Genomic DNA, 72,089 nt, shown 5'->3' with positions numbered 1-72,089 from the left:
GTAACAGAATCTCTGAGAAGATTAAATGAGCTCATATAAAAGTCTTCACACAGCACCTGATGCATAGCAAATAATCCATTCTGATTCATTATTAACATGGATCACACTGTATTATAATTCCTGTCTGCTCAGCTATTCCTCTCATTTAACCATAAGCTCCTCTAAGGCAGAGTCTCTGTCTAATTTATTGTTGAATCCCAAGTATTTAGCAAGTGTTTGATACATACACACACACACATTTTAGGTGAGTTAATGAATGAATGATCCAATGAATTAATGAGTTCAAATGAGAAAAATGCTGCAATGCTTGGCATATGCCTGCACTTGATAAATATTAGTTACCATCATCTTTCCTTCCTCTATAGTCTGATAGTGTCTGCTTGGTTTTAAATTATTTGAGCTTGAAATTAAGCTTCACATTATACAAATGACTATTTTAGATGATCAGAAAAATTAACTTCTATAAAAAATGGAAAACTTTCTAACATCCAATAGTAGAGAAAAAAAAGAATGAAATCACTTGGGGGCAACTCTTTGACTAGAAATTTAACACCACAACATTCAGCTCTGCACCGTCAAACCAATACTGGTCCCAACAGATCACACCAGCTGGGCTGCTGATTCTGGGGCAGGTCCTGCCATTTAAGGCAGCAGCTAGACCAGGCCTCTGAAGGCTGAAGCTCCCATTGGCTCCTGAGGAAATGAGTTTAGCTGAACTAAACTATCTTCAGAAATGGGAAAGGACTGCACCAGCACAGCCCTTGGGGTTGGTAAATAAATCCCTGGCATTTATGCACTGAACACTGTGCGTGCGTTGTCTCCTTGAAGCCTTAAATTCCCTCTGTAAACAATGTCTTTCCCAATGGAAACCCCTCTCTCCCCTGAGAATTTCTTCTGCAGGCTTCTCAAGGAGATGTGCTTAAGTATCTACTTTGCTCTTGTTTGCCGCTTCCAGATCATTCTATCTCCTCCCTAAAACACCCACTCTTGAATCTCATGTCACCAGACTATTCAGCATTTTCTCTTCATTGTTGATGTTCATCACCAACCCCATGCCACGTTCCCTCATTTCTCTTTGGTTTTTAGTTCCTGGATCACTGTTACTCTCTTCAACTCTATTTCTGTTCTAATGATGGGCCATTTTAATATCCACATAGATGACGTTTCCACATCCTGCTCTGAGGTCCTTGACTGCTCCTCCTCTAGTGATCTTGCTCCTCCACTTTTCCTCAGTCACACAGTCTCATGGTTATTCCCTAGGCCTTATCATTATCAATAATCATAATCCCTCCGTTGTCTCTATTCCATGCATCCCACTCTCTGATCACCACCTCCTGTCCTACCATCCTAAACTTTTTAGTACCTTGACTCCTATCCTTGGACCACACTGGGACTCCAACCCCTTGATGGCACCTTTTCATGCTCCTTACCCTCCTCAGTCATCACTTCCCTCTTTACCAGCTCAGTTTCCACTGGTGATCATTGCAATCTCTCCCTTATATATTCCTACAACTTCTTCCCTTAATGTTTTGTTCTCAGTTGGCCAAACCCACAACCCCAGCTAAATTTACTCTCCATCTAGTCCATGCCTGTACCCATGCAGATGACCATAGCTGTAGAAGTCACACAGCTATGTGACGGATCCTTCTTTAAATTCATGAACATGAATTTCAAATGAACCCTTAATTTTTCCCAGCAATCACATTTTATTTCTCTAGTTTTATTCTTATGCTCTTAAAGCTCCTCAAACTTCCAACACTTCCTCCCCTATCCACACAGTCAGCTGACGACTCTCCTTCCGACTTCACTGAGCAAATGAAGTAATTAGAAGATAATTTTCATAGACTCCCACCAACACATCTATCCGCCTACCATACTTGTGTTCTGCCTTCCTGTGCATTACTACAGATGAGCCATCCAAAGTCAGTCCTCCCACTTGTGCACTAGATCCTATCTCCTCTCACCAACTCAGATATATTCCTCCAGGAATTCTCTCCTCTTCCTCCTATTTCATCATTTTCTCTTCTACAATGTCAGCATAAAAACATGCTATTATTTCTTCCATCTTAAAGTTTTTTTCTATTCCATTTTTCCCACTAGCTACTGAAATGTTTCTCTGGTCCACTTCTCAGCAAAATTCCTAAGGCATTGTCTCCACCCACTGTCATTTCTCTCCTCCTCGTTTAGCCCCATTCTACTGTACCTACGCTATTCTTCTCAGATTACCAATGATCTCTGTGGTGCTAGATCCAATGGTAAATTCTCAGCCCTCGTCTTATTTGACATAACTGATGACTCTTGTCTCCATGATATCTTTCTTCACTTGCCTTTCACCACCCCAAATTTCCTTGGCTTTCTTCTCATCTCAGTGTTGCTGCTTCTCCCTCTCCTTTGCTGGAACTTTTTCTACCCAACCTCTGAATGTCAGAATACCAGGGATTAGTCCCTGAACTTCTTCTTTTCTCTCTCTACTCTTACTCTTACTCCCTTGGTGGTCTATACCAGTCTCAAAGTTTAAACATCATCTATGTGCTGACAGTTCTCAAACTTTTATCTCTAGATTTGTAACCCGAACTCCAGTCTCATATAGCCAACTGACTACTCAACATCTCCATTTGTATATATTGTATATATCTCCATTTGTATAATAGGCATCTAGACTAAACAGGTCTAAAACAAAACTGCCAATACTTCCTCCCAATCCTGCTCCCCCATTCTCTTGCATTTTCATCCTTCTAACTGCTCAGCCAAAAACCTTGTGATCATCTTTGATTCCCTTCTTTCTCTCATACTCCACAAACATAGGAAAATTCTGTTGGCTGTAGTATTAAAATCTATCTATCTACAGATAGCTAGATGTACACCTTTCTTTCATCAACTTGGTCTAATCTACCATCATCCCTTGTCTGGGTTATTGAGAGCCTCCTAGCTATACAGAAGCTGCATGGTGGGCTGGACAATAATACGGACTTCGAAGCCAAAGTGCCTGGGTTCAAATCCAGCTTTGTTACTTATCAGTCAGGTGACAGTAAACAAATAACACTTTTGCCTCTGTTTCATCAGATATAATTTGGAGGATGATAATAGTACCGACCTCATCAAGTTATAGTGAAAATTAAATAAATTAGCCACTTTAAGCACTAAAAATAATGCTTGACACCCTAGGAAGTAGTACATTCTACTTATAAAGTGTTAGGATTTTTTTCCTGTTTTTATCTAGAAGGTACTGAAGTGTGTGCTTTTCTATCACTTTATATTAAACTCTTATCCCAAACAGCTACTTGAAAGATTTTTTACGGTTATACCTGACCACTTAGATTCTCATACAAGTTTTACTACAGATTTAGTTTTCAAAGACCTCTTTGCCTGCAATGAGGGCCTATATTTACATATACATATATAGAGGGTGATTTTTGGAACACAGCAGGATACAAATAACTATATTTTCACTCACAGTTATTGTAGCCACAAAGACCAAACATGTTAGTAACAGAAACTTACTCTGATGAGGGAACACATCACTGAACACAACAGTAAGAATCGGTTATAAATTCAAGCAATTGTCCACAACTTTCTATATGTAATTCATTTGTTTACTCATTAACAAGCACTCAGCCACAATATTTTCCTTATGCATCTTTTTCATTATCTGCTTCGAGATGGACAGTTAATTACCAAATTATGTACTATAGAGAAATAATGAGGAGCAACAGAGTAACTCAAAGATTCCCCCAGAGTTTCACCTTTTGAGTAATACCTATCTGGGAAATTTTAATCTTCACATATTCAGTATGAAATTGAGGGCTACAGAAGAAAGAAATGTCATTTCCAGTCCAAAGCTATAAACCAAGCATAGTTATGTATCATCACAAAAGAAGTGGGAAAATCTATTAAACATGAGCAATGTCTACTATTACAGAATCACATGCAACCTTCTTAATTAAACCAGCTTGTATTCTCTTGGCTAGATTTTCATCTTTGTAAGATGAATCTAACACCAAACGCAGGGAAAGAGCAAGAAAAAGAGTGCAAGACACAGGACAGTGGTTGCAAAAAAGTATCTTGCTTACCTCCAATCTGTTTGACATATTCTAGCCAAGGTGGAGATTCTTAAAATTGATATCTGATTGGGTCACTTATCTACTTAAAATATTCTAGTGGTTTCTCATTGCCCCTAAGTTATTCTAAATTCTCTAGCATAATTTACAAACTTGTGATCTCACTACTTTCAACTCTTACAGCCCCATAGTCTATGGAGTAACCTTAGTTCTCTTAGTTTCTGGAAAGCGCTATGATTCTCTCTTCCCAACATTTAACAGAGTGCCTGGTTTATAGTGGAAACCTAAAAAATATTTGTGAAGTGAATGAATGAATGAAAATAAATTGAGGAAACAAAGGGAACATTTCAATTTTCTTAATGATTTCATTCATCTCCTCTTCTCGTGGTTCAGCCCACAAGCATAGCCAAGGACAACATTTTAAAAGTCTGGAGAGTGGAAAACAAAACAAAAACTCAGAATCAAAACTAACCTCAAAGGATTAACAAATTGATTTCTCAGTCATTGGGCAACTTTGCACATAATATATCAGAAAATAATTTTACAAAATTATAATTAAAATAATTTTATAAAAATTTAATTTTAATTAATATTTATAATTTTATAAAATTATAAAAGCAAATGGTGATTTATTCTTATCTGAGCAAGATCATAAATGGTTTAAGGGGCAAAATTTTTTTTAAAAATATAATTGAGAGGGGCTGGCCCCGTGGCCGAGTGGTTAAGTTCGCGCTCTCTGCTGCAGGCGGCCCAGTGTTTCGTTAGTTCGAATCCTGGGCGCGGACATGGCACTGCTCATCAGACCACGCTGAGGCAGCGTCCCACATGCCACAACTAGAAGAACCCACAACAAAGAATACACAACTATGTACCGGGGGGCTTTGGGGAGAAAAAGGAAAAAATAAAATCTTTAAAAATATATATATATATAATTGAGAAGTCACCAGTTGGACCAAGATGGAGGGTGGATACACTCATTTATCATTGTTTCTGCCCAAAATCTGTGAAACGGTATAAAAGATAGTTAAGATAGAATAATTTCATTGCAATAATAGAAGATAAAAGTGCTATAAATGGACCAGAAATTTTGAGCAACCTTTGACAGACAGAGAACAGTTGGGACCAAATCTCTGGAGAAATCCAGCTGGAGGAAGCCATATATTGCAAAAGTAGATGCAAGTGAGGAGAGCTCTAAGCCCAAAGTCAAAAGATTGCAGATGCTGGGGCAATCAGGCATCAGAGTATTTTAACTGAGAGGATATATCTTAAGCATTTAGGCCAGTTGACTCCTTTCCCCTTTCCAGGTTTTCGTAAGTGTTAGGCAGCAAGCAGTCTTCGTATTCAGACTAAAGCAATGAGTGTGAGCTGTAAAGGCATAGAGGCAAAAAACATCTTGAAACAAATGAAAATGGAAACACAACATACCAAAACTTATGGAATGCAGCAAAAACACATCCAAGAGGGAAGTTTACAGCAATAAACACCTATATTAAGGGGGAAAAGCCTCAAATAAACAACCTAACTTTATACTTCAAGGAACTAGGAAAAGAAGAACAAACTAAGGCCCAAGGTAGCAGAAGGAAGGAAATAATAATGATCAGAGCAGAAATAAATGAAACAGAGATCAGAAAAACAACAGAAAAGACCAATAGAAATCAAGATCTGGTTTTTAAAAAGATAAACAAAATTGACAAAACTTTACCTAGACTTACCTAGAAAAAAAAGGAGGGAGCTCAAACAAGTAAAATTATAAGTGAAAGAGAAAACACTGCAACTAACACCATAAAAATGCAACAGATCATAAGAAAGCACTGTGAACAGTTATTCACAGGTTGGCCAAAAAATTGGACAAACTAGAAGAAATGGATGCATTTCTAGAAACATACAACCTACCAAGTCTGAATCATGAAGAAATAAAAATTCTGAGCAGATCAATAACAAGAAGTGTTCTAATGAGTCTAGTCCCTTCTAGACCTACACTTGTTTTCCCAACGTGGTTCTGAAGACCAAGAGTCTCTGAAGCCTTCCTCCCCCAGAGACTCCCTGGAAAAGAGACACCCTGGAGCTCTGCTCACCCACTTCTCTCCCATCACCTTGCCTCCGTTGTTGGCCACTCATGCCAGGGCAAGAGCTGCCCCCAGTCTCTGAGCAGAGAAACTTGCCCAACTGGTCTCAAGAGGAACATTCTACTCCTTGATCAGACCTGTGCTCCCTCAATGAGTATAGAGAGTTCTTTTCACGGCAGCACATCCAGAACAAAGCTTCTAAGCTTTTGAGTAAGGGTCAATTTCTGTGAATGATACTCAGATTTCAGGGGGGTTTCCTCCCTCATTTAATATTTGAAAGCTTATGAAGTGTACTTTAAATCTGAGCAAATCAATGGTCTAGGTCTTTAAATGGGACATACCATTAACGCACTACAGAATAAGTCGTACAACAACGTATTGAGAACAAAAGTAGAACTTGATTAATTCAACTTGGCACAGTGCCCAGCACATGATACACACTGAATGAAACTTGGCAGAATCTGTAAAATTCCACTGTAACAACTTCAGCTCACTATTTCTCTGGTAACTAGCCCTAAGGTTCATCGATTCATTCAGCAAACACTCATTGAGGATCTATCACGGGGTTTGCACAATCTGAGAAAACTGTCACATTCATTCTCCATCTTTTGCCCTTTCTTAAGTACACAAACGTGCCCATTCTCTTCACTTATCTTCTACTTGAATTAACCATCCTCATGATTGCCCTTATTTTACTCCTATTCTTACTGGTCCAACATTTATGGAGGGCTTCCTGCACACCCGGCCCTGCGTATAAATGATTAGAACCTGATCCTTATTCTTGAGGCCATCAAGACAGTGATCTCCCGAAAAAACAAACATAGTTGTCTCAAGCTCTTACAAGGGCTGCCAGTTGCCCACTGGATAGTCTTAAGCATGGTGCCCTCCAACATTACTGAACTGATGATCACAGCTCACATACTCCATGCTGTTTCTCAGGCCCACACTTTTGCATGCTTGCCTACCTCCTTCTGCAGCTCAGGCGTCTAATGGCTCCTTCAGGAACCTGTCGTGAACACATCTCCATCCTTTCCCACTTCCCCAAGCTGGTTGGCTCTCCTCTCTGCTTCTGTGACTCCCTACATTTGTTTCTGTCAACAATTAGCACACTGCAACTGAAATGTCTTCTTCAGGGTTTACCCATTCACTCCACAAACATTATCGAGGGGCTATTAAGTGCCACATACTTGGCAAGGTGTTAAACACATAATAGTGAGCAAAATAGATATGATTCTTGCTTTCATGGCTCTTACATGATTGTGAGGGGAAATCAACAACAAATAAGTGTAAGCATACATACACGTACATTCATACGACCTGGGAAAATGGCCATGAAAATGATGAGAGTCATGCTCTGTTAGAATAAGGGGATGAATAAGATAAAGTTGAACAAAAATTCTTGTCTGAGGTGGTGGCAAATGCCTGGCACATTGTAGGTATTCAATAAATGTTTCCTTAACTGTCAAATTGAACAAGTAATCCTATACTGGGATTATAAAAGCATACGTGGCAGTTATGGTGGTGCAAATGACATGGTGGAGTAGGAAGGACAATAGCAAAAGAAGTTGTACGTGTGTGTGCATGCGAGGGGAGGGCGTAGGGGGAGGCCCTGAGACAGCCTCAGGCTAGGATGTGTTGCATTTGGATTGTTCCCTTTCTGGAGGAAGTGCGAGATCATTTTGGACCACCAGAGGGCAATGTCCGATCACATGTGACAACAACTCATTTGAGCCAGGCGACCAGTTTTGTACCGGGAGGCACTCCTGTCTGCTACCTCTCTTAAGAAATAGAGAACCTGGACATAAAGTGCTATTCATTCCTTTTACATTATTAATAAAATACACAATCCTCGAAGATGACAAATACTGTAACTGGATTAAAATGGAAGAAAAAAGAGGTGTTTCATATTCGTAATTCTATAATTATCCTTACCTAATGGAACAAATCTCCACTTCCTAATCATTTATAATTTTCCTCACTCAGCTATAGGTCACAGCAGGTAGTAATATCAGGTTAGCAGGAGTTTTCCGGTTTCTACTCAGCGTTTATGCTGCTGCAGCATTTCCAACCGGTGCCGCCTTCATATTGAACAGGCTCGTTTAGCCTCACCATAACTCATTGAGGTAGATGAGAGGCAATTATCATTTTTGCTTGGCAGATAAGGAAAAGCAGAGGAACACTGTTAGTTGGGGCAGAATTGAAAATCACCACCCAAGTTTGACAAGCTGCCCAGAACGCACTCAACTCCCCGCCAGCCAGAATGAACAGGCCTGGAGCACTGCCATTTCCTGGCGAAAGCCAATGACCAGGTGCTTTCAAGAGTGTGTTATCTGAGACACCTAGATGTTGTTCCTGTCAGAGCACATCAGGACATGGAGAAAGAGCTTAGAGCCCTGCGTGGCCCAAAGACCGTTGTTCCCAGAGGCCTCGGCAACATCTTCATTGGGAACCATTAATGGGACAGACCAGACACTGTTCCAGGAAACAAAAAGCCATCAAAGTTGGAAAGAAATAATCCAGGCTTTGCTACCTGTTTATTCAATCAATGGACATTCATTAAACAGCACTGCATGAATCACTGTGGGGTAGCAATTATAAAATGCTGTTCTTCCCCAAAAGAACTTAAATCTAATTACGAAAGCACAGCAGATATGCATGAAAACCTTTGTGCATAATAATATGAAACAAACTCTACTTCTGAGAGGCAGAGTTCAACAGAGATTGTCAGTAAATATTTGTTGATCGCCTACCAAGTTCCAAACACGAGTGAGATGCAAGAGTGTATGTAAAAGGCACTGTGCTTGCCTTGCAGACTTTACACTCTAGTTAAGAGTATGATCGATTCTGACGATTAATTTGTTCAATGAAGTTTAATGGATTACCCATAACATACGAAGCATCATGCTAAACAAGCGGGATATGAATAACCCACCATCCTACCCTCAAGGAACTCGGTCTGGTAGGAGAGGTAGACCTGTAAACAAATCATTTACTTTCAATGTAGTGTGTGCATAGTAATATATAGATTTTTTTAGTTACTTTGAAGATGAACTATTTGTAGATAGATAAATAGATAGACAGATAGATAATGCTTAAGGTGACCATGAGAACTAGAAGAAACATCACAAAGAGGTAGCATTTGAAGAGAGTCTTGAAGGTGTTTTCCAAGTAGACTCATGAGTGAAGGATCTTCCAGGTAGAGGAACTGAGTGTGCAAAGGCACAGAGGCAGGAAATGGCTCATTGATGGGTTGAAGCTCAGAATAAAAGCTGAGAGATGATGGGAGATGAGAATGGTAGAGAGGCAGAGACCAGATGGCAAAGGGGAAGGAGATTTCAGCTTTACACAATTGAGAGCCTTTAAAATATCAAAAGTGGAGACTAGGACAATTGCATTTGCATATTAGAAAGATTGTTTTAGTTGCTGCATGGAGGATGGTTTGGAGGAAAACAAGATTAGAAGCAAGGAAATAATTAGGAGACTATTTCAGCAGTTGAGACACAAGCTAATGGGAGGGATGGAATAAAGAATTATTTAGCATGAAGAACCAAGACAACATGGTAGCCAATTGATATTGGGGGTTAAGGATGAGAAGCATCAATGATGATGTATTTCTATTGGGTGTTCTTAATATCTACCGGGTCATAATTGGGTGTCCTCAACTCACACCCTGGCCGGCAGCAATAGAGGAGGAATTATGAGAGAATGAATGGGAGGAGTGGAGGATAAAGAGCTCAAATCTAAATATGTTGAGTTCAAGGTACATGTGAAACATCTACCGGAAAGCTAAGGTAGCCATAGACTGCTTCCTGGAAAAAATGTGAATTAATTTAGATCTAGGAGAATAGGCAGAGTTTGTGGAGGGGAGGCAGAGAGGGAGGACCCTCCAGGCAAGGGGATATTCTTAATGAAGTCAAGGATGGTATACAAGACCAACCTGAAAAAAGTAAAAGGTGAGAAAAAAGGCAATGTTCCCCAGACACAAGAAATCCAAGGTCATGGTGAAAGTGGGCTCTGAGGAAGCATATTCTGGTGATAAGATGCAATATATGGTTTAAAGACTAGAAAATCTGGATCAGACTGGCAAATGGGAGGTTAGTAAGTTTTTCAGGGCATGAGGAATATGAGATAACGTCATCTGCCTTAAGAAAGTAAAATGCAGAACCTTCAAAGTTTAGTACCCAAAGTAGTGTTTCCTGGTGAAAAGGATAGCTTGATATAATATTTATTATATGCTAGGCACTGTTTTAAGCACATCACATATGTTAATATATTTGATCTTCCCAGCATCTGCATTGAGTGGATACCATTACTGTGGTCATTTTATGGATGAGGAAACTGAGACACAGAGGTGTCCAGTAACTTGAGAAAGGTCACATGGCTAGTCAGTGGTGGAACAGGAGCTGGCTATGCAGCCACATCTTCAATCGCTTCCCTACATCACCTCCCAAGTACTGTAGCTGCTCTGACTCAGCACCTTCCCTTTGAGCCTGTCCACCAACACCATCACGCTGATTCCAGGAGAGGTCTGCACTGTCCCCTTGAGGGGCTGACACAAGCCAAAACTTTAAGTCTTTACTGAATCATAAAGGAGAAAAAAGTGGAAACACAGGAAGAGGACTCAGAAAACCAATCTGACTTATGAGACACAAGTCTGTCATCCTTTTATAGCCAGCTTACCCTATTCTTCATGATCTCCTCTGAACTCTATACTCCCCGCAAGGGCTGATACCCCTGCATCCCTCTTGCCTGAGATCCTCACCTTCTAGGCTGTTCCATGTGGCAAAATCACCCTTAAAATATGTGATATAGAGCAACTCCCTGGATATCTAACTTAGAGAAGACCTTTATTAGTGGAACTCCTTCCTCATTTCCACAGATTTACCTGAGGCCCCACCTGTTCCCCAGGTAAATCACATCACACATGACTTCATGCTACCAGCGAGATTTCCTCGCCAGGACCCCCATGCCCACAACCTTCACCCTGAAGTGTGTCTTCACTCTTCTAAGCACAAGAGCATTTCCTAACACACAACACCAAACCTTGTGTCCACGTGGGAGGAATTACACACCTGTAAAAATGGGAGACTTTCCTCTCAAGGCCACAGGTGTTAGACCAGGGAGGGGGAGTTGAGCACAGAGAGCAAAGGACTGGATTTGACAAAACTCGGATGAGTGCCTTGCCATAACAGTTGAAGGTGAACCCGAAGTTTCAAGTCCAGACCACAGAGAACTAACTGGATCAAGAAAGCCAGTGAAGTTGGTGGGAAAATCTGGTTTGGGGGGTTAAAACAAAGAATTTGTTTTTACCCGACTTGTCTGTGAGGTGAGGGAGAAAGATCCAAGTGGAGATGCCTGATGGGCGGCTGGCCACCATGGCCAGAGGTTGGTGCTGGAGATATAGATAAACGTGTCATGAGCATAAAGGTGAGACGTGACAAAGAATTGATAAATGCTCCAAATTTTGAGAGGGGGGAGAAAAATGACCAAGTGGGCAGAATTCATAGCCATTGGGCAAAATGAAGACAAAGAGGAGGAAACAAGAAGATAAATAGAAAAAGAAAATTGCTCAAGGAAAAAGGGAAAAACCAGGGAGATTACAGCACCGCAGAAGACAAGAGTAAGGTTTCTGAAAACAGAATGAATTGCTTAAAAATTCCCATGTGGCAAGGGATGCCATAAATAAGAGCAGAAGGCAAACGACAGACCAGGAGAAAACATCTGACCTACACATGGCAGAGGAATTCATACTCATATGAAAAGACTGCCATAGAAAAAGGGCAAAGAATGTGAGTCGTAATTTCACAGAAATGGAACTGAAAACGGCCACTTTCCGTATGAAAAAATACTCATACTCGTCAATTATCAAGGAAATGCAAATTAAAATCTATCAGAAATGTTGATAACATCTTGGCGGCCAGGAGTCCACCACAGAGTCAAATTTTTCATATACTGCAGGTAGAAGTGTGAATTGCTACAATCTTTTTGACAATCATCTGGCAGCATTAATAAACTTTAAAATGCACATACCCTTCCACCCAATGACATCTCTTTCGAAAATCTATCACATAGAAATGAAAGCACCAATATATTTAAAGATCCTCATATTTGATTGTTTATTGCATCATTTTTTGGTAGTAGGGGCGGGACTTGAAAAATTGAATCCAGATAAATGAGAAAATAATTGAATAAAGAATAGCATATTAATACCATCAAATATTGTGTATCCATTAAAAATAATGTATTTTAACCTGAAAGTATATGCTATATTTTAAAGTAAAATGCAAGTTGCAACAGAATATTTATTATATGATCCTCTTTTTGTAAAAAGTAGAGGAGATAAACCCATACTTATGCACATACAGTTAAATATGTTTGCATAAGCACAGAGAAAAGAGTGGAAGCAAACACATCAAATTGTTGACTGGTTACTGGAGTGCAGTGGGATCAAAGAGAAGGGAAATTGATTAACATTTGCCTTATATACTTCTGGGTACAGTTTGATCTGTTCCCACATACATATATTTTGTAATTGTTTTGGTAAAATTCAAATATATAATTATAATCAAGAAGACCTGAAAGGCATCAGAAGCCACATTCTTCTAGAAGAATGAACATGAAGACAAAGCCAGTGGACGTGACAATAGCTGAACAAAGCTCTTTGGGAAAACAGGGGGTCAGTGGGTGAGGCAGACAGCTGGAAGAATTCTGATTTTAAGAAATGCAAAGGAAGTGAGTAGTAAAAAAAATAGATTCTTACAGAATATTAATACTCCAAGGGTTGAATATTTAAAATGTGTATGTTTCTGTTTGCATAAAGTTTTCCATTTAAAAAATAAACACACGCTAATTAAAAAAAAATTAAAACACTTTCTGGCACATTATCTCCTTCAACCCTCACGGAGACCCTGTCATGTCACCAGTGTTGCAATCCCATTTTGCACATAAGGAAACCGAATCTTAGATAGCAACCTCCCCAAGACCACACAGCTACTAGGAGGCCCCACCGGCCTAGCCATCAGCTCTCCTGAAGCAAAACCCTGTATTTTGTTCTGCAAAAGCTCCAGAGTGCAAAGGCCCATCCTGGACTCAAAGGCAAGCAGGCTGGAGTAAGGAGAGCTCTCTGGCATCACTGGATAACGAGTCCATCAGGGAAGCCCGCTCTGAATCAAAACCAGCCTTACCGTAGGCAAGAGGCTGAAGGCCAGAGGCTGTAACCAAGAAGGCAGCCTCCTGGGGGCTTCTATTCCTGTCTGTCACAAGCTCCCCATGACCTCGAGAAAGTCACATCACCCCTGTGTCTCAGTTTCCCTCCCTTTAAATAGGATACCCTACCTTCCTCCAAAGAAAACGCATGCTGAGATCAATTGGGCTTTGTCTACGATAGCTTTGAACTTGGTGGAAAATACTGCACAGGTTCCCAGGATCCCACTCCCTTAGAAGTTGCTCCTTGAGAACTAGTTCAGGAAGATGATTTATAGCGTGGCCATTCCGCCCTCGTTCACCTCATGGCGAGAATCAGCCTGCTAAGAGCGTCTAAGAGACTAAATATAAATTGAAACCACACCTGCTGAAAGCTGCTAGGCTGCCAGGAGCTGTTAGGAAAGCCTGATATCTTTAGTAGTCACTATTTGTGTAAAAGAATGTGACAAACCTCAAGCAAGGCCAAAGGGGACCCACCCTAACCAAAGAAAACCATGAGTGTGTGTGCGTGTATAAAATACAGCCGTGCAGACAGGAGCCGTAGATACCAGCTCCATCTGGGAAAACGTAGTTAAGCTTTTATTGCTTCAGGAAAACAAATTCTAAGAGCCTCAACACAGCTTTTTGGGGGGTTATTGGAGAGCTAAGAGTGGGTAAACGGCCATACGCATGGTCAGAAGGGGAGAGATGAACGGGTTTGCATGCGTTTCCTATTTACTCAGCAAGACGGTAGGTTCCTGAAGCCAGAACATCTGTCTTGCGATTGTCTATCTGGTGTCTGCTCGTCTTCCTGTCCTGCTCACTCCTCGCACACGGTGCCTGATGCAGGGGTCTGCACACAGAGGCGCATGCGATGCTGGTGTTCACATGCTGGTTATTCACAGCTGAAAGCAACAGCTGCTGAATTCTAAAACATGGGATTATGATTAAAATACTACCCAAGCTAGTAGCACACATTCAGATCACTATCGCCCAAGTTATAATAATCTTGGTGTCTTCTATCGCTTTTTTAGAATTATAGCAGAATAAAGGAATTATCTAATCCTCTATGCTCCTCTTTTTATATCTATTTATACTCTCAAAAGCGATCCAGGAGTTGCTGGTACACCTAAAAATCAACTCTCTCATCATTTAACGAGCACAAACCATGTACGACGTTCTAATTGTTGCACTACGTAATTTCTAGTGTGTGGGACCTAGCATTTTGGGTTTTCTTTTTTAAAGATACGGTTCCTTCCTTGCAGAGGGTCACGATAGACTAAGGGAGGCAGGTGGTTCAGACTACTCTCTTCCGTTTCCACAGTCAACGGTGCGTGAGCATCCCCTCCACGTGAGACACTAGGTGGGATACTGCAGGGCGGGAAAGTATGGGAGGAGGCCTCTGCGGTCAAGGACAGGATTGACAGTCCCCTCAGGGGGTTAAACTGAGTTGTTAGTGCTGGTACACCACATCTTTCCAAGGTCCATTTTTCGCCTATTAAATGTGGAAACCAAGGCAGTAGATGGCCTATGAAATGAATAAACGTAAAAGGCATTTTTCCTAATGCCCACCCACAGAATCTTTGACAGGCATCATAAAATAACAGGGTGGTATAAACAGAGCATCCAGGGCTTTGTGAAGTGGAATGGATAATTTGTGGAGATCCTCTGCTTTTCAATGAAGAAACAACTTCCCTTGGATTCTTTACATCAGAAAATACTGACAAGGGAGAAAAGAAAGAAAGAAGGAAGGAAGAGAGAGAGGGAAGAGAAAGAGGAGGAAGGAAGGAAGGAAGGGAAAAAAATTAAAAGAAACAAACAAACAAAAAGAAATCCTTCTGTTGTTTTGAAAATTGGATCAATTCTTTAAAAAGATTCTCTTGACTCCCAACAGAAATGTAGTCACCGGATCATCCTTCTGCTTGTTTTGGGGCAAGAAGGATTTAGTTCTGGAATCACAAGCTCCCTCCTCACCTTAGAGGAGCTGGTGTCAAACTCATTATTATTCCTCTCAGCCCCTGAATTTTTACCAAAAATCTGCCTCCCACCCCCAGCTGTTGCCTCTCAGATACCTGTGTCACAGAATCAGTGTCAGGTTTCAACCTGGAAACCTGGTTAAATTGAGAGGCTTTATGAGACATTAATCCAGTTTAAAACTCACCCACTTCACAACTAAAAATAGGATAAGAAATTAGATTCTTCTCTGGGGGAAATAGGAGAGGTTGGTAAAAGGGTACAAATTTCCCACTATATGATGAATAAGGCCTAAGGATCTAGTGTAAAACATGCTGACTGTATTTGATGAAAGAAAGAGAGAGAGAGAGAAAGAAGAAGGGAGAGAGGGAGGGAGGGAGGGAGGGAAAGAGAAGAAGGAAGGAAAGGAGGGAGGGAGGGAGGAAGGTGGGAGTGAGTAAGGGAGGAAAGAAGGATGGAAGGAAGGAAGGAAAGAAGGTAGAAGGGAGGAAGGAAGGGAGGGAGGGAGGGAGAAAGGAAAGAAGAAGAGAGGAAGGAAGGAAAGGAGGGAGGGAGGAAGGAAGGAAGGAAGAAAGAAAGGGAAAGAAACTAGATTCCTGGGTGAACAGGAGCCACAGGGACTTCTCTAGCGCCAGAGACCAAACCAGAGGCTGGGGAAACTGGGAGCTTCCCTGGCACATTGCTGCCAGGTTGGAGAGGCAGAAGATGCCCTGGCTTTTAGATTTTGAAGAACCATAGCTGGACCTGAAGAACAATCTGGAAATGAGCACAGCAGGCCCTTGAAACAGCTTCTGCTAAAACGTGGCTGTCGCAGGGCCAGGTCCTGGCTCAGGCAGCAGACAGCCAATCAATCGGCACTTAGCTCTCCCCAGAAGCCCTGACACTTTACGCTTCCCCTGGTTTAGACAAGCACAGTTTTCCCGAAATTAAAACGTCCATGCCACGTTGAGCCCACAGGTAAAGGAGAGGCAGGAGGAAAAATGAAAAAGCAGAACTCAGGTATAGGACTGAGATGACTGGAGAAAACACTGCAGACTCCATGAGATCTGATTTGATTCCCAATGTTCAAAGCATGAAAGAGTGCTCCTGAAATATACAAGAGCTCCAGGGGAAAACTCCAGCAGACGGAAGCACTTTTATTGCCAAAATTGAATCCCTTAGCTATTCCGAACTCATAGAATTCTCACCCTCAGCGTTAAGGGTTGCAGACTGGCGCCTGGAGCCTAGGAAGACAGAAAAGCCTTGACAGATAGCCAAGGCCACCCCTTAGTCTCTGGTGACAACTCCACTAGTGGTCAGAGAGTCATAGAATCCTAAAAGTCAATCAAAGTTTTTTTTTAATTTCTTTGGAGATAATCAATCTCGAATGATTAAAGGTCCTAATGGCAGAAGGGAAGAGATCCCAATGCAGACCTGGCGGCTGGTAAGTTGTTTCCAAAATAATTTAAGGAGCCAGTTGTCTTCTCGCTGGATGCCTTATTTCACAGACCTTGGCAGGAGGCACAGTCGCAGCTCTCTGCTTCCACTTTCATCCCCTCTGTGTTGCTACTTAATTCCTGTTAGTATTGAATCTATCCCTTTAGTCATTTAGGAATCTCATAAGTTTGTTCAATCACTCTCTCATTTTACAGAAATTTCAGTTCAAATACCTAACGAAAGTATGGAACAAATACCACCTTACATTAATTTTTCAATATGTCCACAAGAAAATACCACGAGTTCTAATCATGATGGGGAGCCACAGCCCTTATTTGGTCAGTTAATTTAGCAGATGCTAGGACCCTGGAGAGAAAATATCCAAGGATGGAAGCAGGATTTAAATTCTAGCCCATGTTCTTCCTTCTAGGCATTATGTGATTTCCTCTGCTCCGTATCACATGTGCCTTCTTTTCTTCCATCGTTGAAATCGCTCTTCAGAGTCTCCTCTACAATCTAATATTTCATGGACAGCAGTGAATTCGACATTCTCAAAGGACTTTCAGACATTGGCCTAGAGTAACCCACAGCCCCTCTGAAGACGAGAACTGGGCTTCAAGAACCATCCTTGTTCTGCCTTTAGTCACACCTCAAACTGGGATGACACCAACTCCACGAGTCTTGCCCTCGTCCTTGTAATCATCTTGGGAATTTTCCCAGACTGTTGGGCAGAAGTACTCCATCCAGAGTTGGGGAGAGTAGCTTTGTTTAAAATATGTTCTGAGTTCCTCTTGAAGTTTCCAGGCAGAGGATGATCAGGCACATGGGGATCCAGGTGATGAAAGAGCTGCTAGTAATGAGTGGGTTTATAAGAGCCTCTCTGTTACTTGCTTTCTCTCCTTTGTCCCCATTACTAAGATGATGTTCCAGTCAAGTTTCCTTAACATTCTGTCTCTTTCCAGTAACTCGTACACCACACAAATCATAAAGATGGAAGAGATGGCAATAGTGTATTTGTCTAATATGCTCTCGTTCCTGTTCACAGCACTGCAATCTAACTCTTTTTAAGGAAGAAGGCATGGAAGGGAAGGAGAGAAAGAGGAAGAGATGGAGACTTTTTTATAAAATATGAGAGTTGGAGATATTCTAATGTAAAGATGTATAAGCTCTAAGGGCTAGAAAGATCATACAGAGTATCTCCTCAAAGAACACTTCCATTGTACCCGCAGCCCCTCTACCATTTTCCTGCCAAGAGGTCCATATGCTACGTGTGACTACTGCTGAAGAAAAACTTAGCACTCAGAGAGGCTGCCCATTCCATCCACGCTAATACAGTCCAGCATCTCAGAAGGGCACGACCCTGAGGCCCAATCTGAACTACCCCACTACCGTTGTAATGCTGTATTCAGCATGCAGCCTGAGTTCGTTTGCTGAAGTACATCTCTTTTCTCCATGTTCTAGGTCAAATAAGGATGACCCTGGTTTGGTCTTAAGTGATCACTGTGTATTCTAGAGTCAACAACCTTGACCTCTCTCTTGATCCTTCTCAACTGAGCCGTGCCTGATGCTCTCCTTATATTTCTAGTCATAAATCCATCCCTGGTTCCTTAAAGTATTAGCAGCCTCCTCATGGGTTTGTTATGAGAATGAAATTAAGCATAAACATAAAGTGACTAGAGTGGTGCCCAGTACATAGAAAGACCTCTATCAATGAACCACTATTATTCATGTGCATTTCTCTTTTTCTTCCACTTATATGAACCTCTATTGAGGATGGGACACATGAGTCTGAAGACTGGACCTGGCATTCTAAAAGCACTGGCACCTAAAAGATTCTCAGAGAAGGACTGACCCTCCATCCCCCTCGAGGCATTCCATCGGAATAGCCCTGCTCTTTCCCCCAGGAGATCACGTTGCACACATGGCTCATTAGCTTCCCATTATCACCATGGCCACACTGACATTCCTGTTCTTGTCATTGCTCCTAGAGCTTAATATATACTTTGAATTATTTTCCTTGAAAATAAACAAAAACCACCTTCACATAGGATTTTTATTGGTTCAACTCTTTCACTGATATTTGCTACTCTTTCAGCTGTGATGTACTGATTATGTTTCTTTTTTAGGTTAAAAAGGTGCTAATTGGAGTAAATATACAAGCAGGCATATGTAGAAATATCTAATTAAAATACATCAATCTGTGGGCTGCTCGTTGACTGACCGCTGCATCAGAGCACTGTTTTTGGAAAACATGACTGGCATCTAACAAATACTGATTGATTCCTACCATATGCAAGTAACTGTGGCAGGTTTTCTTATGTGGAAAAAATGTAATTTTAGGGGAAAAGATGATTTTTAACTGAAAATAAATATGCATGAAAAGTGTAAGATGCATAACAACAGATATTTGCTGTAAAGAATCATCTAAGGTATTTCTCCATCAATCACCAGCAATTGCAAATAAGCTAGCATCCAGCACGCTGAGCCCACAGCAGACGTCAGTAATTGATCATGGCTCAGCCAAGATGGAATCCTCCTCAACACAACCCCGTAGGTGATCTCCAGCAATCTATCAGACTTTATCTCGTCATTCACTTATTCAACAAATATTTATTGAGCACCCACTATGTGAGACATTGTACTAAGTGCTGGGCTGTACCAACAAACAGTACAGAATGTGGTCTCTGTCCTCCTGCAGGTTAGTGCCATGAGGTTGGAATTTAATACAAAAGATGTTTCCATACCTGACAGACTATCCTGTGCTATTACATCTTAAGCCTTAGAAGATATAAGATGGGAGAGGGGAAACAGACACAACTACTCTTTCTGTCTGTTCATTCGAGGTCTCCAGGACTTGAACTTCTGGGTAAACAGACTGGCGAGAGAAGCGTGTTCTGTACTACACACCAGAAAGAGGGTGTATTAGTCAAGATCTCTTTGGCTACAAGTTAACAGAAAATCCAGTGTAAAAGCATTTTAAACGGTAAAGAAGTTTATTACCTCACTGAGTCAGAGATTGAGTTGCACCCTGATATCCCATAGTCATATAACCGCCATCATTGCCTGACCATTTGGCCAGCCAGAATAGAAACTACTTTCCCAGCCTCCCTCACACTAAGTTTTAGCCAACAAGATATGAGCAGAAGTGTATCTGGCAGCTTCCAAGAATCTTCCCCAAGAGACAGATGGTACGTGCACCTCGCCTTCTTCTTTCTTATGCCTTCCTCCTTCTAGCAGCCTAGAAAACAGATGCCACTGTCTTGGACCTTAAGGATAAGGGCATATCCTAGAGATAGTGGAGTGATGATCTAAAGAATCCTGGGTCTCTGAGAACTTCATGGAATGTGGTCACTATAGAAACTCTGACCTCATTCCTACAGACTTCTACATGAAAAAGAATTAAGCATCTACCCTGTTTAAATCATTGTTACTTTGGGTCTGCATGACTCACAGCAAAACCTGACCCTAATGATATACTCATACAATGAGAAGTCCCTGAAGTAGAGTGGGCTTCAGGAACAGTGTAGTCTAGTGGCTCTGGCTCCATTCCTCTGTGATGCTCTTGGCCTCTGCTCTCCTCCATGAGAGAGACTCATCTCGGGCTGGTAATGTTATAGGTGTAGTGGTTCTGGAGCTCACGTCTGCACATGACAAAAGTCTAAAGGGAGAGGGGAAAAGTAGCTTCCAGAAGTTTTCCCAGAAGAGAGAAAAAGAACATAACAAGAAGTCCCCAACAAACCTCTCCTCTTGTATTTGGGCCTGAATTGAATCTTGAAACAATCATTGGCAAGTACACAGGATATTCCTTAGACCAAATAGAGCCACCCTTAGAACGGCGGGTGAGGCAAGCTTCCTCTCAGCCAGGCACACGAGCTCGTGGGAGAGCGCTGGAGAGCTGACCAAAACTGAAATTGTGTTAGGAAGGAGGAAAGGTAATATTCTGGCTACTTATTAGCATAGCAAGCCACCCAAAACTTGATGGCCTAAAAACAACCTTAATAACAATTTTATTTAGCTTTCAAGTCTGCAATCTGGGCAGGACTCAGCAGGGACAACTCATCTGGCTCCACATGGCGTCAGCTGGAGGACGGGGGCTCCTTGAAGATCGGTGGGGAGCACCTCGGCATCGCTCTGTCTCTCTGTGGTCTCCCATGCAATGGCTTCACGGTTGCTGGATCCTTACATAGCAGCTCAAGCTCAAAAGGCACATGTCCCAAGACAGAGAGAGTCAGGAGAATACAGTGTAGCCTTATCTAACCTAGCCCCATTCTATCGCATTCTATGTGTACAGGAAGTCACAGAGGCTCACCCAGGATCGAGGAGAAGAAACATCAGTTCCACATCTTTATGGTTCCGTGGCAAGGTTCCGGAAGAATATATAAGACTGGAATTATTATGGCAACTCATGTTGGAAAATGCAATCTGCTGCAAGGTGAATGGGAGGTTGATGGTCACCAATAACGTCCACCACCAGGAGGTGAGGCACGTCTACAGACATCTACCTGGTCGCTGTGCAAAGCGATAGATGCTTTAAGATGTAGGGATCAAGCACTCCAGCAGCTCAAAAACAGGAGAGGTTATACTTCTGACGGCAGGGGTATGCTGAGAAGACAGCATTGGCAGTGGGTCGTGAAGAGTGGGTAAGGTACATAAATAGAGAAGTGTGGATAAGTGGATTCCAGGTCAGGTAAGTAAATCCTAAGACATAAGAAAGTGCATAGAGAGGGGAATTTCAGAATAAGCGGCCAGGTAAACCACGCGGAGGAGCAGGAGCCTAAGTAACCGATCATTAATGTCTTCTGATTACGATTTATAATAATGTTTTCCTAGGGCTGCTCTTTAAAACTGTTGGAAAAATAACATAAATAAGTAAACTGAATGACAGGTGGGCAAGGCTGGCACACAGACAGAGGAGAGGAAGAGAGAGAAGAGCACGTACATAGCAGGTGCTCCCTGTAGGAAGCTGCCAGCTTGCCATGTTGACCCAAACGGCTGACCACATCGACTGCTGTGGCAGAGTGGCACTCATGCCGACTTCCTGCAATGAAAAGATTGATTTTAAACCACCAGGTGCTCTCAGCCTGTTTCACACAGAAAATGACCATATTTCTCCACAACCTAGATGAAGAGGTTTGCGGCCAGAGGTGGCCTGCCCCTGCCCAGGGACTCTGATCATGCTAATGACTGAGACAGTCAATATCCCGCCACACCTGTGACCTGGCTTAGAGTTAGAAGTTGGCCTCCGAGAGCACGACCAAGGTCTCACCGAGATTCTGATTTAACTGATCCGGGGTGCCGGCTGGGCGTGGGGATTTTTTAATCCCCTGAAGTGAATGCCTAGTGTTGACTCTTAGAGAACAAAATCTTGCAGGCTTAATAGCTCAGAGCTCGTCTTCACCAGTGGAGTTTCTACTTTGTAACAGCATTTAATAATTTTCTGCAGGTGAAGCAGGAAGCCCTCTGTGTTGGGAGAAGAAAAGCGGACTCTTACGTCTGTATCATGCTAAACTCCCAACTACATAGAAATAATTGGATGACTTTTATTTTTAAATTTCTAATTTGGATGTGCGAGACTTCCAGGAGAAACGCTCTGTGGTCTGGCACCCCTATTTGGAAGAGTCGTCTTTGTCATTAGACATGGACGAATTTGCGCATGAATAACCCAGGCTAGGAGTTTGTGCATCAAATCTACTTTTCTCCAAATGGACCTCCGCCTCTGACAAAGCAGCAGAAACATCCTCACCTTTGATGTATGACTTTCACCAAGTCCTCAGTACACTTTCCGATTATTAACTGAGGTTAATAAGGTGTCATGCAATTAATTCATTATTGATTATTAATTAATTTTATCATTAATTAATTTTAGTAGCAGAAGCACATGGGAGCATTCCTACCATGGATTCTACTCTCATTCATCAGTCCAATCCTATCAAGAGTGAAGAAATGCTTCCTAGGGACACATCAGCCACCAGTCCATGGTGAATTTTCCACGGTTGCTCCAGCGATGATCACATCAGCACTGAGGGAATCAGAGATGAAGCGTCCGAGCCACGGGTCCTAACTTCTACTTGGTTGATGTGGAGACTTATGGAAACAGAGAATGTCAGAGTGTGAGCCTAAATTTCAGCTTAGGGATGAGGCAAAAATCAAGTCCATTCAGTCAACAGATCGCAACGATCCTTGAGCCTGGCTGGACCTAGTTCCTAAATGGACGTGGACAATTCTTGACTCACCAGGGCCAGGTATGAGCACGGACCAGACTTTGTCTACTACAGACTTGTCGGCTCTGCGTCCTGTGACGATCAGACTCAGACATCACCCCGCGGTGTCCATCTCTTGCAGACACTGATTCTGACTGTCTGACCCCCAGCTCCGCCTGCCCCATCACAGCAGGAGTCGAGCTCCATGGACATTTCTGTTTGGAAATTCTTCTCTCTTCTAGGCAGCCACCCTGTCTCCTCTTCCACCTTGGGATTGCCAGTATCTAGAAAGTTCTGCTCCTCGGGGCAGTTGCTCTTCCTCTCCTCTGCTCTGCCATCTATCCCGGGTTCATGCCTACGGGTGTTTCCCCAACATGGGTATCATTCTATCCCTCACCGAGCCCCAGTTCTTTCATCTTGTGTTTTTTGCTACATTGTCATGATTGTCTTCCCACCTCTCCTTTGTTTCAAATAATTCTATACCCAAGTTACATGACCTACAAAATCTTCAGCGCTTTTTAGTCTCCACAGGTCCGACGCCCTGGCAGGAGGTGCCCCCAGGCCCGCTTCCCAGGGAGGAGGCTGTGGATCTCATCGTAGCAGCCAGACACTCAGACACTGGGGCTAGCAGCCAGTGGCTCACGGAAGCGGAGCAGGAACACAACGAACCAAAGGGACAAGGAGCCATGCCAGGTGGAGAGGTTTAAAATGAAAAGCTCTCTCAGTGGGGAAAATGGACCAACCACCAAATCCCATGCCCTCCTGACGCGCCTCCCGCACAGAATCCGCAAAACCCGCTTCGTTATCCAAAGCCACGATGAACACCTGACTGTAGTCCCGCCTGTGAGCCCCCCACCTGGCCCTCAGCGTCGCTGCAGAACGTCACATTCGAGCCTCATGCGGCGGCTGGGTTCCACGGGAGGCCTGGCGGGGTGGGCGATTTGCCCACAGCTAACGAGTCCATGATTGTTGGTTGTTTTATACAAAATGAGATTAACAAAACAGGAAATTGAAGGAACAATCTATGGTGACTCCAGTATTAAGGCAGCCTAAAGGGCAGCACGCCACAGGGCAAAGAGTGTGGACTCCCGAGCCTGGAGACAGGAACCAAACGCTGGCCTTAAAGGGTGAGCTTAGCACTGACACCCTGCACGCCCTGCTCCCTGCTCTGTAGAATAAGGATGCAGACAACGCCCAGGCAGGAGGATAGTGGTCAGCTGGGTGTTGGGATACAGAGAAAATAACGTGGCCTCAGAGTCAAGCAGGCTTGCATCCAAAAGCTGGAACTCCCACTAACTCCAGCCCAGCAGTCTTTCTCCGACTGACACAACCTCCTTCAGAACTAGCCTCCTACCTCCCATGCTCCACACGAGCATCTCTGAAAGCATCCCCAAAGCCCTGGCTGACCAGCCTCTCGGCAAGTACCAGGCAGATTGGTGAGCTGAGGGGCTCGCACGGGGATGCAGCCTCGCTGGCTGAGCAGCTCTTGGTGCTACACCTGTCCAAACAGCGGCCTCTCATGGCTCACGTGAGCTGAAGACAACCTCAGAGCAAATGTGGCCACATCGGCCTCTGGCAGAATCTGCAAGCACACAGCACGGTCCTTCTCCTCCTTGGGCTCCAGGGAGCTGGGCCACGTACCACTCGGATCCTTTCCACTCCCCTGGAAGGTTCCCGTTTTCCCAGAAGAATCTCAACCAGCTGGGTGCTGTTGGCATTCGGGTCTGGTGAACAGTAGTGTGTATCTCTGCTTCTATTACTGGAAGTTCAAAAGGGTTCATGTCACTTGGGGTGGTGAGGGGGGCTGCTGGCTGGAAATGGAGACACCAGCTCTGGAGAAGGCTGTGACTCAGGGGGCAGTGGGGCCTTCTGCAGACCATGACTTGGATAGTAAAATGCTGACAACGTTTGTTTGAACTCAGAATCCTGGGTTCATGTCCCGGCTGAGCCCTTTACTAGATACATGCTGGGCAAGTCATTGAAACTCTCTCAGCTCCAGTCTCCTCATCGGCAAGATTGTGGTTTTATCATTATTAGGTTTTGCCACTAACTCACAGTTGAAAAAACAGCAATTAGAGCATTTTGGTTCCAATATTAAGCCAGCCTAAGGCCAACATGCTATAGAGCAAAGCAGATGAGCTTTTGAGTCAAAAGGTAAGGATAAGACTCCTAACCACTCTGAGCTTCTGTCTCTTCCTCTGTAAATGGGTAATGGCAGGTCAAGGGTGGTGAGTCTGGAGTCCTGGAGTCATAGTTGGCACTTGCACTTGTTGGTGTGGCCTTGGGCAAGTCACTCAGCCCCAGTGTGCCTCAGTTTCCTTCACTGCTCAGTGGGACTAATATAATCTATTTTTGCATGTAATTGCGGTTTTAAGTAGAATAATGAATGCATGTAAAGAATCTTCTAGAATCTGCCTAGCATATAAGAGGCACTTAATAAAAAGAATAAAATGGAAACTCATTATCATTATATGTGAATATGCCTTGTACTTGTGTGAAAGATTATATACATATCAGTTATTATTAATTTATCTTCTTTCCCCGCAATGCCTAAGGATACAAACACAGTGCAGGGCATAAAATTATTACCTTGGAAAAGTAAACAAATTAAGCTGTGGTCAGAACACAATAATTCAAATAAACATATTTGGATAGTCAAGAGATTGGGCTAACAGTCAGGCTGCTTGGGCTGAGTCGCAGCTGTGTGACCTCAGACAAGTCAATTAACCTCCCTGTGCTTCAGTTTTGTCATCTCTAAAATGGGATAATTGCAGCTATCTCGTATGGTCATTGTAGAAGTAAATAACCTTAATAAACTGAAACATGCAAAGTCCTTAGAAAGTGTCCAACCCACAGTAATTGTCAGTAGATGTTGGCTATTTTGTTGCTGTGTGCTGATGGCAATGCTAAGAGTTTGGCAAATCACAGACCACTCTGCCAGGCTAACTCTTCCCCTGAAGGACTCAAAATCTAAGGAGAAAATAGACCCTATATAACCAGCCTTTCGCCTATCCCAGATGGTGCATTGTGCAATTTTGCAAAAGCTGTTCTTTTCACAGGACACTTTACTGTCATCTGCCAGAAGGTTTTCAAAATAAAAATGCAACACTTATTAATGTGAATGATGCCACCCCAGACTTGTACAGTATACAGCCTTAGCAACCATACATGGGGACCCTGTGTAACTGAATCAAAAATATGTACGTGTGTGTATGTGTGTGTACGCAGAGGCACACATTTTATTAGTAATAGAATAAAGGACCAAGTGAAAGAAGAAGCGCTGAGAGAGAGGGAAGAAAGGCTTTGTGGAGAAAGTGCCATTTAAATTGGGCTTTGAGTGATGAGTAGAAATTTGCCAGGTGGAATGGAGGGTTAGAAGAGGAGAAAGAAAAGAGAAATACCAGCAGAGGAAACAAAAGAAGCAAAGTTTAGAAGCAGAAGCACGTTTACAGACTAGAGAGAGGAGTCTGGTCTGCAAGCAGAGGGGACGGGTTGGACCTGGTAAGGGAGGGTGGGAAGGTGCTGAGAAACTTGCGATTATGTGGTCATCTCTCAAAATGTAGGTGCCTCACAGCAGGATCACTTGAAGTCTGTGTCAAATTGCAGGTTCCTGGGCCTCACCCTGGAACTCCTGAAGCAGGCTTCTGGAGGTCAGTTCTGGGAATCTGCATTTTAATAAGCACTTCATACAATTTTTACATTCAGTAGTTTGAGAACCACTGTTGCAGGGAGCGATCCTAAGTTCTGAAGTGGAGGAAGACCCCAGAATAAGTTAGCGTAACCCAGCCCTTCCCTCTCAGTGGATGGAAGGAAAACTGTACATGACAGGAGGTGACCCAGTGGGCTCGGTGAGTCCTTCTCAGCCTCACGGGGACAATGTGTGGACACCGGGAGCTCAAGAGGTAGAAGGTATTGGCCAACTCCAGGAGGTAGGAAAGATAAAGGAAACTGGAAGCAATATGCCTGTTCGTCAACGGGAGAAGGGCTAAGCCAACTATAGTGTGTGCTCTGCACCAGGCACATACACAGCAGTTAGAAAGAGCAGTGTGGATACCAAAGATCTCCAGGAAATACCGTTGAGTGAAAAAAGCAAGGGACCAAACAAAACACAGAGTATGACCTCTTTTTTTGTAAAGCAACCACACATACATAGACACAAGGCAATGTCCCATAAACGCCCCTTGCCCCGTGCATCTACATGTACGTAAATACATAGAGAATGTTCTCAGCTGGATCTTCAATGTACTGATAATGACAGTGACCGCTGGGAACGGGTTAGGTTCGGGCAGAGTGGTCATGGGGAACTCAGACTTATATCACTCCATTTCTATAAGGAGAATGTATTCATGTATTACTGTGCAATCAAAACAATTTTAAGAAGAGATCACAGATCAAAACAGAGCTGGCTTTGAAGACAAACCCATCCCTCATCCCAGTTTTGCTCCCAAGACGACACTGACCAAGCACCTCTCCATGTGTCTGAGCCAAACCGAGTCTGAGATAGAAACCAGACAGGACTAACCCAAGACCTTCTGCTTCCCAATAAACTAGGACAGACTGAAGCTACTAAATCTGAATAAACACACGAAGCAGAAGAGTCTTAAGAGACCATCTCATTTCACACAGGATTGTCTTTGTAAGCAGCGTGAAATAGTCCTCATTTACCAAGGTTCGCTTGTTGCTGGGCAACCTGGCAGGAAAGATTTTCATTGCGGCAAAAGCTTTAAGGCTTTGCAAAAAGGAGTGCGTGACCACTCCACCAGGTAATAAAGAACGGAAAGCCCAAGTGAGCAATTTTTTCCTCATGTGTTTTAAGTTCTCTCTCTAGGATCAGGGAACTGGAAGAATATTCTGCGAGGGATTGTTCACGGAGAAGTAGGTCTTCCTTTGGGATTTCCACCAAGGGATATAGAAGCATAAATAGGAAGGTAACACTTAATTTTCTGTGCACAACCGTCGTTAATTCATGCGACACTCCTTACAAACGGCTGTAGTCAACCTGAGAAAATCTGTTGAAGTCACACACAAGAAACTGCCTAGAAGCCAAAGCTTGTTGTTAAATTGAATTAAGTGTTTTATGTGTTACTTTTTGAAAAATAAACTGCATGACACGTTTACCAGACCAGAAACTGCAGAAATACTTAAGGTTTTGCCCTTCCGCAAGGGAGCCCAGAATACATCCTGGTTCCACAGCAGTAGGTTTTCCACTGAGGGATTACAGAATGGACTATTTAAGGTAACTGTGGGGCAAGCAATGCCGTCTGGCCAGTTCTGTGACACCCAAGGCGCAGTGGTTATGCCCAATAAGCTTCTGGAGGTGACTCATCCTTTGCAGGTCCTGCTCTCTGCAGTGACCCAGCATAGCACTCATTGCTCATAGAATTGCCAGCAATGCCATTTCCTCTTTCTCCTCTGTGCATTACTTACAACAGAACAAAACAAAATAAACCTTTCAACCAGAAGGTAGTTCGTGTTTTCTCTCTTAAGCTCCCTTAATCCATAGTTACTATGGGTTTTATAAATAAATATCAAGCTTCTTAATACCCATGAAATACAATATGACACATGCAAACATGCAAACATATTTTACCAGATGGTCCGCTAGTAACCAAAAAAGGCAACAACAGAAATTCAAATATTAGATGCAGAAGAGGTGAGTCCTTTCAAAGCAAGATCCACTTAGCTGGTGTAATCGTGAACTTACACTCAGTACAGGTTTTTTTTTTTTTTTTTTTTTTTTTTTTAAGATTTTATTTTTTCCTTTTTCTCCCCAAAGCCCCCCGGTACATAGTTGTATATTCTTCGTTGTGTGTCCATCTAGTTGTGGCATGTGGGACGCTGCCTCAGCGTGGTTTGATGAGCAGTGTCACGTCCGCGCCCAGGATTCGAACCAACGAAACACTGGGCCGCCTGCAGCGGAGAGCGCGAACTTAACGCTCGGCCACGGGGCCAGCCCCCACTCAGTACAGGTTTTGAACCAACAACTAAAGAATATATGCAGAAATTCCAGGTAAACTTAAGCCACTGGATACAAAGATGTTGGCAGACAGGGCTCTTGATAGGAAAGGCGGGTTTCTCCGTTCACCAGTCCACGGAAGTTGTGATCTTTTCAAAAGGCAGTTCTTCAGTAAAAGAGCAAGAAAGACAGGGAGTGGGGTCAGAGACATAGCAGACAGAGGTATCCTCTACTCTTACTTTTCTTTTAAAGCCTTTAAATAAGTGTTGATAAACAACATTTGTTAATTTGTGTAAAAACTATCATTGAGCATCTACTCTACAAGTGCTGAAAATACAGCTGTATATTAAATACAGCTCCTACCTCCAAAGATTTGATGGTCTAGTGAGACAAAAAGAGATCAGGAACAGCTGTGTGCTAAGGTGGGCGGTGGCACTGCTTACTGTCATAGGGTTCTCGGAGGAGAGAACCCTAGATCCATCTTTGAGGATCTGGGAAAACATCTCAGAGGAAATGCCACCTAAGCAGACAACTGAAGATCAATGAACCACTTAGAAATGCTTTCAGCTGCAAGTAACAGAAAAATCTGACTTACAGTGATTTTACATGTGGCAAGAAGACTGGAGGTGAGCAGTGGCTAGATTTGGTTGAGACTTTGCATTGTGTCAGGGCTGCCATTACAGAAGTCTCTTGGATTTTCCTTCATGTTTGTTGCCACATAGTTGCAAGATGGCAGCCCCAGCTCCAGGCATCACACTAAGGAAGAATGGTGAAGAACTGAACCAACTACATCAGTTCCATTTTCATCAGGTTAAAAAAAAATTCTGTCTCAGGGGCTGGCCCCGTGGCCGAGTGGTTAAGTTCGCGCGCTCCACTGCAGGCAGCCCAGTGTTTCGTTGGTTTGAATCCTGGGTGCGGACATGGCACTGCTCATCAGACCACGCTGAGGCAGCGTCCCACATGCCACAACTAGAAGAACCCACAACAAAGAATATACAACTATGTACCGGGGGGCTTTGGGGAGAAAAAGGAAATAATAAAATCTTTAAAAAAAAAAAAAATTCTGTCTCAGAAACACCCCCCAATAAATTTATTGCTATGATCCATAGACTATAACAAGATCATATGACTGCCCTTAGCCGCTAGGGAAATTGGGAACAACATGAACATTATATAATTCAGTCTTTATAGTGAGAGGTGGCAAGGGGAGGAGGTGATTTTCAGCAAGCATAAACAACGTCTGCCACAGACAAGTAGGTACCAGCCAGGAAAAAAGTGTGGTTGGATATTCTAGGCAAAGAAAGTAAGGTGTGAAAATGGCACAGAGCATCATGCAACCTGGGAAATAGAAGTATTTCAAGGGGCCAGGCCCATGGCATAGTGGTTAAGCTTGCATGCTCTGCTTCAGGGGACTTGGGTTCGTGGATTTGGATGCTGGGTATGGACCTGGATGCTGCTCATCAAGCCATGCTGCAGTGGAGTCCCACATACAAAACAGAGGAAGATTGGCACCGATGTTAGCTCAGCGACAATCTTCCTCAAGCAAAAAGAGGAAGATTGGCAATGGAAGTTAGCTCAGAGCCAATCTTCTTCACCAAAAAGAAGTATTTCAAGGCAGCTAAATGTCTGGTACAAACAGAGGCTGTGGTGTGAGATGGGGCTGAATATTCCAGACTTTATCTTGAGAACAATGGAGAGATAGTGAAGAGTTTTAAATCAGGAAAAGCTATAATTAGGTTTTTTATCTATTTATTTATTTATTTATTTTTTGCTGAGGAAGATTCGCCCTGAGCTAACAACTGTTCCCAGTCTTCCTCTTTTTGTATGTGAGCTGCTGCCACAGCATGGTCGCTGATGAGTGGTGTAGGTCCACTCCCAGGATCCAAACCCACTGAAGCAGAGCATACCAAACTTAACCACTAGGCTACCAGGGCTGGCCCACGTTTTTTATTTTTTAAGTGTATTATTTAGTAAGTGTTTATTCCAAAATTTAAACCGGCTTAAACAATAACATAGATGTATTGGTTCGTGTAAAAATCCAGAGTTAGAAAAGAATTAGGCACAGTTCCTTCATGGGTCAAACTCAATTTCTATGCGATTCTCTTGGTTCTCCCACATTCCATGCTGGCTTCGTCTCGGGCTGGCTTCCTTCAAGGATCAAGACGGCTGCCAGGAGCATCTGAAGCTGTTTGCCAGCTCACTCAAATACGGGAGAAAGAGACAACTATCGATTCCCATAGCCAGATTTGAGTTTGTTCTGAGTAGATCAACCTAAACCTGTCATTATGGCCATAGTAACAGCCATGAACTATTTCTCAAACTCTATTCAGGAAAACATATCAAAACTCTTAAGTTCAAAACAGCTGGAGAAGTTTAGGAGGAATCCCTTTTGGTTTATCCATGCCAAATCACAACACACAATGCTACTATGTTCCCTCATATGCTGTGGCTATTTAACAAATAATATATGCAGGTAGTCAACCAGAAAATATTTACTAAGCATTTTCTATTTCCAAGACACAAGGGGGAATACAAAAAAGAATAAATCCAGAATCTATTACTATCTAAGCAGAGTAAAGTTGGTTGGGTAATTCTTACAAACGTTTTCAATTTACCATCTTTGGCTGGTGTGGTAGCCTCTTATAATTCTACTTTAGTCTTCTTCAGACAGGGTTCTAACACACAGTTTGCCATGCTTTTTACCAGATGACCCCACCTGACCACAGCTTGATGACCGGGGTCTAAGAACCACTAGCCTATCAAGTGGGCTGGTATAGAGCTCTGCCCCAAAGAGGCACATCTGTAGAATTAGGTCTGGCCAACTCAAAGAGTTCCTCTATGTTGGTAAGCTTTAATGTGACCTACACAAAGGGAATCAGCAGACCATAGAGTGATGAAGTTCCAGAAGGAAAAGGAAGGATGTAAAATTTTTGATTGGTATAGAAGAACCTGTTCATACATTTTTTTCCTTAAATGAGTCATGATTCCATTGGATTATACTCCATTGGACTCATTGAAATGAGTGATAGATGATGAGTTTTATTTTTGTGTCAATATTTATCAAATACTACTAACTAAATCCTTGACGACTATCTAAAATTTTGATGAAAAATATTAGATGCTTATTTTTAAGTGTTCAAAATTCAGTTAGGGGGTACGCAAGCAAAATCTTGAAGACTGGTGCTTAAACGGAAAAACTATGACCCAAGAGAAATAAAGGGACTGTCCTGCAATATAGAGAAGCTGATCCGCAGAACATCCATCCACAGTGCACTAATAATACCAACCCAGACCACCTTTATTCAGTGAAAGAATATTCAGTTATTTGCTAAATAACATTTAGCAAAGTTTCAAGAGATAAAGAAGGGCAGAAAGGCGTCAGGAACTTCCGATGCATTACAGCCCTGTCTCTACGGAAGTTCCGGGTGTCCATCCACTTGCATCCTTTGTGGCCTATTTCTCTGTGAAAGACTGTCCTCTTTGAAGGTTTCCATGACTTTAGCTATTCACCTGTCACCTTAATAAGCTTTCCCTGTGTCCTGCCACCAGGATGATTATTTATTTAACATTGTCTCAAAAATCAACTCATATTTTAGATTTACAATAACAAATTATGTCCCTAAAATAAAAGATTTGGTGTGTTAATTATACTTTTTCTAATACATATTAAAATAATAAAACTTTAAGACGAAAAGTCCCCCTTTGTGCCAATTCAACTCATTCTGTGGGCCCAGTGGTGGAACTACCAGGAAGCATCGTTCTGACTGAAACTACCAGTGGACTAAGCCTTTGGTCTTCCGAAAACTGGTGGACGTGACTATTGTATTACTTAGACAGGGACTGGGGCTGTTTCATCAACTTGAAGGATTTAAGTCTGTCTCCAGGCTCAGAGAATGAGTCCGGCTAAAAGAAATGCCCAACAGTGACCAAGATGGTCATTTTTTTCTCTCTCAACAAAGAGATAAAACCATATCATTCACTAGCCTTGCATAATATGTTTCATTTGCGCCCGTGCCTGGGCAAGTGATCTGTAATAAAACAGTTGGACCTCTTCTCACCAAAGCCAGCTGCACTTCAATGACAGCAGAATAAAGAATGGAAAAAGCTCCCCAACATTTCTTTAGCGATATCTGAGTTTGAGTCAATCAACTCAGTCAATATTTGAGTCAATCAATTAAAAAAGAAAAATAATTTGCATGGAGTCAGAAGTCGGGTGGTGGCCTTAGGCTTCCACAACTTGAAAAAAGGGGTGGAAAAGAGAGAGAGAGAAGAAAAATAGTAAAGAAACAAGAAGTGGGAGATATGCTAGATTTTATGACCATATGGAAAACTATTAGCAATTCTTTGGTCTCAAGAGTTATTTATTTATGTAGGTATTTCCTTCCCATTTGCTACCACATCCCCTAAATATCTTGCAAAAAATATTTTGGACAGTATATTAAATATATATAGCTGTATGTCAATAAGATACAAATAAATGAGTAAATACATCTTGGAAACAGGGAGATAAGGATAGTGAAAATAAGAGGAAAGCAGAATTTAATTCAATGTACTTAATACATCTCATTAGACTCTATACACTTGCTAGAAATAGGCTAGGAATCTGGCCTCAGCAACCCGGCAGGTGGCAGAAAAGAAGAAACCCGATGGGGAAGCCACTGAGGGATCATCAGTGCCTGGAGGACCACGCAGTCGGAGAAACCCACATTTGGATCCCTGCTCTAACCAGCTCTGTGGCCTTGAGTGCAAGTCATTGAACCTCAGAAGCCTCAGTTTCCTCCTCTTTAAAATAGGAATGGTGATCCCTAACTCCTAGCGTTATGAACTACACACGTCAAGTATCTGGTAGAACACCGGGCGTTGAGCAAATGATTAACACCAGTCATCAGTTAAACGCCCATGCAATCCGTAGAATAAAAAATAAAACCAATTGCTTGGGATCAGCTAGCAGGTAGGTAACCCGCTAAGACCAGCAGGTGTTCAGTGAAACTCCAGCAAAGAGAGAATAAAGAACCCACCCAATTTCTTCAGCAACACTTGAGTTTTGAATCAATCACTGTAGAAAGTAAAATAATTTACACGTGACCAGAACTTTGGCAGTGGTTTCAGGCTTCAACTTAAGACATTTAGATCTGGCCGTCTGTGTGTGTGTGTGTGTGTATATGCACACACATGTGTGCACGTGTCTGTGTTATGCTATTGTTTTAATTTAGTAGTCCCTCGACTAAAAGTAATTCATCCCCTCACAGATTTGCACAGGTGGCTTCAAGACTGACCTTCCTTTTTCTATTTTCTTCAGAAATCAAGTGGACTTCCTGGCTCTGCTTTCCTCTCCCTTCTTCACAGGACACTGTGAGCTTTCTCTGAGAAGGCGAGTGAGTCCATTGGACCAGGCTAGCATCGTTTTAATGGATGAACCGGTGACAAGCGCTAGACACATAACTAGGTGGCAGACTTCCCTCCCACCTCTCGGGAGGAATTTAGGCTTCATGCACACCCAGCCCCCTTTGGCTCGCCACGTCTTTCAGTTCCAGATCTTCTGGGATTCCAGTCAGCAGGCTCGTGTGTCTCATTCTACCTCTGAAACCCGGAGCTGCTGAGCCGTGATGATTTTTCCACGCCTCACCCTGGGGTGTGTTCGCACAAAATGCCGAAGTATTTTAAATCTTTCGAACTCATTAAAATAGATGTGCAACTGGGATCTGCTCACTCTGTTCTCCAGGATCCCCTACTCTGGCTCCCCACACCCTACTGTCCCCCAAAACTCACAACCCCAATAGATCCCATTAATAAAGACATGCGAGCTGTCTCTGGTGGTCTGGAAACAATATGGTCATATTTAATTCCCGTTGGCGCCTGGTTTTTTCTTCACTAGAGCAATAGCCCGTGCTGCCTCCCACATTAGCATCCCTCTGAGGCCGTAAAAGACTTGACTGGAGGCCAGAGTCACACTTTCCCACAGGGACCGAAATTGCCATATTTCTCAGAAAGCTGTATATTTTTATCCAGAACTGATTTGAAATGCTCCAAAAAAGAAATTTTAAAAAGTATGATCAGAAAAGTAGAAGTGAAGACAACCCAATGTCCTTTACTTGGTAACTTAGTACTTTTTGGGAAAGAGATACATTTGGTGGGGAAAAAAACCTCTGGGCCTCAGAAAACAGCAGCAGGAAAGGAACACATTTTTATTATCAGAGACGTTGGACAACAATGGGTGAAACCCTTTTAGCCGAGTGTTTGACAAAGAAGCGCATCGCGTGGGTCAACCACAAGATTTGAATGCCTGCCAAGGGCTGCTCATGATGAGACAAGGAAAACAGCATCAGGCTTAAGAGCTTGAGTTTTGGAATCAAGCAGATTTGAAGATCATTTTCTGGGTTCTTACTGTGGGTTGTTAACCTGGCTCTCCCACATACTAACTGTACGACTTGTGGTGAATAACGTAAACCTCGGACAAGCTATTACATCTCTTCCATAAGGATGCAGGCAGTTTAAATGACAATTTAATATTGTGCATAGAATAGAGCAGGGCAACAAACAATGATAAGTGCCTATGGTGGGATGGATGGTTGTATAAGAAATGATCACTGCCATCAAAGAGCACGCAATCTAGTGAAGAAGAAAAGTGCAAATATCGAATTATAATATAATGCAATACCTGCCATAATCGAGGCTGGACAGACTGCTCTCAGAGCACAGAACAAGGGCCGTTTTCCTGGTGGATCCAGGAGGCAGACGCTGGCGGTCTGACCCCAGGGCATCCCCTCTTCCTCATCGTGTCCTACTGGAGTGGCCCTTGAGTAGGGAAGTGGAACGACGATCGGTCTGGCTCCCAGCCCTGCTTTCGATGTGAGAAGATTCCAAACACAGTTGGCCATTTTCTGTGACCCTGTTGGGCCCACTGCAACCAGACATACCCTTGTCCTTTTCAAAATCTGGAAGACTGTCACAAAATAGGCCCTTCCTCAAAGGACTTTGGCCACTTCATTTGTTTTCTTGAGGACCTTTGAATCCGCCCATCTCACACGGTCATTTAGCCATACAGCAAGACTTCCATCAAAATCTCCCCATAAGGATGGAAATGTCAAAATCAATTTCCTGGAGAAGAAACAAAAATGGCTTTTTTCCCTAAAATTGTCTTGATAGCAAAATTTAGGAGAGTAGAAAGATGCCCTGGGGGATCACAATGAAGACTCATTTGAAGGGTCATTTTCATCTGGACCAGGGAAAGGCCCGGAGAAGGAGCTCCCTGGGCCCCAGAGGACAGACTGTGCGTCGGAATTCTTCCTCATTTCTAACAGCTACAATTCTTTTGCAAAGGGCTGCTTGCATCTCAAGGGTAGTGGGTCGGCAAGGTGTTTCACACAGGAAAACTGAACAAGCTGGAGTGACAGGCAGAGGCTAGCATGGCATACTGCAGGCGGCGCGGCGATGGGTGAGGTATGTCCAGGTGCCAAGGATATTTCGGCAGGCCCAGAGCCCTGTTACACTCTCTGGAGTTTCAATCTACAAGGAATGCTAAAATCTTACTGGAATATATCTGAAAGTACGGGCCACTGTAATTCAGATCACCACCCGGGACTCGGCATAGAAGGGTCAACGTGTAAACCGGTTCCTTTGCCACAAAATGAGACACAAATCTGAAGCAAAAATTAGAAACAATTCTCCCCAGGCCTTCCCTCCCCCACTAAATACGTGATGAACAGAACTTACAGATGTCAGCTCAAAGGGATGCAACATTTCTGTCGTGCCCAGGTTCCCACCCAGACCCCATGCAGATGGTCCAGAAGCATAGTCAGCCATCACTGAGTCTGGGAACAGAGACATGGAGCACACACGGGACAGTTCAGGCAGACCACCGGCTCTGATAAACAGGAGTGATCACAGCAGTGGGCAGAGCCTGCCACAGAAGACCAGGCCCACCACCGCCGAAGCCCTGGCAGCCGGGCCGGTTGCCTGCGGGAGGGCAGTTAGGGCTCAGGTTTAGGGACATCGGCAGGGATACAGTAAGGCAAGTCCCAGCCAGAAGCAGTGATGGCAGTGGCAGCTCTAGGATTTCTGTTTAGGAAAGACTCACAGGCAGCAATTTGGTGGGAAGGGGACTAGAAATCTGAAGATGTCTAGCACTTTACATAGGATTTAGAAAATGTCAATTATCCATATCAAGAGCTGTAAATGCTGTGGATAACTAAAGCCTCCAGAACACACCCCACAAGCCACCCCTGACACTGCAGGATCGAGAAGTTGCCTGCATTCAGAATTCTCTAAGGCCACTGCCCTAAGGCCCCAACCAGAACGGTGGATTTAGAAACCAGGACACACAGTGCGGGACAGGCTCAGGATGCAAAAGCCAGCTGCAGATGTCCTGTCCCTGCCGACAGGGGACGGGGAGGGCTTGTTGCAACCCCCACCCAATGCGGCAGCCCAGAGGTCAGCAGAGGGACCCGCATCCTCTGTTAGCAGAACGGGGAGATGCTGGATGTGATGGCCTGACACTGTACGGAGGGACCCCGGGGTCTGCTTAATTGTTTCCTGCCTCAAGTCCAGATTGGTCTGCAAAGGAGGTAGGGCCAAGCTGCAGGTGGGAGATCCGTGCGGCCAGCTGTGACGGAGCTGCAGGAGGCTGACCAGGGGAAATGTCCCAGGAGGCGGCGGCGGGGATGGGGAGGGCAGGCTGAAATGAATCCTTGAATGTCCTAGGGAAGCAGACCGGTCACTCAATGTGGGGAAGAAACTTCCTTCCCGCTCTCTTTATTTTCCTTCCTCTCTCTTCCCTCACAGGCAACCAGCTAGAAGCAGGATGAGCTGTCTCGCGGAAGAGGTAATAAAAACAGCTTTTAAATTACTGGAGGTCATGCCCTGTTTGAAACAACAACAAGAAAAGGGAGCAGAGTGCTCCCTCTCCGCAGAGACCGTGTTGCCATGATCTGGGGCCAAAGCGATGACTCGAGCAGTGAGTATGTTAGTACTGTCCTGCCCTCGTAGCCTCGGGCTGAGGCAGGAACTGCAAATCTCCCTTCCTCCCTTCTTTTAAAAAAACTCCTCACCACTCCCATGTCAGCCTCTCCAGCACATATTCCTTTTACTGCAGATGTTTCTGCAAGGTCTTCCCCTGAGAGTTGAGTGCGGATGCAATAATCTAAGATGCAGTGTCTGGGGCTCTTTTATCTGTGACCCACGTTCCTGCACATTTGGCCCAGAACATAAAGAGGAGACACCCAGCCACCATAAAACAGCCAGGGAGTGAGCAAAGGTATCATAGCTCCCAACTCAGATAGTTTAAGAGGTAAAAGAGACCTCAGAGAGACAAAAGATAAAATCAGTACCTGGAAAAATAGGTCAAGTCACCTTAAAGAGTCAGAAGAGCTCCCTGAATATGTCAATCATCTCTAACGTTGGGGAAGCAGTGGGGCTGCTCAGCCAGCCACTGGACCATGGCAAGGCCTGACCAGCACATCAAGGGAGAGGTGACCTGTGCTGAGCACTGGCTCCTGTGGTCCAATGGTGCTCAGAGCCCCAGGGGAGAGAGGAGCACCAGGCTCATTGTAGCCCAAGGCACGAACCACGCCATTCCCTTAACTCACCAAGCACCCTCTGATGATAACCAGGATCCTCCCCAGGCTCATGGAGGGAGAGTTCACCAGCTGAGGGTCAAGAGTGCCTCTGTAGGCCAACAGTTCTGGCTCTAATAAATTGACTTGGTCACTTAATTTACAAGTAATCTTGGTTACTGTAAGTCTGCCCTTGAGAGATTGGGTCTGCTGAAAATTTCAGTGCCTATGGTAAATTCAATCAACATTTACTGAGTGAACAAATGAATAAACTTAGGCTTCTGGGCCTGCAAGATTAAAGGTTTGACTTGGAGCCATGGAAAATGCCTGTAGGCAACATCTTTCTGTGAGCTGCTTGAGAGAGATCCAGCCAGTCTCTCCTGGGCTGTGAACCACCCCACCACCGTTACTCCTCGGTGAAACACACAACTCATATGTTTCTAACACAGATCAACACAAATAAAACCAGCTCTTTGGCCACGGGGAAGAAGTTTCATACTTCAGAGAATAATATAAAGCAATAAATAACTACCAAATTGGGTAGTTCATGAGCAGGAAAGTAGGAATGGACCTACTGAGAAGGAGCTTCTGGAAGAGATGGGCTTCAGTAGGCCTTGTAGCTTTGCATGGATGGAGGATCGGTCCGTGGTGCCCCAGACAGGGATGGAAATGTGTGGCACCTAGAAAGCAGGTGGGAACACTTAGAGCAGAAGGTTTAGGTTTTGAAGTGCTAGGTACGATGTTGGAGACTAAAGGACTAACCAGATCTTGCAGCGTCTTAAACCCCAGGCTGCTGCACACTCATGAAGCAGAAACAAGCCTAAGAAGACTGACCTGGTCGTAATGCATCAGGTCACAGACAAGAGGGAGTGGAAGTAAGGAAACAGCTAACACATCAGTGCAGGAGTATGGTGAAGAGGGCTATTGACTCTATTGGGAGACTTTGTCCCTCCCTTCAACACTTTGAATTTTTCGCCTATGCTCTATCATGTCAACTTAGTCCAATATATTTTACTGGTTTCTGCTGTACACACATTATCTCCTTTATCTATCCCAACAAATATGAGGGGCATACTCCTATCCCCAATCTGTAGATGAAGAACAAAGTCACAGGTACGGTTCGTAACTTGCCCAAGGTCATACAGCTGATTAGCAAATAGCTGATTTGAGGCCAAGCCTTGGATTGAAGCTCAGGTCTATCGGAGCTGAGGGCCAGCAATCCTTTGAGTGTGTGCGAACAGTTCCCCTGCTATCTAGGGAAATTAGAAAATACGATTCCTTAGCAAGAGCTTTAAAAGTTAAGTTCTATATTTGGTACCTACATTTTCTTTTATGCTTTTCTATTAACATCACATTTAGTCCAAGAAGAATTTGCTCTCCTTAAGCATTAACTAAGCATTAGGTAAGTGAAATTCTCGAATATATTCAGTTCTTAAGCATATGAACGGGGTCAGCATTAATTAACACAGTAAATCAAATAGGATTAGAGGCTTCAACCAGATAGAAGTTTATTATTCCCTTACAGGAATGAAGTCCAGGAAGAAGCAGTCAGAGTGGCGATAGTGGCAGCACAGGGTCAACAAGGACCCACACTGCTATCTTCCCACTCCACCATTCTTAACACGGAGCTTCCATCTTCAAGGTCTCCACGAGCCCCAATATGGTGCTGAAGCTCCAGCCGTCGAGTCCACGGTCCAGGCAGGCATCTGAGGAAGTGAGGACGAGCAAGAAAAAAATGCACTGCCTCCATCTGTCTCTATCGTAAAGTGCACTTTCTAGAAGTTCCTTCCGACAAATTCCACTTGGAACTAAGTGGCCTTTCCTAGCTGCAAGAGGGGCTGGAACTCTGTCTTATTCTAGGCAGCAAAGTGCTCAGCTAAAAATCTGTCACTCAGGAAGAAGGAGAGAGCAGATCCTGAGTGGGTTACTAAGAGTCTATGCCACTCAGATAACCCGAATTAGCAAGGAAGCCAAAAATGAATTTAAATGTAGACAGTGTTCTAGGATTCTATTTGCACGTGAAAAATGGAAATCTGAGCCTCTTACAGCACTTTTCTGCAGGCCAAAGAAGGAAAAGCTTTGAAAACATATTTGAGGGTCTTTAGGCATTTGTTTTTAATTTTTTTAATGACCTCTTGGTATTTTAATGAAAGAGGTTTGCTCCTGTCAAGTAAACTTAATTTCCTGAGACCTGTCAAAATTTTCTTTTATTGTATTTCCAGGATAAGCTCTTGGAATAGTGAGGGCAATCTATGAAGTGTGAGAAATATAGCCATAGGGGTTGTGAAGGCCAATGCTGCGTCGAGGAGTGTTAAACAGTGAGAAGATGCTGCTATCACGCAAAGAATCACCAATCTGGCACTCCCAGAGAGATGCACTTGTCCGCAGAACTAGGTTTTATCATAAGATTTGCAGGGTGCAAATTGTGTAATATTTTTAAAGTCAACCCCAAAGAGGATTATCTTGGTTCCCCGGGGCAACCAGAAATGGCCCCTTCTCCGTAAAGCGGACTCCTCTGCTCCCTATTTTATTCCTAAATGGGCCAGTGCGGTTTAGGATTAAACAATCCTGGAAACTTTTCAGGAAGGTCAAAGTTCAGCCATCACCCAAGCAACTCTGCTTTAGAGAGCTCATGAGAAAAGGACCAGCTATATCCATGATTTTTCAGACTTGGCCGATTGAAAGTAAATACACGAGAACAGTCTCTTAACGGTGATTCCAAATTTTCTGATTATGCCAGAAATGAAAATCTGCAAAATTTCAAAGAGCTATCATTTTTGACACTTTCAAAATAAGGTCAGACCCTTTTTCAACTTACACTAATTTCGGAGAACCACTGTCAGAGGGTGCTGAGTTTAGCAAAACAGTTTCAGTTCACCTCTAAATAAAATAGTGACCTATTTTTAGAGACCAAGGGTTTCAGTGTTTTACCAGTTCTGGAAATAAACATCATTCCTTCTATTTCAATGAGCACAGCTGTCTGGGTGAGGATGTAAACATCCCCTGGCCGTGTTGTGAATCCAAACACAACAGTGTCAGGCTGGCGTGTGAGAACCAGGAAACAAGGCTGACTCCAAATGCCACCAGAACTGATCCGGTCCCACTATCCAACCTAAAAGAAGACGGACCTGCAAGAGACCGAGTACGCTGGGGCCTCTTTCAGAAACTAGTCCTTTTGTCCATCCATGCTTCTCCGAGAAGTACAAAAATCCTGATGGAACCCTACATTCATCTTATTTTTTATTTCCTATATTTTACAACATTTGGACATCTTGGGGGCCCTAGCTGGCCAGGGAGAGACTGCTCTTCCCAGAGCTAACTAATTCCTCAAATAATAACTCAGTTTCAAACACACCTTTCATATTCAAACCAACCAATCCTGAGTCCATATCACCTCCGTTACTTAACTTTCGCACCCCAAGTCAGTATTTCTCCTGTCCTAAATCAACTCAGGGCCAGGTATGAGGCGAGCAGGGACAAGCCCTTATGCCCCAAACGTGCCAGAATTATTCCAACTAGCCAATCCTACGCTGTTCCCCTTGCCCTGCCCTGCCTTGCCCACAGAAAACACAAGAAGGCTCTGGTTTATGTTTTCCCCTCACTCCTTTCTGTCTCTGACCAAACCTGGTGATTCCTGTGTGGCCCTGCATTGTGTGGCATGTGCCCTCCTCTTGAGAAATGTAAGTAATAGAAATCTGCTTTCAGTGACATTAGCCTTTCTATGCTGTCGCTCAGTCACCTCTATAAATTAGAAGTCCCACAGGTCCCGTCGGTGATACAAATTCCCATTAACTAGGGCTTCAGAACATGGTATAAAATGTAGACCTGCAAAATCGCACTTCTGTCTATGTCCATTGTCCAGTCTGTTGACCCAACTTGTGTGCAGTTAGGTAAATATGACATCTGATGGGAGAAAAATACTTTCTCAACTGTGTAAAGGAGTCAGAAAAGCCTCATCTCACAAGGATCCCACACAATGGTGCCTGGCAACCTCCTGTGCTAAGAACAAGAGGCAGGTTCCTTACACATCCCACAGCTCTCCTCACCAGGATGCAGGATGCAGACTCAGAACCTCTCAGCCCCGTGTCTGGACCACGCTGGCCTCCCAGGCTCATCGAGCAGTAACCAGCAGTGGCCTAATGAGCCAAGTCTGGCCCACGCATGTGTCTTATTCGGCCATCGCATTATGTTTAAATACATTTAAGCCAACATATAAAAATCATGACATTTCACACAAAAATCTGAATTTTCAGCTTCTTTTAAAATTTGAAAACTTTGGTGGTGCTGGTGTGTTTTCCCACATGGCAACCACCAATCAGAGCTGGAGAGGGTGCCTCTCAGTCGGGGCATGTCCTCTCCAGCCTGTCACAGCTGCCTCCACCTGCCTTTTTGGTTCAGAACACTAAGGGCAAGGGTCAGTGGCCTTTTAGCCTTGTGCTTGCTCAGTTGACTGCCTTACACTAGAGGTGTTTTTCTGTACCCCCAGTGATATTGAGCAGTGGTCAAGAGGAAAGGGCTCTAGAACCAGACGCTGCCTGGGTCCAAACCCTGGGCCTCCCACTTTTGTCATAGGCTTGACCTTGGGCAGTTTCACTCATCAATATGCCTCAATAACCTCATCATTAAAGGAAGGGTAATAATGGTACCTACCTTGTGGAGTGGTTGTGAGGATAAAAGATTTAAAATCACCTAGAACAGTGTCTAAGTGGCACAAAGTAAGGGCACAATTAATGTTAGCTTTCAGAATCCATGTCTTTATTCAAAATTGAGTTGGAGGCGGGGATGGACTAAGAGGACCATGTGTTTCAGAAAGACTGAGAAAATGTTTCTTTATAGAACGAAGAGAACTCACTCCCACACGTTTAATAGGCAAACCACCAGCCACTTTCATTCAGTCACTGCCTGTCTGGACCTACAGACAGCACTCTATAATGGAGCTCAGCTCCAGGCTCTCTTGTCCCCAGTCCAACATGTGAACTTTTTCCAGAGTACTATTCCTAACGCAAAGCTCTAGACATTTCCCTCAACCTTTAATGAGCCAGCCTCCTTAGCGTGACATCAAGGTCCTCTATGATCAACTCCATCATGTCTTCCTTTACACTCCCTGCATTCCGGCCAAATGAACCACCGGCCATCTCCCCAGATGAACCACCAAACATTCCCCACCTACTGTGCTCGAGGCCACCTACTGTGCTCGAGGCCACCTCTGGACCTGGTCCCTGCTGTTGGCTCTCCTTGTCATGCCCTTCTAGCCCCTGCACAGCTTGCTCAGGTCCAGTCCATCCTTGGAGGTTTAACACAAAGGCCACTTTCTCATGGAAACGTCTTCATCCCTCCACTTAAGCTCTCCCTTTAAAACTCCTCTAGCATTTTCTCTTACTGCATTTCACATTTTCTTCATTTTATTGCCGTTATGTGTATATGTCTCTTCTTTTTCCCACTATACTGTAAAATTCTGGACAAGATTCTTTTTTTTTAATTTCCCAAAGCACCAATCACAGTAAAATGCATTAACCTGGTGATTAATTAAGAGAATGGAGTGGGGCCAGCCCCGTGGCTGAGTGGTTAAGTTCATGCACTCCGCTGCAATGGCCCAGGGTTTCACGGGTTTGGATCCTGGGCACAGACACGTACCGCTCGCCAGCCCACGTTGAGGTGCCGTCCCGCATGCCACAACTAGAAGGACCTGCAACTAAAAATTATACAACTATGTGCCTGGGGGGATTGGGAAGATAAAGCAGAAAAAAAAAAAAAGATTGGCAACAGTTGTTAGCTCAGGTGCCAATCTCAAAACAACAGAGAACGAAGGACAATACCATTTTTTTCCTTTTTAAAATATCTTCTCAAGATACAGTCTGGGTTTTGGTATGACACAGGATCAGCCTAACAGTTAGAGACAGCCTGTCTCAATTTCCCAGAAAAGTAGTGGGAGGTGGGTCCTGGGAGGTGGAGGTGGGGAAGCCGGTGGGAGCAGGAAGGAAAGGAAAGCACAACACACTGAAGACTGGGGCACTTTCAAGTGATTGACAGAATTGGGAGGACCTCAAGACCAATGGGACTGACTGCAGAAACATGAGTCCTGCCTTGCAAATGTAAGTCCCCTTGAAAGAGAGTAAACCTGCCCACCTGGAAGAAGGTGGGAAGATTTTTATCCCTCCCACTCTCTAACACACGGGCATGAATGCAAGTTATGAGAAAAGAGAGCTACAGTTAAAAATAACAACATAAAGGGAACTGGCCCAGTGGCACAGCAATTAGGTTCACACACTCTGCTTCGGCAGCCTGGGGGTTCACCAGTTCGGATCCCGAGTGCAGACATGGCACCGCTTGGCAAGCCATGCTGTGACAGGTGTCCCACATGTAAATTAGAGGAAGATGGGCACGGATGTTAGCTCAGGGCTAATCTTCCTCAAAAATAATTAATTAATTAATTTTCTTTTAAGTAACAACATAAAAAGAACGGTATAATAACCAGGCAGTAAAGTAAGAAAGCTGTCAAAATAACACTTCCCTCCAAAAAAAAGTGCAGAAGCAAATACCATTTATTTTGTTGAGATTGTTGGGATTCTGGATTTTTTCGCTCTTGTGCTGATTTGTGTTTTCTAGTTTTCCCAGGACTGTTTTTGTAATAATAAAAATGTAAATACCATTATTGTTTTTTGAAGTTTTTTAAATACAAAAAAAAAATGACATGAGATATCATATTCCCCCTTAGAATGGTGGAACAGGCCTTTTAACTACCAGTTCCTGCTAACATTTGTTAAGCACTTACTATACACGGAGTAATATGCTGAGCGATTCATTATTACCTCACTCTGTCCTCACGTCAACCTATTCACATTTGAGAAACTGAGGTTCAGCAAAATTAAATAACTTGCTTCAGGTCCCACAGCTAGGAAATGGCAGAGGCCCGGTCTACACAGACCTCTCAGATTCATTCCAGAGCTTCAGCTCCCAGCACCGGGTGTCCCGCCTCCTAACACACAGTCCCACAGAGGACACTGGAGATGCTGTCACGTGTTGTTGGTGGAAGCGTAAACTGGTACAATCTAGAAAGCAATGGTGCGATACATGTCAAGGGCTTTAAAAACGTTCACGTTTCTTGCAAGTGATATCTCTAGGAGTATATACTGAGGAAATAAACTAAGATGACTCCAAAATTTATAAACAGGATGTTCACAGCATCATTACATATCACAGTGAAAAAATGGAAACAACTATATGTCAAAGAAAAGAAACAGTTAAATAAATTATAGTGTTTCCATTTAAAATTGTTTTCAATGACATGGCAAAATCAAATTTAAAAAAGTGTGATATATTTCTTAATTATATGAAAGCATATTTTCATACAATTCTGTTTTGTGAATATATAAAAACCTATTTATATATACATGCATAGAAAAAGGTCTGGGAGGAAAATCACACAGCTGTTATTTATTGTATGATACAGATGTTTTTAAAAATTTCTCTGCTTTCCATATTTATTATGATGAACACATTATTTTCATACTCATAAAAATAAATTTTCTTATGCAAGATTCATTCTTAGAATGCCTGATTTATATTCTTTATAACTTTTTTTATATTTACATTTATAACTTTCTGGATTGTACCTGTTGAATCAAAATACCTTTATTTAAAAGGAGTGTTTTCAAATTTTTAGTTTAATTCCTAGAATATATAAGCAAATTTTAAACATTTCATATGAGCAATATTAATGTTAATGTAACATAATGAATTTAACTCACATGGATCCCAAAGAATTAAAATGTGATCATTATTTGAAATAAACTTAGAAATTGTTCTATTTGCAGCAAACGTCTGTTTATCTTGAATCCAACCTACTGGAAAACTAAAATAAACATAATTATTCCATGCTGCACAATTGCAGGGTAATTACTGTTAATAATGATGACTCGAAGGCATTGTAAGACCCTGAACTGACTTCTAAGCCACCAAAGAAAGATTGCATTACATTTAGAATAGCTTCGTCCTTAAGACTGTTTTATTGTGCTGAATTCTCTGAAAATTGGCTATCCTACATTTGGCAGGTACAGTCACTTTCAGTAAGCTAAAATTGTCTACTAGTGAAAATGCCGTATTCCCTGATGCTTTTGAATAAACTGGAGTGCACAATACATCCACGGGAATTTGTTCAGAAAGTGGGGAGCACGAAACGCCTCTGGGCTCTTTACTCTAAGCTTGCCCTAGACGTGGGGGCTGAAACTTAGAAAAACAGGGAATTTGTGGGATTGGTAAACAGAGAAAGAAATCCTGCAGGCAGCTCGAGAGAACCTGAGAATGGCCCCGTCCAAAGATGATGCGATGTTGGGACTGTCAAGTTCCATTAGCAGAGGGATGTGAAGGGAAACTTCAGCACATCCACTAAAAAGAGGTTAGAAGCCAGCAGAGTTTTGGCAAGCGCTGAGTCCTGCTGTGGGAACTGCAGGATGCTCTCCACAGAGGACAATGGCAGGGGGAACTATTCTTCTCAGTGTTCCCTGGTGGAAACACAACGCACTGCCATCCTGTGAAAGAGAAACAGGGCCACAGGAGCTGCAGGTTTGGGGTCAGCACCCTGAGCAGGAATCACCCATGTTGTGCTTCTGAGGAGCTTTTTTAAGTTTCCTGAAGTCACATGGCTGCTGCTTGGGATCAGACAGGGAGTAAAGGGTTGTGCTGAGCAAGACACAGAGAAGCTGGAGGCAGGTGAGCGGTGCTGGGTGATGGTGGTGGTTACCACCTTTGCCAGGAGTCCAGGAGCCGCAGAGACAACGGAGCGACAGTCAGCATCACACCTGCCTTGTGGATTTCGACATCTACCCGTGGACAGACCACGGTCGGGTAGTTAAGGCAGTACTTGTCCCCAGAAATAACTACTCTTGTACCAGGAAATCCACGAAGCCGATGGCTAAACGCAATGCATCTGTCTAGAGCTGCGTTGTCCAATATGGCAGCCACTGGCCACATGTGACTATGGAAATTAATTTAAATTAAATATAATTAAAAATTCAGTTCCTCAGTCACTCTAGCCACATTTCAAGTGCTCAACAGCCACATGTGGCTAGTGGCTACTGTTATCAGTGCAAATATAGAACATTTCCATCATCGCAGAAAGTTCTATTGAACTTACATTCACGCCAACAATGATATATAAACAGGGCAGAATACAAGAGTCTTATGAATTTTTAAGATAAGATACAAGAACTCAATGAATGTTTGTGCTTGCACGTGGCTGCTTTGAACTAAGCCCCCCGGGCCTCCAGGTGTACAATTTCTCCTCCTGCAGGAAAGATTAAGAAGCAATGCCGTAGTGATCAGCACCTAGAATGTTGCATCAGACGTCCCTTATATACTGCTTATCTGTTTCATGAACCAGAGGAGAAGCAAGATTTTGAGGTAAAGGCTCTTCTCTCGGCCTCTTTCTGCTTCGAAGCAGCACCTTGCCCACAGGTAATAATTAGCTACTCTCAGAAGCAGAAAAGGAAGTTTCAAATTTTTTTTCTACCATGGGTCTTCAAGACCTAGTCATTCCTCCCCTCCCATCCTTAGCTAAGCCCAACCAACTGGTGGAGAATCACAGGTAGGCTTACCGGTTCCCCACAGCTTGAAGACGGGTCAGCTCTGCTCAGAAAGGGGCAAATGTCTGTGACTCAAGGGTTCTTTCCGGAGTAATTTTAGCATTTATTAGTCATTGTGTGCTCTAGAAGAGCGGGTGTCTCTAAGGACCTTCTGCTTCCTGCGGCCTGTGTTTTAACCTCCACCCCACCTTGGTGAGGTTCATGCAGCTCAAGAAGAATGCTCTCTGGCCGAACAATTGGTTAAGTCTTAAGCACAAGGCGTCGATCTTTTAAAAAAAAAAATGGAGCCGAAAGTCAAACCTTGTAACATAATTCGGACATTTTATAGTGTTGTTCTGATCACATACAATTCCCACCAGAAGGGAAGTACCTTTAAAATAAGGACTATTCAATGCTAGTACAGGATTTCCTCTCGTTGTTGATAATTTCCTCCTAACAGAAGGCACGACGCAGTCCAAACCAAATTCAAAGGAGGTGTCCAGAGACGACGCAGCACCGACGTTCCGGGGGGAACATTGTTCAATCTAATTGATGTTTTCCTTGCAAAGCAATAGAGTAAGTGGAACTATTTTTATCCAGAACAGAATAGGTTCCCCCTAAACTTATGATGCCCCCGCCCCCAACTAGTTTTATATATAGTCAGAATCACAACATGTACCTTTCCCAAGATGTTTCCATGAAATAAGTCATAAACAATAGGCAAATTTAAATGCCAGACTACATTCTTACTCAGCAGCCAAAGTTTTACCAGCCATAGAGTTTTAAATGGTGGCAATTCTGGTTCAACCAATGTATTTTCAATGGATTCTATCTGCTCAGCAGGTGTGGTGCCTATAAAAGGGTCCTCAACTTTCATGATGTTAAACATCTTCTCTTTGCTAGAACAATGGCACATATGTCTACGCATCAGTTTGAGTTACCTGTAGAGGCCAGTGCCTTTAGTTATATATGCTGGATTTCTCCAAGCAGACAATAATCCTTGACTCTTGTATACACAACGGCAGTAAATCAGTAAGCACATTTTGGCAGAACATATTTCCAATTTCCTGCCTTCCGTCAAAGAGACACAATTCAACCTCCACAATTTGGCCTGACTTTCTAGAAATAAACTAAGGTTGGCCTTTTGTCCAATTACGTAAACATACCTAATGAAGAAGGTGCCTTCTACTTCAGTTTGAATTAGATAAAAGCTCCAATTATGAAAAACAGAATTGCGTAGCAGGGGGAAAGCGAAATGAAATAGCAAAAGGAAACATTTAAGAGCCCATCAGGACATGGACATTTTAGAATTTTAACACGAGAACTTCATAAAGTGGAAGGACACCAGTGAGCGTCGCCCAGAGCTCAGCTGTAGGCATTCAATAAATGTTTTTGAACGAATAAATGAAGAATGAAAGTACAATCTAATTAATTTTTGCAGTAATATTATGTTTTCCTGGTCACACCAGCAATCTGGTGGTTAAAACAAATACATAATAAAAGCAACCAAAACACTGTTTCTTTGGTTTCACTTGCTCCCGTTACCAGGTAAATAAACATTAGCAAGGTGGACTTGCAATTCAAACAGACCGGGTGAGAATTCCCGTCCCGGTCTCACCAGCTGCGTGCTAGTCCTGGGCAAGTTATTGACTTTCTCTGGAGACTCAGTTTCCCCATGTGGACCAGCTATCATCATAGAACATACTTCATCATGCTGTGAATGTGAAAGGAGATAAGGGGATCAAGAGCTGAACCCAATGCCTGGCCCATGGTCATTACATGCTATTATAAACTATTACATTATTATAAATTCTATATTTGTAAACTATTGTCATCATCTTCATTATCCTTATGTTGTTTTGTGCTGATTCTGGTGGTGACTCTCAAGCCCATTGCCCCCCGGCTAGTTTCTTTCCGTGGCCCAGGCATGGCTCACATGTTCTTCTGGCCTCAAGATGACATTTTTCTCTGCTACTTAACAGCTGCTACACCAGAGTTGTCCATGTCCCCTCAGAGCTGCCAAGGCCACAGGAGCATCATGTCCTCTCTGCTTCCTTTCCAGATGCTCCGTGCTCAGAAGACTTCCTTCTCAGGCGCTGGGTTGGTTCCATTCTCCATTGGGTTTGGACAGTGATCTATAGAGAAAATATCCTTCATCTCAAATCATGCTGGGCTGGGGTTCTCAGTGCCATGCAGTCGTTTTAGGGAAATGCCTTTTTAATTTTCCAGACTGTCTTTATTGCAGGCCCTGGCGTGCGTCCTTGGGGACTGAGCTGGAAGAAAATCTAAATGACAGACACCACTTCGTATTCGAAAAGACACTCAATTTTCCCAGACTGGTTGTCCTTGTTTTTCTCAGGTCCCTCTTCCCTTGAGTTCTTTCCTGCTGTCGCCTGAGTCCTTCCTACCACAGCTACTGTCCCCTAGACAAGCACAGACCTGACTGCATCCTTGGGCAGAGCCAGCCTGTGGACTCCAACTGAGGCCTCTCACTGCCACCCAACCGTGTAGCAGAAGTGAAGAGCAATTCTTCAACCCTTGAGTTATTTGACCAAAGTATCATAAAATACTACCCAATAAAATACCAAAGAGCCAGCCTAGATCCCTGTGGACACTGCAGAGGGCTTTAGCAAGTGGGAGATCCCATCTGCCCACATTGCTACCCTTATCCGATAGGACCCCAGACCCAAGCTCACCGGGGCTCCCAAGGGACAGCTCTTGGATCTTCTCATTCCCCTAACACAGCTTTTGTCCCAGCGTAGCCTTGCCAGGTGGGACTTCCAGCCTTGGCTACACACTGTGCCTGTGTCATTATCGTCCTCACACCCTGAGAGCTGCAGGGGGTTATATTTGAGTAAGAAAAGACTTTTAGTGAAAACCTTAATAAAGCCCACTCAGGGTAGATCCAGACTTTATAGGGCCTGAAGCTGATACAATCTGGGGACCTCTTAAAAGTGCACAAAAGGGGCTTCCCCGTGGCCAAGTGGTTAAGTTCATGTGGTCCACTTGGGTGGCCCTGGATTCGCCAGTTCGGATCCCAGGTGCAGACCTAGCACTGCTCATCAAGCCAAGCTGTGGCAGCGTCCCACATGGCAGAGCTAGAAAGACTTACCACTATGATATACAACTGTGTACTGGGGCTTTGGGCAGAAAAAAATGAGGAAGATTGGCAAGCAATGTTAGCTCAGCACCAATCTTCCTCACCAAAAAAAAGCTCCCAAAAAAAATCCCTTTAGAAAAAATGAAGTGCACAAAAATGATTCATTTTTTTTTACCAATTTTACAAAAATACATGCTCAGGTAGATCCATTGCTCTGGCCCTCCCAAGCTTCAGAAGGGGCTTGTGCAAGTAGGGGGCCCCAAAGACCCACCGTACATCCCCACCTCAGACTCTACCTGTGGTCCTTGCTGCCCGGTGCCCCACACGCATGACACATTTGCAGCAACCCCAGGGTAACTCCATCCGTCAGTGGACTGTATCAGAGCTGCAGATAGCCCCATACACCTCGGGAGCAATGTGCCCCTCACACTTCATTAACTCTGATGGCAATACAGGAGGCTGACCACAAACATGCCCAAAGGTACCATTTTTGTGTCCTTTCAACCTGATTTGGCCCAGTCTTCCTAACTGTCTGGCAGTCTGGGGCTTTTCTTCTTGTTTGTTAGTTTTGAGTTTAGTTTCTTTGCTGTTACACATGCTGAGAAACGCTCTTTTTTATCTTGTTACACTGAGCATCCTTGGCGGTTCCCCCACCCCAGACGGGAGGGGTGGAGTATTGTTTTGTTTTGTTTTGTTCCTAAACTCTACAAATAATAGAAGAAATGATATTGTTTGTATTGGGTGCACCTGCTTCCCTAAACCAGGGTGAGGTGTTTTGTTTTTTTTTTCCCTTCTCCTCCCCCACTCTCCTTTTATCTTGGCTGCATGCGCTTTGTTGTTTGGTGGGAATGTAAGTGGCTCCTGCTTTCTTAGGGAACTTCCTATCCCAGGGAACTCAGAGATTCTCCCCAGGGGCCCCCAGAGACTGCATTGTTTTATTGCCCCCACTCCACCCCACCCCCATTCCACACAAACCACATAAACACGCACCCAAACACACAAGAGGTTTTTAAAGGAGCAAAAGAAATGTAATCCTAAAAAGATTTCCTGCGTATATGTGTGTTTGTGTGTGTGTGTGTGTGTGTGACTGAACGTGTTTTTACACACATATGTGCACGTTAGAAAAAGAGAAAATGGAAGTCCGTATGGTTTTCTATGAGCATTCTCTTTAGTCTTAAATACAACAAAAGTACAGACAATCATTTCTTCTCATGCTTCCCGGGGTTTTTACAAGTTACAAGACAGTCCCAGGTGATCAGCATTATGACCCTCCCTCCCTCTTCTTTGTCCCACGCACTTCTTTCCCCAGGGTCTCAGCCCCTGGTTTGGGATCACTGGCCAGTGCCTGCCACAATGCTCACCCTAGAGACTGTGCTGGGTGCACAGTCCGTTCTGTGAGTCTCTGGGAAGCCACAATCGTGCCCTGTTTCATCTTTGTGCCCCCGGCTCCTGCCCAAGAGCCTCACACACAGGACACGCTCAATAAGTATTTGTAGAATGAATGTCGAACGATATGACTTCAAGCAAGCCACTTCACAGCTCCGGCTCTGATTTTCTTCCTGACAAATCAGTCAGTTGATTTCTCGAACTTTTTCTAACACAATTCTGCTTCTCTTTGTCTGAAATGGATTTGGATATATCTCTTTATATTGGTTGGGATTAGATGCACGTAACAAGAAAGAAATAAAGTGGTATCTGAGATAAGATGAAATTCCCCTCTCATGTAAAAGAAGGCCAAAGGTGGGCCATTCAGGGTTCCAAGATGTCATCAGGGACCCAGGCCGCCATCTTTCTGCCTTGCCATCCTCAGTCCAAGAGAGATGCTATACTTAGCAGCCACCATGTCCTCCTGGATCAGCAGAAGGAGAAAGTGTGGGAAGACAAGAGGGCCCCTTCGCAGCTGAGCCCCAATGAAGTGTTGTCCTAGAAATCCCATGCACATTTTGCTTATATCTCATTAGCCAGAATTTAGTCACATGGCCAACCCTACCTGTAAGTACGTATGAATATTCTTTGAGCTGGGCACAATATTGCCCCAAGTGAAAACCAGGGTTGTATTACTAGGGAAGAAAGGGAGAGTGGATATTGGTGTCAAGTAGCAACCTTGTCACACTCGTTCATCATTGTTTGGTCTGATTACATCCTGAGATGACTGTTCCACTTTCTACCTACCTACCCCTTCTTTGAGATCTTAAACAAAAGTTTCCCAAATCCTGATGACATTTTCATGAGTCCTTGAAAAAATGAGCAGGAGAAAAAAAATAATACTGCCTTGTATTTTTCAAATGCTACATTTATAATTAATTTTATTTGGCTTAAAGGACTGCCCATTTTGTGGCTATTTCATTTTTTCTCTCTTTCACGTGAAAATTTGCTTTTTTATGAAATGTTGTTCTTGGAAGATGATTGTTTATTTTTATTAACGTCCTTACTTTGAAAAATAAAGAAATTTTGAACTTTGTCAGTCACCTAATTTTTTTTAAACTGGTTCTTTAAATTCAAAAGTCTAGGAGCACTGCCTTAGATCATTTCCTTAGCTCTCTCTCCCCGCTCCATCCTCTGAGGAAGGACGGTTGAGGAGGATGGGTCAGAAAAAATTCAGACAGGAGTTCTCTACCCCAGCAAGAACAATAGAGAAAAAGAGAACAGAGGTGCAGTTCATTCAAGAGGAACATAGACCTTCTCAGCTCTTGATATCAAGGGACCTGCATAAGACTGACGTCCTCAATACACAGAAATGAGGGCCGGGTTCCTGAACTCCGCCTGCCTGAGCCCAAATACCATTCCAGAATGTACCAGCTGAGCGACACTAAAGCAGTTACTCAACCTCTTCCTAATTTTTTAAATCTATAAAATGGGGGTAAAAATAGAGTCTCTCTTAAATGATTTTGATGAGGATTAAATTAGAAAATGTATGTAAAGAGCTTAGCATGGTGCCTGACACATCCAATATAGTCAATAAACGTCACATATCATTGTAAGATTTGATTCAGCTGTGAATAACTAAAAAGCCAAAATTGTCAGTGGATTAAACACATAAATGTTTATTTTTGTCTCCTGCAATAAAAATCGAGAGGCAGTCACTCCAGAGCTTGACTGGAATGGTGGTGCCTTGGACATCAGAGACCCAGATGTTTCCATCCTTTTGGTCCACCACCCTCAGCTCTTCGCCTCATGATCCAGAATGGCTCTGGAGCTCCAGCCAACGCATTCACCTGCAGCAAGCAGAGATGGACTGAAAAGTTCGCGCCTCTACCTTTACTTTCAAAAATCCTGCACAACGAAAACGCTTCTGATCACAGCTCATTGAGCAGAATTGAGTCCCATGGTGAGGGCTTGCTAAAGTGGAGGCTTAAAACGCTGGGCTCATTGCTATCCTGCATCAAAATGGAGATCCTGTGATTCAAAAAGGAGACCAATGAATGGTGTCGCAGGCACACGGTAATCTTTGCCACAGTCAGAATTGTTATTGATGTTGCTGTTGTTATCACAGAAGACAGGACTCTAGGAAAGGGACGGGGGCGAGAGCCAGAGATTCTGAGAGTCACCACCATCACAGGTGATGAGAAAGATTACAGGAGCCAGAAGATCCTGAAGGAATGATATGAACAGACGTCCAGAACCATCTAGGACGAGTTGAATACATGGACCACCAGGTTTCAAACAACTCCTCTCTTCCTCCTCCTGTGCCCACCCAATTCTAATGCAGTAGTCCTGGGACCCGTCAAGACAGTCTCTGTTTTTTAACACATACCACAGGTGACCCATGCAGCAAGCTCAGGGACGTGTGGGTTACTTCTCTGCTGGACGTACCTGTAGGATCTCTGCTTCAACAGAGGTACAATGTTATGGCTGACAGTGAGCCATGGGAGGGGGGAGGGCGGTGATTACAGAAGACACTAAAGACATTTTTACCCCCCTCAAAATTCACTTAGAGATCCAATTTTTTAATCGAATTAGAAAGAAAGTATATATGCATTGTGTTACTTAATTCAAAAATAACTTGACTTAATTATATTAAATTGTTAAGGGGGGTCTGATATAAAATAGCAAGAATATTTATATGAATATATTTATGTTAATACAGATTACGTAAATATAAATATAAAGAAATATAAAGAAAAAATGTAAAGAAAAACATAACAGACTTTGCAACTTTTGCTCAAACAACAAATACCAATTACAGTCGATCAAAAGTAAGGGCTGACTAGTTCAGTGTTGGAACACATGGTGCAAAGCAATTTGCTTTGGAAGAGATGTCAGGTGGAAGGCAGGAATAGCGGACCCTTATGAACGAGTCCTGGGCCCACAATGGGGTTCTGAGTCTTCTGCATGGCTCTCAGGGCAGGTTCTCGGGGTCCCCAGCCCTCCCATCTTACTCACTTCCTCACCTACAAATCCCCAGTGATGCTAATCTACAACCCCCGGGTGGGTTGGCTCCCTTCACCCGGCCCCGCGGCCCGACCCACGGCCAGTACAGGAGGACTGCAGCGTTGACTGCAGCGTTTTCTCCCCACTCACAGACTTGGTGCCGAACTGCCTCCTCCCTCTGTTCCTCACACTGCTGCTCCCCAGCTCCTGATGGCCCTGCTTTCTAACGTCACTTCCCAGGCTCTCCTTTCCGAACTCACCCTGCACTTGATAACTTATACTCAGGTGTGTTTGCCCAAGTATCATATTGGCTCTTTCTTGATAGTTACTGAAGTTTCCAGTCCTTCTGTGTGACCCACCTAATTTAAACCAACTTTGTCCTCCCTCCCTGTCTATGCCACCAACGTTGGTGCAATGCATTTGCACCCAAGCGCCATGAGCAAGAATGAGGTGCTTTCTACAGCGACAGAACAGGAAAAGCAGGCATATAAATTTGCGCAGGAAAAAATTCCCAAAAGCACCATTGTTCCCTTCGCTTTTTTTCTGTACATGTTTTTCATTGGTGCTCTATGCATAGTACTGTCCTCAAAACACAGATAAGCACAGGCAGGAAGGAAAGAAGGAAGGAGGGAAAGAAGAAGATGGGAGGAGAGTCAACAGAAGGAAGGAGAGTAAAATATATTGATCAGTAAATAGATTTCATCTTCTTTGGAGGTCTTGAAAACCCCAGGCCCCCAGAAAATCAATTTTGCAGACTGGTGACAAAACCCAGCATATTCACTTGAAGTGGTTGATTAACCAAGTCGCACATTCCTGGATCCAGTTAGGTGGCCAGGAGAATGATCCAGGCATTAAGTGTTACAGGAGCACAGAACAGGGCGAAGTCACCAGCCGGAGGAGACAAGAAAGGAAGCAAACCTTCCAGGCCGGATTGTGAAGAACTCAGGGTAGTGGGGACCTTTTATTAAGGGTTGGACTAACCTTATGTGACTCCTTTGGTTGCCGTTTACTACTTGACGCCAATCTCTCATCTGACGGCCTGTCTCTCCAGTGAGCGCTCAGCTACGCACAGCTACCTTCACTGATGTGTTTCCTTCACAGCTATTGACTGTCCTCTCCCCAGGGAAGATGTCCAGAAACCACGTGGCTGGAGATGGGTAAGAGGGGCAGTTTCGCAGCTCCTGGTCAGCAGCCAGACTCCATTGTCTTTGGAAGGGAGTCAAGCTCCAAATTGACAGAAAAATCAAAGTTAGATCAACTCGAGGGAAATATCAGTGACAATGGATGTTGACAATAAGGACCAGAGTTTATCTCAAGTCTGTCCTCTTTTACAAGCTTCCTGGGTCAAGAGGCTTTGCCCAGAGGCTGCGGCCTGCTTGGTGTACTCATGGTCAACTTCACAAGCAACCTCCGCCTTGTTGCTTGAACTCTTTGCCCTGAGCTCCACACCTCTCTCCTTCTTTCATTTTCCTAAGCAGCAATTAACAACCTTGGCCACACATTTTTCAAATTATCTGGAGGACTTTAAAAAATACTAATGCTACCCCCAGAGCTTCTGATATTATTGGTCCGAGTGCAGACTGGCCATTGGGATTTTCTCAGTCTGCCTGGTGACAATCTCTCTCTCTCTCTCTCTCTCACACACACACACACACACACACACACACACGAGTTGAGATCCACTGTCCTAAAGCATCGTTAACAAGAAGTCGTTACATATTCAGATTTTTACTGAAGCTTTAACGGTTAAGAAGGCATAGTTATGCCAGAAGGTGAAAAACAACTTCAAAATCAATTTCTGTTTGTGTCCTAAAAAAGTCCCTTAGGAGCTGGCCCAGCGGTGCAGCAGTTAAGTTCACACGTTCTGCTTTGGCAGCTGGGGTTCGCCAGTTTGGATCCCGGGTGTGGACCTATACACCGCTTGTCAAGCCATGCTGTGGCAGGTGTCCCACATATTAAAAAAAAGAGGAATTTGGCCACAGATGTTAGCTCAGGGCCAATCTTCCTCAGCAAGAAGAGAAGGATCGGCGGCAGCTGTTAGCTTAGGGCTACTCTTCCTAAAAAAGAAAGAACGAAAAAGTCCCTTAGTCTTTCGTCTCCCTTGGGAAATTCTTCCTGGCTGGAGAGAGATTAACACCAGCTGCAACCTAATTTCATCTCTGCAGGTCCCTCTCCACCCCTCAAGTCCTTTTTCCTCCCCACCCTAACACTCTGCCTCCAATTCTGGTATTTCTGTATGCAAATCTCTGCCATAATATAAGTGGTGCCCAAAAGACTGCAGGAGTGCGTTATTGTGAGGTTAATGAAATGACCCAGGTGAACCTCTGCAGTTGGCCCCCTGGGAATCTGGGAACCAGGGTGTGCCATCCAAATACATTCCACCTGGTGGGGGTTTAGTGGTCCAGCTGAAATATCTACAGGGATAATTCTGGATGCTCTGGCCAGTAGGACCTCCAGGACTATGAAGGGATCACAGGCTCTCTGGGTAGCTGGCAACCTTTTCTTCCAACAGATCTAGAATGGTTAGAACAGAGAACACAGGAAAGCCTCTGCCTGCCAACATTCTAAGAGGCACCCGCCATCCCCTGATCTGTTGTCCCTGCTCCAGTGTCTCCTATGCCCCTACTTCCCTCCCGCCTCCCCCCAGCCCCAACCGCTGCAGAAGCTGAGAACTTTGGGTGGCCCAGCATTCCGCACCTCTCAAAGCCAAACACGCCCACCACCGACCATGCTCTGCACACCAAAAGAAATCCTCTCCTGTGTGGAAGCCATCCAGATCCACCTGCAAAAAACTTATTAAATGAGTATGATTCTTTCTTCCTGACACCTTATGATATGCCAGACACTGCACTAAGTGCGTTAGACACCTCGCCCCTCCTTACCCTCACAGCAACCGCAACCCACGAAGAAGGTTCTGTCAGCATCTCATTTCTCAGATGATGGCAGAGGTTCAAAAAGTTGAACTTGCCCAGTGTTTCAGTAAGCTGGATTTGAACCAAATTTACTTCCAGACACTTCTCTATAATAAAAGGGTTTTAGGCTTAAGGCCTCTAGATCAGTGGTGTTAAAGGTTTTTGGACTGTGTGATATTGTGATTTATAGTAAGAACTATGTATTGGTCTCCGTCCCCATTTCCAGCACAGAGCTCCTAAAACGCTTCAAATTTGCTAAGTGATAAGCGTGATAAATTTGTCTTTCGATATTCGTAACAAGCCACTTTCAACTACACCTGAGTTTATGGTAATGAAGTGACTTTTGGAAAAACACCTAAGGATGAGGGCCGGTTGCTAGGGGAACCACCTTGCGATCAGGGGGCTGGAACTTTCAGTCGCACCCCGAGACATTCAGGGAGAGGAGGTGGGGGAGATTGAGTTCAATCACCAATGGTCAATGATTTAATCAATTGTGCCTGCGTAATGAAGCCTCCGTAGAAACCCACAGGATGGGCTTCGGAGCCCTTCCATGTTGGTGAACCATCCACATGCCAGAAGAGTAGTACACCCTAGTTGCATGGTGACAGAAGCTCCTGCATTCAGGACCTTGTCGGATTTCCCCCATGTACCCCTTCATCTGGCTGTTCATCTGTATCCTTTATAATATTCTTTATAGTAAATTGGTAAACATAAGTCAGTGTTTTTCCCAGTTCTGTGAACTGCTCTAGCAAACTAATATAACCAGAGGAGGAGGTCATGGGAACCTCCGATCTGTAGCCAGTCGGTGAGAAAGCACAGGTGACAACCTGGACTTGCGACTGTCATCAGAAGGGGGTTGGGGGATGCAGTCTCTTTTGGGACTGAGCCCGTAACCTGTGGGATCTGACAGTATCTCTAGGTAGATAGTGTCAGAATTGAATTAAATTGTAGGACATCCAGTAGCTGTCCACTGAGAACTGGAGAACTGCTTGGTAGTGTGAAAAAAACACACACATCCAAGACTGCATACTCTGCAGAACAATTTTGAAAAACTCTCTCTACCACATTTCAAAAGTGACATCTAAAATTTTTCCTAAGTTTAAATAGTGGCAAAAAATTTGCAAATTTTCACAGAGTAATGTTGATGTCTAATAAAATGTTAAAGGCAGCCGATGAAAGCTAAATACCACAGTGACTTGACTCCAGCCACCATCCTTTTTGGAAATACAAGAACAAGTCCCTCTTGGACAGTGGGAAATTTTGCATCATTCTTTTTTCTCTTTGAATTCCTATTGCATTTCACATCCCCACAGAATTTTATCCTGCTAACATTTTTGTGTTTGAAAGTATTTTCTTGATCTCTTATCATAGTTCTCTCCAATAGAGAGATGTATATAAATTCAATTTCTTTAGTTTTTGTTTCTTGCAACCATAGGGCTCTAAGTGGTAGAAGGAAGAAAGGAAGGAAGGAAAGGAAGAGGGAAAGAAAGAAAGAAGGGAGGGAGGGAAAATGGAAGGAAGGAAAGGAGGAAGGGAATGAGAGTAGGAAAAAAGAAAAGAAAGGAAAATTCTAGATTGAGTTATTAGTACTATATTATTAGTAGTATACAATTAATTATTATTTTGATAACTTTATTATTAAAAGTAAAATGTTATCAAATGTACATCTCTTCTTAATAAAATGAACAGGGATTTTCTTCCAAGTAGTTCAGGTATAAATCAATGAATGTTGCCAAAAGTCACATTCTGATGATTGATCATCAAAATTATTAGTAATGCTCTACTAGTTGACAATTTAGGTCGGTCTTCATTTTGACAAAAGCAAAGAAGGTAAGGTACCTAATTTTCAAAAATATATGTTACACAGTCATTAGCCAGCCCCTTTCCCAATTTCTGGGAAATATAAGAAAAAGATTTATCAAGACATTAAAGGAACTATTAATTATACCAATTTCTCTTCTACCTAGAGGGACCTAAAAGATCAGTTTTAAGAATAACTGAAAAGAACTATTTTAGTTTAACTATGGGAATGGGGAAAGAAAGCTATTTCAGCATTCACAGTTCTAACTGATGCTGTCTTTGCTTTGCTCTTCCCTGATTCTTTAGAGAAGGGTACAATCCTGGACAGCATTTTGAGAATGGAGGAGACCAGGTCACTGAATGATTATTGCCATCATTCCCACCACCCTTCTCGATATTTCTAAATTCAGAACCTGTGAATACAAACCAAAACACCCTATTTTATACCCATGTTTCCCCCGTAACAAAAATATATATAAAATAAGCAGAAACAGGAAGCTGATGGTGAGTTTATGGTTCCCCAATTATTAATAAGGAAGACTTCCCTGAAACCAAGTTTCAGAATTGTCCCCTTGTTTGGTATTCCATAAGTTTCCATGTCTCCAGATTTGGGATGGGTGAGGGGTATGGCTTTCTTTTGTAATGTAGGGGAAAGCCTACCGTGAGAATGGAGATGGGAAGGTTGAACCTAGAAGTTAAGAATTGTATGGGTATCGTGGTTTAGCATTCAGAGACTGATGCCTATAAAACCTCTGTACCCATGGATCCGTAACCCGTGGGAAGCCTTAGAAGGCCTAGTGTATTCCCTCCCTGAAGCTCTTTTGCAACATCCAGGGTGGACCAGCCTCTGCTTCGTTGCCCTCTCTCCAGGGAGCTCATCTTCTCCCAAAGGAGTTGGTTCCATTTTCAGGCTACTGACGTCATTAGAAAGTATCACAAGAAGACCCTCTACCAAGCTGAAATCAATCAACAGATGAACTGAGTTTGCATGTTCAAAAAAACCGCCGACTCCTGATCTCCCATTGAATCCCAGCTTTGCCTCTTAGCTGGACGATTTTGGACAAATGTCTTCATCTTGCATCATCTCATTTTCCTCATCTGTCTACAAAGATAATAATGCTGACCTTTCAGCATTGAAAGGTCAATCTATTCAAAGATTGAAGATAATGTATGAAAAGCCCCTAGCCCAGTGTTGGGCATAAGGCAATCATTAAACAAGGAATTGTTGTATTCAACTAATTACTGAGCCTTCTAACTGTCTCATCATCCAGCTCACGTTCCTATTACTGTTCCAGAAAATAGCGATACACTGAGTCAAATAACTCCCAGTGGTACAGATACATCGCTCTGCGGTGTGCCCCCACTGGCCCAGCAGCGTAAGCCTTTTCAAAAGGAATGGAGGTTTGTAAGGTGTGGCTTATTCTTTGTGAGCTCTGGTTCACAAAGAGCGAACAAGAACAAGTGCTCTTCTTCACTCCTAAGTGCTCCAGATGACCACGTCAATAATTTGTCTTAAAATTTTGCCCTGTATTCACATTATACGCACTGGTTTATAATATAGAAAATCCATCTTCTCTTCAAAAAGATCCAGTCTTCCGGAATCTCTTCCTGGAAGAGGAAACACTTCCTTATTCCTCCAAGTCCCCAGCACACGTACAGCCACCGGGTGCACAAGCTCCTGCTGTTCGCTGGGGTCTCGTTTCTTTGACCACATGTGCACTTCTCCACTGAGTGAGGAACAACTGAGAAATAGTTTTGTTTTGTTTTTTTATAATAACTGCCTTCAACCACATTCTGACAATTCTCTGCTTTCTCTTCATGGCACCTTGGACAGACCAAAGAAGTTTCTTGTCACTTTCCATAAGCAGAGTCAGTCCATTTCAAATGCCAATCTCTTTTCTCCTTTGAAACGTGTCCCCATCCCTCATCAGCTCAGATGTGGGGTGGGGGGTCTTGGGGATGGAGGGGGGGCATGTTCTGCCCTGTGGCTCCTCTTCCTCCTCCAGCACCTGGGAGGGTGGGAGTGGGGGTCTCATGTTCCAGGCCAGTTCTGGTTCCAGTATTCCTCCACCCCTTACCTTTCCCAGGTTGACTACACGGGTGTTGAGGGAGAGAGAGGAGGGAAGAAGACATCTTCTCATACAAGTTGGGGGAAGGGTAGGCGCCACGTTCTCCCTCTGGGTCCATTGCTTTCCATCTGACGTCAGAGGCCTCTGCCGATGCGATGCTATCCAAACAGTCGGTGTGCAGGGGATTTGAGGGGAGAGGTTCAGCTTTACCCTAATCTCCTCTATTTCCGAGAGCCACACCCCATGGAGAAGGAGGCAGCTGTCTCTGCCTCCAGCCCTGACAGTGAGCCAAGCCCCGAACCCACTTTCTGTGAATCCTGTAACATCGTTTAGCCACAGCAGTCCTCCACAAAAGCTTTCAACTCGCCGACGAAAAGAGAAAAGCCCCCCTAGGCCAGCCCCTCGCGGGGGCAATCATCACCCTTCTCACCCCCTCACAGTCTTCTTACGCGAGCTGGGATGGCGGTCAGCAATGGGGTCTGTCGTTGAACATGGCAGGGATAGTGTGGCCTCCTGGTAAAACCCTGGAGGATGTACTGGGCCCCAAGTGGGTTTTGGTTCTTTAGAATGTGAGGTACCTACTGCCTCTACGTCCTCAGCAGGAAAAGCTGCACTCAAAATCCTGCTACAAACAATATCGTTGCTTCTTGATGGTCAGAATCAAGGTCAAGAATGAAGGTCCCCTCCCCATCACAACCCTACATTGTCTCTGCCCTGTGAGAGGATCTGGGTCTCCCCCTGAGAGCCACTGGCCTCCGCTTTCATAAGACTCTCCCTTTGCATATCCGAAACGATAACTCACCTATCTGTCCTTCAGCCTCCGCTCATCCCAGACTGTGATATCTTGGTTTCTTTAACCTTGTCACATTCAGTCTAAACCTTTTATCCCTGTTGCTCTCCTGTGAACCCTGGGTGGACGTAGTCTGTTCCCATAACAGAACTTCCGTTCTCTCGTTTCTATAAATGCAGACGCTCTGCTCCCCCATCCCCACCCCAGAAGGTTGGACTAAAACGTGGCAAGATCAAAAATGCCGAGAGCCTTTTAACTGGAGGGAAGGCGGAGGGGAAGAAGAATTAAGAGCTGAATGTCTTCAGGGGAGAATAGGGTCTGTTGTGGGGAATATATAAAAGGTGACCCACGTTGCTCAATTCCCACTCAGCACACACGAAAAAGGAAATAAACTTGAAGAATAATGTTCGAGTTAGATTTTCTTTTTCCAAAAAGCAGAATTTTATAATAGTCGAGAGAAAATACTAAAGTGAAACATGAAATTACCTTCCCTGGTAGTTTTTAAAGTAAAAGATTGGGGTGAGCGTAGGCAGGGTAAGATAGATCTCTTTAGATCTACTTTGCTCTGCGTCTTAGTGGTAACAGGTGTGGATTTGGCTCGCTAATTCACTCAACAAATATTCACTGGGTGCCTGCTATATGTCAGGCACTGTTTCAGTTACAGAACTGTAGAAGTAAAGAAATCAGGCAAAACAGACAGTAAACAGATAATGGAAGAAATATATATTCCGTCAGATAACGCTAGCCGGCCCTGGTGATCTAGTGGTTAAGATTCAGTGCTATTACTGCTGTGGCCTCAGTTTGTTTCCTGGTCAGGGAACCACACCACCCATTTGTCGGTTGTCATACTGTGGAGGCTGCGAGTTGCTGTGATGCTGAAAGCTTTGCCGCCCATACTTCAAATACCAGCAGGGTCATCCATGGTGGACACATTTCAGAGAGCTTCCAAACTAAGACAGACTAGGAAGAAGGGCCTGGCCACCCACTTCCGGAAAAATTGGCCATAAAAACCCTGTGAATAGCAGCAGAGCGTTGTCTGATAGAGCAGTGGAAGGTGAAAGGATGCAGCAAAAAGACCAGGCAGGGTTCCACAGGGGCGCTGGGAGCCAGAATCGCCTTGCCATCGCCTCGCTGGCACTAACAACAATTAGACACTATAGGAAGGGGGTGATGGCAAGAAGCGAGTGAGGGGATGAGAATGGGGTGACTATTTTACATAGTGTTGCCAAGGGAAGACCCATGGGGAAGGTGACCTTTGATCAGAGCCCCAGGTAGTTTACAGATTACAGACAGATCAGGAGGAAGAACATTCTAGCCAGAGGGAAAAGCCGGCCTGGAGGTGACAGCACACTTGGCATAGTCCAGTAGCAGCAAACAGCCAGTGTGGCCGGAGCAGAGTGATGGAGGGGCGAGTGGTAGGAACTGAGGTCAAAGAGGATGAGTCAAGTCTCCGCTAGGTCATGCTTTCATTTTAAGCTCCGATTCTGCACGTATGAAACATTCCTACACACCAGAAACAAAACCAGGCCCCGGGGGAGATATCAACAAACAAACAAACAACTCTAAAAGTAGCTGCAGAAAATTTTCAGGAATCAACTCTCTCAGGGGGAACAGCCTGTGTCTTCTGGCCTAACACGATGTGTTCAAGTCTCTCCTGCTAAATCAAGCCATGGACCACCTAACAACTGCCTGGGAATGATGGAGAGGCGTGGTCTTTTAACTTGAGCACAGCATACGTCAAAACCCCACGCAAAGCACTTAATGAACAATACCGACATAAGAGCAAGTCCAATGGGAAATTTTACAACATAACTGAAGAAGCATGATGTCACAGCCCGTTCACACAGCGTCCAGAGGCCCATCTCTCAGCACAGTCGTTCACCTCGGGTTTCTCTGGGACTCATGGGCTGGGGGGAAACCGTTCGGATGCAAATGCATGTCAATACCCACCGCTAGCTCAAAAAGAAAGGCCTGGGTTTCTTTTTCCTCCGCTTCTCTGTCCCCTCTCCCCGCCCCCACCCCCAGAAGAGAGCAAGAAAACATCTAAGTGCGGAGCCCTGCAGCCCATCAAGACCAAGGCAGGGATTCTATTTCAAGCTGAGGTTCAAAACAGCTTGTTCTTTGCTGGAACTCCCTACTTCCTGAAATCGGACGGCGCCTCTCGGGGCCTCAGTGTGCTGAGTCACGAGCAAGCTACACACTCGCTCTTGCATTTGAGGCCACCAAGCTGAGACCCCAACTTCCTCCTGGGTCAAGTGAACACAAGGACCAAGCAGAGAGCACCTTCAGAAGAGGTTCCTGGGAAGTGTCCAGACTTAGTACAAAAAGAGTGGTTTTAGCTTCTGTCTCCTGCAGGAAATTTGACAACCCGGAAGTAATTACAAAACTGTCTGCCCATTCTCTCTACACGACACCACCTACAGCTGCCTCGTTACCGCGTTGTGGATTAGGTGTGTGTTTATCCAGAAAGCACATTCATAGGCCAGGCACAAGCAGGATACTAGAAAATTCCAGCCCTCAGTGTAGAACCCTAGAAGTTGACAGATGGCTGCTGCCCACTGGCCCACTCTTGCTGGCAGCCAGGTTTCGGTGAATTAGTTACTAACCTATATAAACTGGACAGTTTCACGTAAAAATTTAAATTTGGAGATGCTCCTGAAAACTTGAAAGACCTGGCAACACCGGCCCAAACTTCCTGTGTAGAAACCAGTGGCGTGACCCTTCAGACAGACGTTCGGACAGAAGGTGCCGGGAACACACCCTCCCTGGGTCAGCACCCACCCGGCCACTGCCCCTCATTGTCCCGCATTAGGGCCAGCCCCTGGGAGCGTGCACCTGGGACCCTCATCTCGTCCAACCACTTTATCCAATAGATGAGAAAGGCAGGGTCCAGAGAATTTTTTTTTTTTAAAGATTTTTTTTTTTATTTTTTCTTTTTCTCCCCAAAGCCCCCTAGTACATAGTTGTATATTCTTCGTGTGGGTCCTTCTAGTTGTGGCAAGTAGGATGCTGCCTCAGCGTGGTTTGATGAGCAGTGCCATGTCCGCGCCCAGGATTCGAGCCAACGAAACACTGGGCCGCCTGCAGCGGAGCGCGCGAACTTAACCACTCGGCCACGGGGCCAGCCCCAGGGTCCAGAGAATTTTAAATGACTTCCCCAAGGTCACTCAATTAGGTATAAGCAGAGCAGGTACCAGAATTCGGGTCCTCTTCCCAAGATGCCCCCACTCCTCAGGGCTCCAGGTGGGAAAGAAATTGGGCCATATTTGAAGCAGTGTCTTAGATGATATTGCCTCTGAAGTGATTTTAATTATAAATCATTACTGGAAATTAATGAAGGCATCAAAGCTGTGACAATGCCCAAGGGATTTTAAATATAAGTAATGTATATTTAAAACATGATTTTAGTGAGTAGCAGAGTAGGATGAAGAAAAGCTGAATAAAAACCACAGCCTAATTTAACTATACTGAATAAATTAGAAATGATATTTCTTGGATTTTTCTCTTAGAGGTTTTTTTTTTAATGCAAGAATTCTGTCCATCTATCCTTCACTTCGCTAATTCATGGTAATATATTTAATGAAAATAACAGGGTGACGATATGAGGCCTTTCAAAATTCCTATGACTAGTGATATTATTTTCCTCATAAGGTAAATTGATGCATCATCTAAAAAATTTTTGTTTACACAGGTAGAAGTATTATAAATGTCTATATAATATAAAAATATGCTGGCACTAAGGACTCTGCTGTTAATTTTTTTTCTTACTGCGTCAATTCAGAACTGAAATGAGATTTTTCCTGCATTCATGTTTCTACATACCCTTGGATTATCATTATAATTCCATCCTGTTTCTCAGGAAAGTCCAACTCCAACTGCACCATTTCCAGAAACCTGTCACCCTGAAGAGGTTTAAAAAGAAACCAAAATATTTCTTTGGAAAAGTATGTAATCTTCAAAATGACACCCCACGGCCCCTCCAAAAAAAAAACAGAAGTACTAACCAGATCGTGATAAAGGCATCCCTGGAGTGACAAGGGGAACACGCCACACAGTTCACAGTCCCACAGCTCTCTCAGCACAGCCAGCAAAATGAGAGGCTTCACTTCCTTCCTACCACATTAGCAGCCGTCTAAACCCAGGTCCCAGGAAGGGAGTCCAGCCAGTCTAAGCACAGTGCTGGTTGGTAATGCTGTGATGCCATTTGAAATCGTGGTTGCTAAAATTAAAGTGACACTTGGCAGAAATTATCATAACACTTTCCATCACAGCGCTAAGACAGACAGAAAGAGTGTCTGCGTGGCACAGGCAGCGCTGAGGACAGAGCTGTCCATCACAAGAGGGACCAACGCCTGAGGCCACACAGAGAGAGGTTGAGTGGGATCCGGCAGCTGAAACCCACAATCACAAATATGCCACAGTCTCCACTCCCTTCCTAGGGACCCAGAAGTCTCTGCTCAAATTCAAAACCCAAACTTCTCTTTGCCTTCCAGTCTTCGTTTTTTAACGAGAGGGGGAGGAGGACCTCAGTGGTTGGCAAAGAAAAGGCAGGCTCTATTTTGTCATCTGCCAGGCTGGGATTTCTCCCTCTCCTCACCACCCTCAGGATCAAGGCAAGCTCCTTCCTCTGGGCTGGGAGCCGTCACTTCTTGATTGGCAGGAGGGCTACTTCTAAGGCAATGGGAAGGCATTCCCCTCCCCGGGGGCCCAGATTCCTGCCTCTGTTCTGGCAGCGTTTTGTTCTAACCTGAAGCATATGTCCGCTTCCTCACTATGCAGCCCAGGAGTCAAATGCAACTCAAGGGTTAAAGAAATTCCCTGGAAACAAGGAAAGACTCCTGGAGGAGTGCAGGTGCAGAATTACAGCCTGCCACTGCTCACGGCGACAGACTCCTGAGCCCCTGCACAGGGTCTCAGAGAGAGCAACGTTTGGCTTTTCTTGTTTTGTAGTTTAAAAAAAACAAAAGAAATGAAATATATTTTCTGTTCTCTCAGCATAGAACTGAGCACGCGTTAGGCCCTCTCTGCAGATACTTGTCGAACGGTCAACAGAGTTTTGAAAGACGTCATCAGAGTTCCTTCCCACCCGTCAACCCCCAGGCTGCCTTCAGGTTTCCTAGTCGGTAAACGATCAGCTTAGGGCCAGGTCATCCGACATAACAGCAAAAAGCTTCTGTCCCTCTGTGGGAGTCAGGCCAAAGCTCTGCCCTGTCATGAAGTCAACTTATTCAACAGCACAAATTCGCACGCACACTTTAGAATCCCAAGAGTAATGAAACTGTTAAAGACGAGAAAACTGACGACCAGGCAAAAGGAAAACAAAAGAAAATTTATCTTTTCTTAGCCAAGAGAGGGAAAGACCAAGGTATGTAAGACACACAGCAGGATAGTTTGTTCTTTCTTTTTTATTTAGTCACAACACATCAGCACAACAGAGGTCAAGCCCAGTTCAGTGGCGGCCGTTTGGACTACACCTGCCAAAGGAACAAAGCTGTAAAGTGACGCATTTACAGCCCGAATCGAATTAAATAAACCCAAAAGAAGGCAGCAAAGCCCTTTTAAATATGTCAACGACCACGTATCCATGCACCAAAAAGGAAAACACAACATGAAAATTTCCAGTTAAAAGAAAACATGGCAGTTGCAGGAAGAATGAGCTTATGCATTTCACGGGTTCCACTGGACTCTTCGATTGACCACTGCAGCACCCGGGATCACTCGGCCATGTTAACGTCTGTGAACCTGAGACCCCGTGAGATTAAAAATTCATTGCATTGCTTGGGACTGGTAAATGCAGGCATATTCTCTGTAATCATCTTCAGTCTCCCACTGCCAGCTCCACCTGGACACCTAACCTACAAGTGGCTGTCTCCTAACTAACCCAGCACTGTGAGTCCTGGCAGGTGACAGCAGTTGGTCATAGGGATTCACGGCCCCTGATGGTTTCTACATTCACCTTACTGCTGTAGGAGGCAGAGAATTAACTAGTCTTCTTTCTTGGATAAAGCTGATCATCTGATTTGTCAACGCTTTGTTCAGAAATATAAAATTCATTATAGTTCCCCCCAAAAAGAATATTATTTATACAACACCTTAATTGTCAAAATATTAACAAATAGCATCACGTTAACATTGAGCATAGTGGTTTGGAAAATTAATTCTAAAAACAGACTGTAACTATACAAGGAGAAAAACAGACCAAAAATACTAAATGTTAAAATTCCCAAAACTTTGAGGCAAAAATGGAATCATCCTTAGACAGATAAGTTTACAAATTAAATTCGGGACAGTACAAACCTATCACCGAGTGTTGGTTTATACCGACTATTTCGACTTAACGTCTGGAACGAAATTTAACAACTAGTTTTTAAAAACTGCTAATACATGACATGATTAAAAAACATTAAAAAAGAAAAAGTAAACCAACAAACCTTTAGTCTTTCAACACAAGTTATCTGAAAGTGTACCTTTTTTCTTTTTACTTTTACTGACGACTTTAAGGTGATGTTGGCAAGAGCCCCCAGCTCAGCTGGGATTTTAAGCTTTCCCCTCCCCCATTCTACAGCATCAGTTCTTTAAAAAGCTCCGATCTCCGTGCCCCAAGGTCTATAGGGCTTGCCAAGGTTTGCTGCCTGCGTGGGTGCCGAAGGGCTCAGTGCATTGGGAGACAGTAAGTGGAAGGAGCCAAATGAGAAGGGGAAGGCGGAGAGGGAGGCCACCGACGAGAGCAGAGGCGGCGAGAGTTTGGAAGTGGAGGTGACCACGGGGAGCACCGGTCCAAGGCCGCCGCCAGGGGGCGCTCGCAAGGCAGGCGCCTCGGGATGTGCCGAAGCCAACCTGCCCTGGTGATGCGGTTCCGTGGGCGAGGCCGTGGTACCAGTGTTCCCGTGGCCGTTCTGGGGCAGCAACAGGGGGTGCGCGACGTGCGGGTGATGTCCGAAGGCGCTCCCCCAGGGAATGTGTCCAAGGCCCGCGTGGGCGCCGCTCGCCGCTTCCCGCTGGGAGGCGTAGTTGTTAAGATGCGAGACCAGACGAACTCGAAGCGGGTCAGAGGCATCTAGTCCTTCAATGATGCTCAGGTAACGGGCAACTTCCGCCAGGCATTCCCGAAACCCCAAACTCCGATAGTCCATAGCCAGGGCGTGCGCGTCAAAATAACCTGAGGAAAAGAACAAAAGAAAAACCTCAGGGCTTTGCTCATTTCCCGCATTTCTGCAACCCCAAAGGCAGCCCTTCCTGGCAAATACCTACATCCTTAAAAAACGGCATTCACAGGCTCTTCTGAAAGTCCAAATACTTTGGAATCCACCAAAATCTTTGCATTAATCAACATGAGAAGTATGTGTTTGCTAATGCAAGTTCAAAGCCCAATTAGAAGCGGCCTAGCAGAAATTGGAATTATACCCTACCAGCAGATGAAACTATGTTCATTCCTTTAATGTTTTCCCTCAACAACAACAAAAAATACATCAAGGACAGAGAAACCACAGAGCAGTGAAATTCATTAGACACACAGATGTAAGTTATCATCGTGGAGCTTTTAGGCTCTGGGTCCTGAAGAATGCATTTTCCCGCTGGAGACAGACACACAGACCTTGGTCCTCCCTCCTTCTGTTAGCTTTTCCCTACTTAACCACAACAGGTTTCTTTACTCAAGAGTCATGCGGCATCTCACTTTTCAAAAATTCTGTTTATGAAATTAGGACCATATACCTTTTTAAAAAAAAAAAAAAAAAGCTTTTTCTCAAAATGGCAATCAACAAATGTGATGAGAGCTACCAGATTTTAATCAGGGTTGGCACAACTTCAGGGCATCTAAAATATAATAGGCATTTGCCAAAAGAAGGTGCATTAGCTTAATTTGCAGAGGGTTTAAGTGATGAATTCGCCCGAGAAAAAGCTACCTACCTGCACTGGAAAATGCACTGACAGGCAACTGCACACACCGTTCTCTCCCCACCCCCAAAGCGCACAGTAAAAATAAGGCGGCTACTGCACCAATCCCAGCCTGCGGCAGCTGCTCTCTCTACCCCGGGCACTCAGGGCCCCCACCCGACTAGTGAGAGGTACCTTTCCCTCCGGCAGTATGCAGCATTTTCAGGTGATCCACGGTCATCTGCAGGATCTCGGCTTTTTCTAGCTTAGCAGATCCCTAAGAGAAGAGAACAGCAAAAGATTGACTTGGCACCAAGAGCCTTTGGGAAACAACTTAAAATACATATGCTTTGTAAATCGTAAAAGTACAGATTAAGACAAAATGAGTTGCCTCCGCAAAACATGTTGGAATCTGCGTATGAATTTATCTCCTCAGCACAAGCAACACGGCTGTTTTTCCAAGACACGGATAATTCCAAGATTAACGAGGGGAAGGATTCAGAAGGTGTGGACAGCTACGCTGAGAGCTCTACCTACTTTATTACCTGCTTCTCAAAAGCGCTGGGTACCAGCCTCCTCAGCTCTGATAAACTGTTATTGATCCGGTCTCTTCGGCGCTTCTCAATGATCTGCAGAAAGCAGGCAAAACAAAGGAGGACATTTCCATCACGACCGTAAATTTCAAAGTGAAGAAAGGTGGTTCTTTCCGTTAATCAATAACAAAACAACATTTTTAAAAGGAGCACCGTAAAGGGACTCACGCCTCTCCGTCTTTTCCTGGCCAAGATCTGTGAAGATGTCGTTGGGGACATGGAACCTAGAGCCGAACTCAAGTTTCTGAATGAGGGGGGGAAAAAAAAAACAGGAATCGCAGTTAAGCCAGGAGAGGCGATCTGAAGGGTCGCCCCCGCCCTCCCCACACTCAGACGGTTTTGGCAACTTGGGCTGGAAATCCCTCACCCCCGCGGCGGCCGGTCCGAGATGCGCAGCGGTCCGCGCGGGGCACCGGCGCGCCCCGGGCCCTCGCCCGCTGTCACCGCGGCCAGCCGGCGCTCGCCTCCCGCTCCGGCTCCGCTCTGCCGCCGCCGACTCACCCATTCTCATCCGCACTCTCCTTTTCCACCTCGATGGTCTCGTCCAGCTCGCTATCCGAGGAGCTGTACTCCGGGTGGGCTCGCTTCATGCTGGCTGCGCGGGGACTCCGGGGGT

General features: G+C 44.0%; 1 protein-coding gene and 1 long non-coding RNA gene across 3 annotated transcripts in view; both read right to left on the bottom strand.

Moving 5' to 3' along the window:
- Positions 1-54,083: 54,083 nt before the first annotated feature.
- On the bottom strand, positions 54,084-57,950 carry LOC139085313 (uncharacterized). The gene is made up of 3 exons (XR_011543594.1): positions 57,817-57,950; positions 56,416-56,658; positions 54,084-54,278 (listed from the first exon to the last, which is right to left on the bottom strand). It is a non-coding gene; the product is annotated as an uncharacterized lncRNA (long non-coding RNA).
- Positions 57,951-68,392: 10,442 nt separating this feature from the next.
- Positions 68,393-72,089, bottom strand: part of HEY1 (hes related family bHLH transcription factor with YRPW motif 1) — a 3,921-nt gene continuing 224 nt past the window's right edge. The window contains exons 1-5 of one of the 2 annotated variants that reach the window (XM_008519921.2): positions 71,975-72,089; positions 71,642-71,717; positions 71,426-71,509; positions 71,076-71,157; positions 68,393-70,164 (exon numbers count right to left, since the gene is read on the bottom strand). The exon at positions 71,975-72,089 is cut by the window's right edge and continues 224 nt beyond it. In XM_008519921.2, coding sequence (XP_008518143.1) covers positions 69,581-70,164; positions 71,076-71,157; positions 71,426-71,509; positions 71,642-71,717; positions 71,975-72,063 — 915 coding nt within the window. In that variant the 5' untranslated portion in view covers positions 72,064-72,089 and the 3' untranslated portion in view covers positions 68,393-69,580. Of the gene's footprint in view, positions 70,165-71,075; positions 71,158-71,425; positions 71,510-71,626; positions 71,718-71,974 lie in introns of both variants that reach the window. The other variant, XM_070630396.1, reaches the window with a different exon arrangement.

The sequence above is a fragment of the Equus przewalskii genome, chromosome 8 (genome assembly GCF_037783145.1).
Source record: "Equus przewalskii isolate Varuska chromosome 8, EquPr2, whole genome shotgun sequence".
Taxonomy (NCBI): Eukaryota; Metazoa; Chordata; class Mammalia; order Perissodactyla; family Equidae; genus Equus; species Equus przewalskii.
Note: the sequence above shows the minus strand (reverse complement) of the source record. Positions and strands in the feature narration are given on the sequence as shown.